This window comes from Trichomycterus rosablanca, chromosome 6, assembly GCF_030014385.1.
Source record: "Trichomycterus rosablanca isolate fTriRos1 chromosome 6, fTriRos1.hap1, whole genome shotgun sequence".
Taxonomy (NCBI): domain Eukaryota; kingdom Metazoa; phylum Chordata; class Actinopteri; order Siluriformes; family Trichomycteridae; genus Trichomycterus; species Trichomycterus rosablanca.
In genome coordinates this window covers 6,907,311-6,979,399 of record NC_085993.1, presented here as the reverse complement: position 1 = coordinate 6,979,399, position 72,089 = coordinate 6,907,311, and the positions used below count along the sequence as shown (strand labels likewise).

At 40.1% G+C, this 72,089-nt stretch overlaps 1 protein-coding gene across 1 annotated transcript; it reads left to right on the top strand.

The window, feature by feature from the left end:
• Window positions 1-28,484: 28,484 nt before the first annotated feature.
• Window positions 28,485-62,630, top strand: lmo4b (LIM domain only 4b). Its single transcript, XM_062996543.1, has 5 exons — window positions 28,485-28,546; window positions 37,327-37,567; window positions 52,105-52,201; window positions 53,721-53,876; window positions 61,651-62,630. Exons 2-5 carry the CDS (start codon window positions 37,332-37,334, stop codon window positions 61,657-61,659), a joined length of 498 nt encoding a protein of 165 aa, XP_062852613.1. The 5' UTR covers window positions 28,485-28,546; window positions 37,327-37,331; the 3' UTR covers window positions 61,660-62,630.
• Window positions 62,631-72,089: the final 9,459 nt, after the last annotated feature.

The window sequence follows — 72,089 nt, the reverse complement described above, 5'->3', positions numbered from 1 at the left end:
TGGCAGTAGCGTTGAGAGAGATAAGCTCCAATTAGACATGACTACACTGGCTTGAAAGAGGGGAAAAACTATCAATAAAAAAGAATAAGATTAAAATAAAACTGAAGCCGTGACCAGTTGGAGAATAGTAAAGTACTTACATGAGTAAGTGCTCTATTTAACCTGTGTTCAAGCTAACAGTAGTTTAATGAACGTTTTAATAAATAAACTAGTCACAAAGTTCATACTAGCTAATTATTTACATTTTTGGCATTTAGCAGATGCTTTTATCCAAAGCGACTTACATTACTGTGACAATATACAGTCTAAGCAATTGAGAGTTAAGAGCCTTGCTCAAGGGCCCAACAGTAGCAGCCTGGCAGTGATGGAGCTTGAACCAGCGACCTTTTGCTTACTAGTCCAGTACCTTAACCACTAGGCTAATCAAGTTGCTACCTCAGCTCAGGTTTCTTAACATGAACAATGTTTTTGTCCACAGTGTTCTAGTAAAAGTCCATAGTAGTGTCCTGTGGTGTACATTCATTCTTTGTTTTATGACTGCTTTATCCTATTAAGGTTCGCAGTGGGTATAATTCATTTGGCGAAAGGTAGGAAACACCCTGAACTGGTCGCCAGTCTATCACAGGGCATTGGCTAGTAACATGCTACAATTAATCTTTTACATAGATTTAAACAGGCATCATGCTTGGATAATAATTAAGCTTAAAATCACACCAGTAAAGGTTTTGTTTTTCTAAGAAAAACTATAGAAAAACGTGAACCGATGACCTTATGGTATCAGTTTCACACTCGCGCCAGACTCTCCACTGTGCTAGCATAAACAATAAATCTAGTCCACTGGCCGATTTTCTTGCCTGTCTATTAATGCCTGACATGAAGCATTAAAATGTTTCTGTTCTTTGATTTACGCTGACATTATACAGAACGGCAAAAAAGCAGCTGTGAAGCAGCTGGAGACGAGTGAAACAAAGTGCAGTGTTTAATCTGTATTCTGGCTAACTAATTATGTATTGTAATGATTATGTTCTTATTAAATAAACTATTAGTGAGGTACATGCTAACTTCTCAAGCTGCTGCTTGTCTTAACATGGCGCCAGGGATTCATAGTAGGGATGTAACTATACACTCTACCCACGAGGCGATGCCATTGACGATACTGGGTTCACGATACGATTTTTTCCCGATTTCTTAAACAAAATTAAATTGAAGACAAATTATGACAAAGTTTCCTTTTATTATTTCTCTTTAAAAATTAAATAAAATACTGTATTTGTGCTTACCTTTTATTTATCTAAATAATGAATGCCCTCTTATTTTTGAGGTAGGTACAAACAATGCAAAACAATGCTGCACATTTCCCTTTTTGTGTAAAAAAAACTGAAATGAAACAAATCCCACATTAAATAAATAAATGAATAGTGCAAGTAAAGAAAGTATCCTCCCATAAATAAATTTGGCTGGAAAATTCCGAACCTGGCAACCCTGATTTTTGCTCTTCGACTGGTCGGTGCTAGATTTGCCGGTTCGGGAGCAACTCGGCGTTTGCTTGGCGATCGAAACTCAGCTCTCAATCGCTAAGTGTGAACTACTCACCAACGATCAGAGCGAAGAAATATATCTAGCATGTCAAATATCTGGATCTAAGTCGCCCAACTGGCAATGAGTGCTATGTCGAACAGTCAATGAGAACGCAAGATACGGTGTTAGGGGAAATGCAGGGGAGGAGTGTAAAAAGGTGGGACAGGGGCATAATATAGTTTATATCAGAATACATCCACACACACACGCAAAAAATATTTATTAACCTCCAACTCACTATAGAACAAAAAATCCATGCCGTTCGCATAGCCAAATCCACTCATCCTTGTTTTTACGCTGCACATCAGCACACAAACTTTGATCGCTCGTTACTTGTTGACGTGCATTTTTGGACGTGGTATCATTAAACCCCTCGTCACTTCTCGCGTTTGTTTTCGTGACAAAACGTGGTTTGGGAGACCAGAGAAGCTCGCCTGCGATTCCAGTTGGTGATAGATGGTGTAGTGTGAAACCCCCTATCAGTCGTGTAGTGTGAAAGCCACACCAACTTAAAAGACTCCCGATTACAAGAGATCCAGTTGTGTAGTGTGAACTGTACAGCGACCTGACGACTTGGCATAAAACGATTTGAATCATGTCAGTGAATCGATTTTTCACTGTCTTGTGTGTCGTTACATTCCTAGTCCATAGTGTCCCACTACTGTGTCCTAATAGGAGTCCAAGGTAGTGTTCTGGTAATAGTGCTCTGGCATATCAGGAAGAATCTGTATTCTGAGGTTTTGACCACTGTCATTTTAACACTTTCTTTTAAACTTCCCAAAGCAGGTTAACAGCATCTTAAATACATGCAAACGCTTTTCAATGTACCACTGACTTTCCTTGTAGTTTTGGTAACTGATTCAGCGAAATAATTTTTGACATGTAAGTGATGCACAGCAGTATTTTTCCTTTACAAACTTTTAATAGGACCTGTAACTTTAACTGAAGTAGGAGTGTAGGTTTCTCTCCTGACCCCTGCATGTCTGTGATTGTGACTGGAGCAGAAATGAATCTCACCAGGCTTTTCCTTACGCTTTACTTTTTTCCTTATGGTCAATTGTGGAACTGAAATCCACTTACTCTCCAGTGCTGCTCAGTGTTACCGACCTTAGATCCATGACTGGAGGGGCCCAGATGAGAAACCAGTGTGACCCAAGTATTAAATTTCAGGAAGGGCTTAATTAAAATCATGAGAAAATCCCTCAAGGTCTAAACCGAGGCTCAGTATCCCCCTTTTTTCTCATTGTTGCTTTTGTTATGTACATATTGTCTTGTCTCATTATTTCCTCAGCCAGTCTAAAGCAGTGATAATGATTGTGCGTCCACTGAGAGTCCGAAATATCACCCAGTCAGTTTGAAAAGGGCAACAAAATGACACATTTAATTGATTCACTCTGAATGTTTAACTTACGATTATGAAGAGTTGAAGAAGTATCCATAAATGTAAAGATGCTCCAGGGAACACACTGATTCTCATTTCATACAGGATTGTTTCCAGTTGGTTAAAGTATTAAAATACCTTACTCAGTGAAAATACAATTATTAAAAAAAAACAATATAGAAAAAAACAGGCATACTGCTTCCTGATTAAGTATGAGTCGGAAAGTCTGTAGTAAAAATTAATCTGTTGCTAGCATAGGTGGTGTAGGCAGATACTTAAGAATGTATCCAGTTGGGAAAACTGGAAAACTGACACTTATTCAGATCGTTGTTTGGAAAAAGAAGGGTTGAGTGTTTGATCCAAAGATCACCACACCCACAGTGAAGTGTGAGGATGGGAGCATCATGATATGTGGCTGCTTTTCTTACACAACTATTGCACACCATTACTTAAATAAATTTAAATAAAGCACATGTAAAACATGTCAGAGAAGAACTAAATTTGATTCAACCAAGTAACAAAATCTGGATGTTTCAACAAAACATTGATCCCAAACTTTACCAAAATTTAAGACTGGTCTCTAAAGAGAAGGTGAATCTGCTCGCATAGCCCAGCCAATCTCCTGACCTGTGTTTAATATAACATCTATTAAAAAGTGTGAAATTGTATAAAAATAAATCTTCTTAACCTTAAGAGATTAGATTACCAAAAGGCATAAAATGTCCTAATTTTTTTCAGATCTCTGTTTACTCTTAAAAATACATAGCTTTGTGTTTGCTCTTAGTGTCTGGTGGAGAAAGTCATCACATCTTCACTATTAGTGAACTCCTTCTGTTTTTACATTAGGTACATTAGGTAGGGCACGGACTGTTCTGGATTTGGATATATAGAGAATATTGTGCTGTAGAATAAAGCGTCATGGGATGAGTCAAACAGTAAATAGACCAAAATCAATCATTTACACTGATCAGCCATAACATTAAAACCACCTCCTTGTTTCTACACTCACTGTCCATATTATCAGCTCCGCTTACCATATAGGAGCACTTTGTAGTTCTACAATTACTGACTGTAGTCCATCTGTTTCTCTGCATGCTTTGTTAGCCCCCTTTCATGTTGTTCTTCAATGGTCAGGACCACCACAGAGCAGGTATTATTTAGGTGGCGGATGATTCTCAGCACTGCAGTGACACTGTCATTGTGGTGGTGTGTTAGTGTGTGTTGTGCTGGTATGAGTGGATCAGACACAGCAGCACTGCTGGAGTTTTTAAATACCATGTCCACTCACTGTCCACTCTATTAGACACTCCTACCTAGTTAGTCCACCTTGTAGATGTAAAGTCAGAGACGATCGCTCATCTATTGCTGCTGTTTGAGTTGGTCATCTCCTAGACCTTCATCAGTGGTCACAGGATGCTCCCCACGGGGTGCTGTTGGCTGGATATTTTTGGTTGGTGGACTATTCTCAGTCCAACGGGGACAGTGAGGTGTTTAAAAACTCCAGCAGTGTTGCTGTGTCTTATCCACTCATACCAGCACAACACACACTAACACACCACCACCATGTCAGTGTCACTGCCTGACTACTAACTGACTACAGTTAGTAATTGTAGAACCACAAAGTGCTTCTATATGGTAAGTGGAGCTAAAAACATAGACAGTGAGTGTAGAAACAAGGAGGTGGTCATAATGTTATGCATAATCAGCGTAAATTTAAAATGTATTTTTTTCTTTTTTCTGCAGATTTGAAAAATTCTGCATAACATTTCATTTCAAAATTGCTTCTGCTTTTTCTGTCTGATTAGAAAGTTTTATAATGAATCAGCTTGAAGTATAAAACATTAAAATGATTATAGGCTCAATAGGTAACATACACAATCATGAACAAGACAACCAAACATTTTTGTTTTCCTTTAGCCCGACGTTGTGCATGTGTCAAATGAAATTTATTGCGGCACAGTGCTGATATATTGCAATATCTAAACAGAATATATCACAATAAAAATTTGAATATGTCTCATATTTCTATGGTTGCCTAAGCAGTCAGTGCAGCATATACAAGCAGCACTTTCACCATCTTTAGCGAAAGGGGGGCTTTCTCCACAGGAAGTTCCTGCAAACAGAGCGCACCCACTTTTCAAACCCCATTTGTCTTGTTAATGTGCCCCACTGATTACCTGATTGCACTGGATGACTGTGGAGAAATCTGATTGCGTGAAATTATACAGAGCAGAAACTTTTGATTGGGAGGAATGGCTCGGGGATGCTCATTGGCACCGTTTGACGGGGGCCGCCGTGAAATTTGGCCTCATTGATTTGGAATCAGCAAAAGTGCTGAGTGTAATTGTAATCAGAGTCAGTGTTCGCCAAGCGCCTCTATTTTAGATCCCAACTTCCTTGCTGTGCAAACTTTTGAGGCTTGAAACCTTAGCAATGGTGTTACATGACCTGTTAATTGTACGCTTCCAGAGGAGCCGAGGTGAGGTCTTTACTCACGGTTCATGTTCAGCTGTAAAGGATTAGGAGAAACTGCGATGCCCAATGCTCACCCATTAGTGCTCAATCAAATGTGAATGTGCACTTGAAATTAAATTACAGGAGGTCTAATCAGATCACTGCGCTGCTCGAGCCCCTTCAACGGGTCACACATAATTCCTACATTTCAATTTGAAAATCTTTTTAATATAATTTGGGGGCACAGTGATGTGGCTGGTAGGGTGGGTGCAATACAGACCTTACTGTAGGTCAGAGGGTCCTGACTTTAATCCTGTCTTTGATCTTTGGTGACTGTTTGTTAGAAATTTGGCAAGTTCTCTCACATTTGTATGTGTTTTATTTGATTTTAATGTCCTATGGGGACAGGATCAGGGTGCGACACAGAACACAAGTGCAAACAACACAATAAACACAGTGCAGATAAAAACAGTTCAATAAATACAAGAACTACAATAACTACACGGCACATTTTAACTAAAAAGTGAAGGGGACTGGACCAAAAGACATGACAGATCAAAGACAAGTGTGTTGTTGGCCAGTACGTGGTGCGAAAATAAAGAAAATACAATATATTTTAATATGTAAGTAACAGTGTAGAGTTTGTATAGCAGCCATTATATTGAAGAATATTGTGCAAAAAAGCAAAATTGTGCAAAATGCAATACTGTGCAAAGATGCAAGTGATAATACAGACAGTGAGTGGATGTATGTATTTTTGGAGCTGTCAGAGCCCTGGGTGCCACACTGTGTTGGTTGGGTGTGTGTGTGTTTGTGCACGTAAAAGTGAGTGTAATTGTAATTTTTGTGTGTGTGTGTATGCTTGAGGGTGTGAATATGTGTATGTAAGAGTGAGTGTTGCTGTATGTCTGTGTGCCCACGCTTTAGGTGTGTGATTGTGTGTGTGCGTGTGATTGAGTGGGTGTGTGTGCTCAAGAGTGTGTTTGTGTGTACATGTGAGAGTGAGTGTGACTGTGTGTGTGCTTGAATGTGTGCTTGTGTTTGCATGAGTGTGTGATTGTGTGTGTGTTTGTACTCGAGTGCTTGAATGTGTGATTGTGTGTATGAGTGTGTGGTTGTGTGTGTGCATGAGTGAGTGTGATTTGTGTGTGTGTGCTTGAATGTGGTTGTGTGTGCATGTGTGTGTGTGACTGTGTGTGTGAGTGAGTGGGACTGTGTGTGTGTTTGAATGTGTTATTGTGTGTATGCGTGAGAGTGTGTATGATTGTGTGTATGCGTGAGAGTGCACGTGATTGTGTGTGTAAGTGTGCTTGTGTTTGTGTGTGCTTAAGTGTGTGATTGTGTGTACGCATGAGAGTGGGTGTGATTGTGTGTGTGCTTGAGTGTGTGTGTGTGTGCTTGAGGGTGTGATTGTGTGTGTGCTTGAGTGTGTAACTGTGTGAGAGTAAGTGTGTTTGTGTGTGCTTGAGGGTGTGATTGTGTGTGTGTGATTGTGTGAGTGTAATTGTGTGTGCATGAGTGTGTGTTTGTGAGTGAGTGTGTAATTGTGTGTGTGCATGAGTGTGTAACTGTGTGAGAGTAAGTGTGTTTGTGTGTGTGTTTGTGTGTGTGCTTGAGTGTGTGCTTTAGTGTGTAACTGTGTGAGAGTAAGTGTGTTTGTGTGTGTGTGCTTGAGGGTGTGATTGTGTGTGTGTGTGATTGTGTGAGTGTAATTGTGTGTGCATGAGTGTGTGATTGTGTGTGAGTGTGTAATTGTGTGTGGGCATGAGTGTGTAACTGTGTGAGAGTAAGTGTGTTTGTGTGTGTGTGTGTGCTTGAGTGTGTGATTGTGTGTGTGCATGAGTGTGTAACCGTGTGAGAGTGTGTTTGTGTGTGTGTGCTTGAGGGTGTGATTGTGTGTGTGTGATTGTGTGAGTGTAATTGTGTGTGCATGAGTGTGTGATTGTGTGTGAGTGTGTAATTGTGTGTGGGCATGAGTGTGTAACTGTGTGAGAGTAAGTGTGTTTGTGTGTGTGTGTGTGCTTGAGTGTGTGATTGTGTGTGTGCATGAGTGTGTAACCGTGTGAGAGTAAGTGTGTTTGTGTGTGTGTTTGTGTGTGTGCTTGAGTGTGTGATTGTGTGTGTGCTTTAGTGTGTAACTGTGTGAGAGTAAGTGTGTTTGTGTGTGTGTGCTTGAGGGTGTGATTGTGTGTGTGTGTGATTGTGTGAGTGTAATTGTGTGTGCATGAGTGTGTGATTGTGTGTGAGTGTGTAATTGTGTGTGGGCATGAGTGTGTAACTGTGTGAGAGTAAGTGTGTTTGTGTGTGTGTGTGTGCTTGAGTGTGTGTGTGCATGAGTGTGTAACCGTGTGAGAGTAAGTGTGTTTGTGTGTGTGTTTGTGTGTGTGCTTGAGTGTGTGATTGTGTGTGTGCTTTAGTGTGTAACTGTGTGAGAGTAAGTGTGTTTGTGTGTGTGTGCTTGAGGGTGTGATTGTGTGTGTGTGTGTGATTGTGTGAGTGTAATTGTGTGTGCATGAGTGTGTGATTGTGTGTGAGTGTGTAATTGTGTGTGGGCATGAGTGTGTAACTGTGTGAGAGTAAGTGTGTTTGTGTGTGTGTGTGTGTGTGCTTGAGTGTGTGATTGTGTGTGTGCTTGAGTGTGTAACTGTGTGAGAGTAAGTGTGTTTGTGTGTGTGTGTGTGTGCTTGAGGGTGTGATTGTGTGTGTGCTTGAGTGTGTAACTGTGTGAGAGTAAGTGTGTTTGTGTGTGTGTGCTTGAGGGTGTGATTTTGTGTGTGATTGTGTGAGTGTAATTGTGTGTGCATGAGTGTGTGATTGTGTGTGAGTGTATAATTGTGTGTGGGCATGAGTGTGTAACTGTGTGAGAGTAAGTGTGTTTGTGTGTGTGTGTGTGCTTGAATGTGTGATTGTGTGTGTACTTGAGTGTGTAACTGTGTGAGAGTAAGTGTGTGTGTGTGTGTGTGTGTGCGTGAGGGTGTGATTGTGTGTGTGTGATTGTGAGTGTAATTGTGTGTGCATGAGTGTGTGTTTGTGTGTGAGTGTGTAATTGTGTGAGTGCATGAGTGTGTAACTGTGTAAGAGTGTGTTTGTGTGTGTGTGTGTGTGTGCTTGAGTGTGTGATTGTGTGTGTGCTTGAGTGTGTAACTGTGTGAGAGTAAGTGTGTGTGTGTGTGTGTGTGTGTGCGTGAGGGTGTGATTGTGTGTGTGTGATTGTGTGAGTGTAATTGTGTGTGCATGAGTGTGTGATTGTGAGTGTGTAATTGTGTGTGTGCATGAGTGTGTAACTGTGTGAGAGTAAGTGTGTTTGTGTGTGTGTGTGTGCTTGAGGATGTGATTGTGTGAGTGTGATTGTGTGTGCATGAGTGTGTGATTGCGTTGTTGTTACATTGTTTCCATTATTGCTTTGATGTTACTGGCTTCAGCCACACTATCGTTCTACCTCAAACATTGTGCACTTGGGTTCTTTTACCATTTTTGCAGGTATTGGGCTTCATTAGCAAAGCAAGACCCACTCACACAAAGGCAGGATTAGCTTAGCCTGCTAAGAGTGACTTGGACTAGCAAGGCAAACTGCCAGCAATCTCTTAAACCATCAAGATTTGCATACATGTAGGACCTGACCTGGTCAGCCAATTCTCCTCTTCTCTGAAATTTAAAATCCATCATCCTTTAAAGACTTGGTTTTATATTTACATTTCAGATTCTCATGTCTCCTTAGGGCACTATAAGGCTAAACCCATTCAGCTTTGGTTTTGCCATCCAGTAAAAATAATAGGCATTGATTTTCATTTGTTAATTCATTTAAAATGAAGAACATCATCAGTGGAGAATGAAGTGCATTATGAGCAGCGGTATAGCAGCGGTCATTGTGTGCTCACAGCTCTATCATGTGTCTCATAGAAATCTATAACAGCCAGGCGTCTCTCTCACTTCATTAATTAACTTTCTATTGATCAAATGCTCCTCACTTTGTTTTTTTTAAATTACTACCATCAGAGCTTTTCTCTCACATCAGAGATTTCTCGAACTGCAGGAACCAGAGTTACTGTGTCAACATGTGTTTAAAAAAGACTGATTACAACTCTACAAGAGAGGAGAACTACTCCAGTCAGTAAAGGTCAGAGTCCAGCACAATGTAATATTCATGTTGAAACAAACCCAGTAAATATGAGCGTTAATTGGTAAATTTAACCAGGTCTTTCTGAAAAGATCCCCCAAGATTTCAGGCCCCGGCCCTTCAAGAGTGAGACTTTAAATATAAATATAATATTCAGTTATACACCGATCAGCCATAACATTAAAAGCACCGCCTTGTTTTTACACACATTAATGGAGATCTAGAAGATGACCAACTCAAACAGCAGCAATAGATGAGCAATTGTCTCTGACTTTACATCTACAAGGTGGACCAACTAGGTAGGAGTGTCTAATAGAGTGGACAGTGAGTGGACACATATTTAAAAACTCCAGCAGCGCTGCTGTGTCTGATCCACTCATACCAGCACAACACACACTAACACACCACCACCATGTCAGTGTCACTGCAGTGCTGAGAATGATCCACTACCTAAATAATACCTGCTCTGTAGTGGTCCTGAGGGGGTCCTGACCATTGAAGACCAGAGTGAAAGCAGGCTAACAAGGTATATGGTAAGTGGAGCTGATAAAATGAACAGTGAGTGTAGAAACAAGGAGGTGGTTTTAATGTTATGGCTGATCAGTGTATATACAGTGTATCACAAAAGTGAGTACACCCCTCACATTTCTGCAAATATTTCATTATATCTTTTCATGGGACAACACTATAGAAATAAAACTTGGATATAAGTTAGAGTAGTCAGTGTACAACTTGTATAGCAGTGTAGATTTACTGTCTTCTGAAAATAACTCAACACACAGCCATTAATGTCTAAATGGCTGGCAACATAAGTGAGTACACCCCACAGTGAACATGTCCAAATTGAGCCCAAAGTGTCAATATTTTGTGTGACCACCATTATTATCCAGCACTGCCTTAACCCTCCTGGGCATGGAATTCACCAGAGCTGCACAGGTTGCTACTGGAATCCTCTTCCACTCCTCCATGATGACATCACGGAGCTGGTGGATGTTAGACACCTTGAACTCCTCCACCTTCCACTTGAGGATGCGCCACAGGTGCTCAATTGGGTTTAGTCCATCACCTTTACCTTCAGCTTCCTCAGCAAGGCAGTTGTCATCTTGGAGGTTGTGTTTGGGGTCGTTATCCTGTTGGAAAACTGCCATGAGTGCCATCAGTTTTCGAAGGGAGGGGATCATGCTCTGTTTCAGAATGTCACAGTACATGTTGGAATTCATGTTTCCCTCAATGAACTGCAGCTCCCCAGTGCCAGCAACACTCATGCAGCCCAAGACCATGATGCTACCACCACCATGCTTGACTGTAGGCAAGATACAGTTGTCTTGGTACTCCTCACCAGGGCGCCGCCACACATGCTGGACACCATCTGAGCCAAACAAGTTTATCTTGGTCTCGTCAGACCACAGGGCATTCCAGTAATCCATGTTCTTGGACTGCTTGTCTTCAGCAAACTGTTTGCGGGCTTTCTTGTGCGTCAGCTTCCTTCTGGGATGACGACCATGCAGACCGAGTTGATGCAGTGTGCGGCGTATGGTCTGAGCACTGACAGACTGACCTCCCACGTCTTCAACCTCTGCAGCAATGCTGGCAGCACTCATGTGTCTATTTTTTAAAGCCAACCTCTGGATATGACGCCGAACACGTGGACTCAACTTCTTTGGTCGACCCTGGCGAAGCTTGTTCCGAGTGGAACCTGTCATGGAAAACCGCTGTATGACCTTGGCCACCATGCTGTAGCTCAGTTTCAGGGTGTTAGCAATCTTCTTATAGCTTAGGCCATCTTTGTGGAGAGCAACAATTCTATTTCTCACATCCTCAGAGAGTTCTTTGCCATGAGGTGCCATGTTGAATATCCAGTGGCCAGTATGAGAGAATTGTACCCAAAACACCAAATTAAACAGCCCTGCTCCCCATTTACACCTGGGACCTTGACACATGACACCAGGGAGGGACAATGACACATTTGGGCACAATTTGGACATGTTCACTGTGGGGTGTACTCACTTATGTTGCCAGCTATTTAGACATTAATGGCTGTGTGTTGAGTTATTTTCAGAAGACAGTAAATCTACACTGCTATACAAGCTGTACACTGACTACTCTAAGTTATATCCAAGTGTCATGTCTATAGTGTTGTCCCATGAAAAGATATAATGAAATATTTGCAGAAATGTGAGGGGTGTACTCACTTTTGTGATACACTGTACATAGAAGTGGTTTTATGCTAAAAATAATGTTGTCTGGTTGGTCAGCTGTAGTCTAGGATCCACCAAAAACAGGTCTGCCAATAATTAAATGATGGAACATTGTTGACACTGTCCACAGTCGAGTGAGCTTTATTTTGCCATGGGCTTCAGTGTGATGATGGAATCCTGCTTTTTCTTCATCTGTGTGCTCAGCACCGATCTTTCAGGTTCAGACATTTCATTATGTGTCCATCCAGACTTTGTACAGAACTAAATTAATGATCTAATGTTGCTGTATGTATATTAAATACAGGAGATGCTTTAATACGTCTGCTTGATTAAATTCCTCATGGATTTACTGTAGCTTTTACGTAAGTCATTTATCAAAAAGGTATTGCTACTTGTACTCGAGTATGAGAATTGGGTGTCTCATGTAGCGCTGCAATATACTTCCTAACCCCTCGACAGAAGCAACCTCCAGTCAGCTGAATGATTGCATTAAATAAAGGTTATGCAAATATTTATTTATTAGATTTCTTCTGGTTTATAGCCGTGTAATTTCCAGCAAACATTAAATGTTTAATGAGCTAGAAGATTGGAGAGGGAATGAAAAGTGTGAGGAAGCAAGACCTAGTCATACCGCTGCGTGTGTGTGTGTGTGCGTGTGTGTGTATGAAATCCCTTCAATCAGAGCGTGTCATTTGACCAGGCTAATCTCCTCTTCTTACAGCTCATTACAACTGTGTTTGTCCAAAACAATGGCTCCAAGTAATGAAAAAGACTGCTGGGAGCCAGAGCTGATTGGAAGGTAATAAAAAAAAATCAGGGCAAAGCGAAAATGGCATCACACACTCACAAAACACACACACACACACACACACACACACACACACACTCACACACTCACACACACACACACACACACACACACACACACACACTTACAGCCTGAAAATAGCATCCTTATCATCCCTGTTTCATTTAGATTTGATTACTGCCGGATTATAACGCAATCACAGCGCTGCGTGAGACGTAGCTATGGGAACCGGTCTTAAGCGTGTATCTGGCTGCAGATCTTAATTTGACTTTGAACACTTCAGATCATTCAGATACAAGAGACGAGAGGCCGACGCATGGATAATAACACGCGGTCATGCCAGCGCTGGTAGGAACGGAGGACCTACTGGTGGGAAAGAATGCAAAGACAGGAGCTTTCTTGTCCGTCCTGTTGTATTTCATACACGTTTCAATTTGTCTTTCAGGAGGGCGAATCAATTTCTGATGACAATCCCGTGCGCCGAAAAATGAAAGGCGTCGAGTGCCCAAGTCCTGGGAAAGTTGCTGCTGGAGACGGACGCTAATCTCGGCAGAATGAATCATTCACACTCTTGTTTGGACATCTGTGCTAACTTTTTCCCCCAAACCTCCTCCTCTTTTTCCTCCCCTGCCAAAGTTCCCCTTATCCGTGATGGTTTTATTAGAAGTTGTTGCAGGTGGCTCAAGGTTCAGCAGTTCACTTGGACTGAAAGTTTCCTCATAAAGAAAAATCTGGGCCCACAGGCATCCCAGTTGGACCGTTTTTCTGCCTGGGACATCCTCATGCATAATATCAGGGGAAGTCTGGAGAGAATAGGGACCAGAATAGCTCTATTACATACTGAGGTTTGAATTAAAATGCCTGGTTTTAGTTATTTACCATATAGAAGCATTTTGTAGTTCTACAGTTACTATATATATATACTGACTGTAGTCCATCTGTTTCTCTGCATGCTTTCTTAGGACCACCACAGAGTAGGTATTATTTGGGTGGTGGGTTATTCTTAGCACTGCAGTGACACTGACATGGTGGTGGTGTGTTAGTGTGTGTTGTGCGGGTATGAGTGGATAAGACACAGCAGCGCTGCTGGAGTTTTTAAACACCTCACTGTCAATGCTGGACTGAGAATAGTCCACCAATCAAAATTATCCAGCCAACAGCGCCCCATGGGCAGCGTCCAGTGACCACTGATGAAGGTCTAGAAGATGACCAACTCAAACAGCAGCAATAGATGAGCGATCGTTTCTGACTTTACATCTACAAGGTGGACCAACTAGGTAAGAGTGTCTAATAGAGTGGACAGTGAGTGGACACAGTATTTAAAAACACCAGCAGCGCTGCTGTGTCTGATCCACTCATACCAGCACAACACACACTAACACAGCACCACCATGTCAGTGTCACTGCAGTGCTGAGAATGATCCACCACCTAAATAATACCTGCTTTGTAGTGGTCCTGTGGGGGTCCTGACCATTGAAGAACAGGGTGAAAGCAGGTTAAAAAAAGTATGTAGAGAAACAGATGGACTACAGTCAGTAATTGTAGAACTACAAAGTGCTTCTATATGGTAAGTGGAGCTGATAAAATGGACAGTGAGTGTAGAAACAAGGAGGTGGTTTTAATATTATGGCTGATCAGTGTATCTTAAGGAGAATTAAAGCAAACATCATGAACCTGATGACTGCTTTAAGTGAAACAGCAAAGGGTCTGAATACTATTGTGAATAAGACAGTTCAGGTTTTGATTTAATACATTTTTCATAAATCATCAAATATGTTTTTAGTTCGTCATTATAGGTGAAGATTACAGTGCCCAGGTGGCGCAGCGTGATATTCCTCTAGCACACCAGCGCCAAGATTATAAACTCATCGGTTCGAAACTCGGGGTTGCCACCGGTCGGCGGGCATAATTGGCAGTGCCTGTAGCAGACACGTTTGTACTAGGGCGGGATGACCGGACTATGTGGGTGGGGTCAAACGCTGTGTAAGGACCCTGATTGGCAGATAGAGAGGTGCCTGTACAGAGTGAATAGGAGGAAAAGGGTTCCCTCTAAGGGCTGCGCATGGGTCAGAGGGGGCGTGAGCAGCAATATACCCACCTCGACTGCAATCAGGGATCCCCCAGCAGTGGAAAACAAACTGACTACACTAAATTGGGAGAAAATGCATAAATAAAAAAAACAAAAATAGGTAGATTACTGGATAGAAATGTCAATAACATCCATTCAATTGAAATCCACAACACAATAAAGTGTCCAAACCAGTGGTCCCCAACCACCGGGCCGCGGACCGGTACCGGTCTGTGGGTCATTTATTACCGTGCTGCACAGAAAGAATAAATAATTAGAGATCGATACATCAGCAATAAAAACACTACTTTTTACATCTGTTATTGTTTCTAATCACCCCTAGGTAGGAGCAGCGTCTCGTTGCAGCAAAAAAGCTTATTTGTGAGTAGTATAGTTATTCTATTTTAAATCCCCCTGCCCCCGCCGGTCCGTGAAATAATATATTATATGAAGCTGGTCCGTGGTGCAAAAAAGGTTGGGGACCACTGGTTTAAACAGTCAAGGGGTCTGAATACTTTCTGAATCCAAGTCATAACAATTAAAAAGTCTAGCAAGCAAATTTCAGACAGTCAGGAATGTTTCCTGCAGATATTTTAATGCATCTTAATGTCCCAAGATTATCTGAACAAACACTAGTCCATGCATACAACAGACATGGAACAGTGGTTTTTAAGCCTCAGCAAAATATTTTCTAATACAAGGTTTGGGTTGGCATGGTGGCTCAGTGAGTAGCACTGTCACCTCACAGCAAGAAGGTCCTTGGTTGCATTTCCTTGTGGAGTGGTCTGGATCCTGTCTGTGTGGAATTTGCATGTTCTCCCTGTGTCTGCGTGGGTTTTCTCCAGAAGCTCCGGTTTTCTCCCACAGTTCCAAGATATGCAATTGAGGTGACTGGAGACACTGAATTGCCCTATAGGTTAATAGGTGTGTGTCAGTTTGTGTGTGTGTGTCTGCCCTGCGATGGACTGGCGCCCTGTCCAGGGTGTTACTGTGTGTCTTGCGCCCATTGAAAAGCTGGGATAGGCTCCAGCACCCCCCCTAATTGGATAAGCAGTTAAGAAAGTGAGCGAGTGAGTGAGTGATTTGGGGTGGCATGGTGGCTTGGTGGGTAGCGCTGTCACCTCACAGCAAGGTGGAGTGGTCTGGATCCTTTTTGTGTGGAATTTGCATGTTCTCCCCATGTCCCCATGGTGAATTGGAGATACAAAATTGCCCATGACTGTGTTTGACATTAAACTTAAACTGATGAATCTTGTGTAACCAGTAACTACATGTGCTGTTATGAATGTAACCAGAGTGTGTAAAACATGATGTTAAAATCCTAATAAATAAATAAATAAATAAGGTTTGAGCAACAGTAGATAATGAAATGAAAAACGTTCAAAATCCTGCGTTAACAAAATGTCAGTCACACCGACGTATCTAATAACAAGGTCTTTTTGATCAGAACTGCTGATTGACTGAAAGATTCCTTGCTGTGATTACAAAGACTAATGTCAGCGAGTCAGAGTGATCTGCCATGTCCACAGGTTGTATGAGACAGAGAGACACAGGACTGAACACACAATTGCACACAGACCCCAGGCAGTCTTGGACAAACAAGGCCTGTGTGTGTGTGTGTGTGTACGTTTGTGAGGTGCAGCGCGTCCATCATCCTCCTATAATGATCTTCTCTGCCCTTAGCCACTGATCTACAGCCGTCGTGATGCTCGGTGCGAACCCCCCTCTTGACGGGACAATACCACTCTTTCATACCTGCTTTATTTGATGGGCATTAAAGAGCTGAGGAAGTCCCATTTTCTCATCTCTGCCCGCTTACAGGGCTCTCGGTGACAGGACGGGTGGAGGACAGGATGAGAGGAGGAGATGAGAGGAGTCAGTCAGAATGGAGACTCCCAGGCTGGAGAGTTTGGCTTTGGTTTACAAAAATGTTTGAGCTGCTACAAGCCTTTTGAAATCTCATGACAATATTAGAGGAATGTAATTCTCGATAATCTACCTTCTGCAGCTCCTGATACATTGTGGCACAAATGGTGCTGGTATTTAAAGTTTTTGAATGAAGAAAAAGTCGTTTCATTTTCATTAATTGCTTTATCCTGTCCAGGGTTGCAATGGGTCCGGTTCCACAAGAAAACTTTGGACATTGGACAGCCGATCATGTCTGTGTAGATGTGTGACCAGCCAATAGCACAGCTGAGATTTAAATCTGGACACCAGTGGTGGTGGGCTAGCGTAACCTGAGTGCTTATTATTATTATTATTATTATTCTTACTGTTATTATTATTGTTACTGTTATTATAATTATTATTACTTTTTTATTATTATCACTGTTATTATTATTATTACTGTTATTATTTTTATTATTATTACTTTTTATTATTATCACTGTTATTATTATTTTTACTGTTATTATTTTTATTATTATTACTTTTTATTATTATCACTGTTATTATTATTATTATTGTTATTATAATTATTATTACTGTTATTATTATTATTATTATCATCACTGTTATTATTATCATTACTGTTATTATAATTATTATTACTGTTATTATTATTATTATCACTGTTATTATTATTATTACTTTTATTATTATCACTGTTATTATTATTATTATTATTGTTATTATAATTATTATTATTATTACTGTTATTATTATCACTGTTATTATTATTATTGTTGTTATATTATTATTATTATTACTGTTATTCTTATTATTTTTACTGTTATAAGTATTATTATTATTACTGTTATTATTATTAAAATTATTATTATTATTATTATTATTATTACCATTATTATTACCATTATTGTTATTATTATTACTGTTATTATTATTATTACTGTAATTATTATTATTACTTTTATTATTATTATTTTTACTATTATTATTATGATGATTTTTTTATTGATGAGATGTGGAAGGGCTTTGGTTTGCAAAAGTTTTAAGCATAATAACCTGTTTAACACATGGTGAATTGGAATGATATATAGTGTGGTGAAAAAGTACCCTTTTTGATCACCTATTATTGTAACACTGATTGGTTATTAGATTTTTAAGCACCTTGCCCCTTAATATCTGGTTTCACTGCATTTCTCTGGAATTACTGCAAATACACTGAAATTTGAAATGACAATTTAAAATCAATCTTTCGCATCACTGTAAATGAGGTTAAGCCCTCTCTCTTTGTACAACCGCTTGGTATCAAACACAATGCTGAGTTTTTGGGATGAACTACTGTTTTTAGCTACTGTCACCCCAAAATATTAATGCTGTTTTTTTTTAACCCATCAGAGGTGAACTTGCTTTTCATTCAGGTGCTGACACAGCAAAGCTCTCTACATTATCACACTATCACCACCACGTTTTGCTGTTAGTATAATGGTCTAGGTACGAAATGCTTTTTTTGCTTGTTGCCACACACCATGACCTAGTAGATCCACTGAGTGCAAACTAGCCTTATTTATATGGATACAGAAAAGTCATAAGCTATAGACAATCATAACAACATCCAAGGAATTCAGAAGCTTTGCCAAGCAAGGACAAAATAGAGGTTGTTTTTTTGATTTGGCATATCTGACGCCCTGCAGGAATCACTGAAATAAAAAAGAATTGGCTTAGTTAGAAACATCAGTAATACAGCAGTGAGGTCCATTGTGCTTGTTAAAGCTTTTATGTAACACTGGTGCAGTGAAGTGAATTATTTGATTTGGTACACCAAAAACGACTGATTGGCCTCAATCTGGCTGAAATAGAACGCCTCGGAGAGCAACTTACTTTCCAATAGGACAGCATTCAAGTCAGAAGTGGGAACGCTGCCCAAAATCTGAACATAATAATGTTCTTGCAGTATTTTAAAGACAATATTGCACAATATTTCAAGCATAATGTTTAATGAGACAAAACGATATTTTATTGCAACACTCTCAGAGCACCGAATAACAAACGCTTTATTTATGTGCTCCTATAAATCATAAATCCTGAAATGAATCATGATCGCTCTTCTGTGGATAAGTGTCTTTAAAATGAATAGTTCTGTAAAGTCATTGACATTTGATATTGAAGCACGGCTCGTGACACCACTGCGCACTGATCCACAATCATTTCAATTTCGTTCCTGTCAATAATCCGCTAAGAAATTTACACCCTGTCTCGCTGTTCTGTTCCTGAAAGCTGTTCAAGACTTTGTTGTTTTGTTCTCAGTGCAGGTTGAGGAGCAAAAGCAAAGCAGAACGTTCTGCAAAAGGTGTCAGACCAAACAAAAAAGATAAAAGCGGCCTGTGACGAAGTGGGTCTACGGCTAAGTGAAATATGCCCCCAATTACTGCAACGGGGGTACAGGCCTAATAAAGTGAGAGTCGCAGCTTGGTAATGCAGTCGGGCTAATTTGCTTTGACTGATGAATTTTAGTCCCCCGTTGTGCTGGGTTGAATAATTATGAAATTTATCACAAGACGTAGTGACTCATTAAGGTTCGGTGCACCTTCATTAGAGCGATGTTGTTCTGAAAGCTGCACATTTTCTGATCAACATAATTAGAGGCAGCGCAGCAAGGTGTGTGTGTCTGTGCGTGTGTGTGTGTGTGTGTGTGTGTGTGTGTGTGTGTGTTTACCCAATGCTGCACAAGTCACAAGTGCATTATATAAGTATACATTTGGTTTATTGTAAATATTTGTTCAGTGAAAATCATTAGGATGTACCCTAAAAAATCAAGAGTATAGCAACACATTCTTATTTTTAAAAAGGGGGCAGTTATTTTTTCACAGCACTGTATTAGCATACGGCACGCTGGGTAGCACCGTTGCCTCACAGCAAGAAGGTCCTGGGTTCGATCCCCAGGTGGGGCGGTCCGCTTCCTTTCTGTGTGGAGTTTGCATGTTCTCCCCGTCTGCATGTGTTTCCTCCGGGAGCTGCGATTTCCTCCCACAGTCCAAAAACATGCAGTCAAGTTAATTGGAGACACTGAAGTGCCCTATAGGTGAATGGGTGTGTGAATAGGTGAATGCGATGGACTGGTGCCCCATCCAGGGTGTTACTGTGTGCCTTGCGCCCATTGAAAAGCTGGGATAGGCTCCAGCACCAAGGACGGATTAAGGATAGTCTGGGCCCCTGGGCAAAGAGTTGCCAGAAGTCGAAGTCAGAGCAGTGCCACAACGCCTCATCCATTTTCATAAGGGGCCCAAAAGCATGGCTAGGGCCCCCAAAAGCATGGCTAGGGTCCCCAAAAGCATGGCTAGGGGCCCCAAAAGCATGGCTAGGGCCCCCAAGAGGCTCTGGGGTCAAAGTCCCTAATAGTCAGAGGATCCTTAAAATGGAGGGCCCTCGGAAATAAAAATATATTGTATCATAAATGTTGATAGGCATCACAAAATGTTTTGGGCCAGGGCCCCCCCGGGGCCCCCTGACCTCAAGGGCCCCTGGGCGCTGGCTCCACTGGCCTGGTCAGTAATCCAGCCATGTCCAGCACAAACACCGATGGCGACACTAGTTAGATAAGCGGTTAAAAAATTAAGTGAGTGTTTTAGCATATGGGCAGCACGGTGGCTTAATGGGTAGCACTGTCCTGGGTTTGATTCCCAGGTGGAGTGATCTGGGTTCTTTCTGTGTTGAGTTTGCATGTTCTCCCCGTGTCTGTGTGGGTTTCACGTCTGAGGGAGCAACAGCCAAACAGAGGTGCCCTTTCACTGTCGGTCCCAAGCCCCAATAAAAAAAAGAGGGTTGCGACAGGAAAGGCCTTCGGTGTAAAAACTGTGCCAGGGCAGTCATAGCCTAGAGGTTAAATTACTAGACTAGTAATCAAAAGGTCTCTGGTTCAAGCCCCACCACTGTCAGGTTGGGCCCTTGAGCAAGGCCCTTAACCCTAAATTGCTTAGATGATGTACTGTCACAGTACTGTAAATAACTTTGAATAAAAGCATCAGCTTAATGCCACAAATGAAAATGTTAATCAGGTATTGTGGATTAGAATGACCCACTGTGGCCTGTCCTACATAAACAGGAGCAGTCAGAAGAAAATATAAGAAAGAAGATATATTTTTAGAACGTGTTTCCTCAGTGTGAGGAAAAATCAATTAAATCCAAAAAAATCACTAATTAGTTCTGCTCTTCCTCTGGCATTTATCATGGTCTCAAAAGCTTTATATGTTTGATTAGAATGGTGCACTAACATAATAGTATGTGCTGTGTGTGTGTATTAGTGTATTAGGTGCAGCAGTGTTGTTGGGATTTTTAAACACCTTAATATCAATGCTGGGAAAAGAGCAGCACTTTAACCAGAATTATGAAGCCAAAGAGTCATGTGATCAGAAAGTCCACTGATAACAGACTGGAGGAAGATTAACACTTATTATACATGAAAAAGAAAATAGCTCTGGTCTCTAACTGTCCACCTAAAACCAGTGTTTACATGGTATGTGTTCTTAATAAAGAGGCCAACAACACTGCTGCCCCTGATGCCCTCATTGAAGAACAACACACATTATCAGTTTATTACCATTTTACTGTGATTGCAGTGCTGAGACTGGTCCACCACCCAAACATCTGGTCAGTGGGGGACCTATGGGGGTAATTTCATGATTACACAAGTAAAAAAATGTGCAAAATGGCATTTATGAGCGAGTTGCATGGCAAAAGCTCCATTAACCAAGATAGCAACAAATTATTTCATTTTTTAATTGACTGAATGTAAATTTCTCACAAACCCCCAGGACTTTCAACACCCCAGCTTGTAATGAAGTGAGTAGTTATTTAGCCAACTACATGCATGAAAACATAATTTTATCATTGTTTACAATAACGGCATCACAAACAAACGTTTTACCAAATAAATGACGTGAGCGAGTAACATATCAGAGACTCTAATCGAGTTTTAATGACGTACATAAAGTGTAATTGCACACCAAAGATGCAGAGCGCAGCTCCTGATGAAGTCTCTCTCTAAATGTTTAGCTTTGCAAATGACTCCCGATTTATTCTGCTGCTTGGTCTGTTTTTCAGCTCGGCTGTGCTATTTATGCCGCCGTTATCTATTAGTATTTAATTAAGCCCACTTATTTGCTCTCAGCTGACACCAGATTGATCAAAGCGATCGATAACACCCTATTAAAGAAATGACTCTAGTGGGGGTTTTTTCAGCCCGGAGAGTTGAGAAACAACTGATCCATCTTGTAATTTGTGGTTTGATGCTGTTGCATCACAGCACTTGTCTAGATGGTGTGAGCAAAAAACTAAAAATACAGACGGTGGACAAAATATAGGAAAAACGTAACAATATATTGATCCATCTTGTAATGTGTGATGTGATGCTGCTGCACCACAGCACTTATATAGATGGTGTGAAAAAAAAGAAAAAAGAAAATACACGGGGATACACAAAATATAAGAAACAGGTTTTGAAACACTGTATTGATTTGAGTGGATGTATTAGGAGTAGGACCAGGCTTTGCATTTGAAACAGCTTTTATCATTTTTGTACTATACTGATACATAGAGACTGACTGACCTCATCGCTGACATTATTAAACCAATCCTATTATTATTCATCATTACATCATGTGAACAAAAGTGTACTCTATCCTCTTTGTTTGTCCATTTTCTTTATTGTGGGCGGCAGAAGTTTTGTATCACTCATTTGTTACTTTGTTTAGTCATTTTGGCCACCTCATTTATGTCTCTTTTTTGTTTGTGGCTTTTTAGCTACAGTATTGTTCTAGCTTGGTTAAGCATACTGCACTTGGCTTTATTTTCATTTGTTACAGTTTACATTTAACCAGCAGTTAGGGGATGTGATGTTTTTATCTAAACAAACTTACATTTGTGACTTATTACAATCCTATGAATGTAGGGTGAAGAACCTTGCTCAAGAGCTCAACAGCAACAACCTGGCAGTGGTTGGGCTTGAGCCAGAAACCTTTTGATTACTAGTCCAGTACTTTAACTGCTAAGCCACCACAACTAGGTTTGATGTTAAAAAAAAAAAAAAAAAAAAACGAATCCGCACGTAGGTATGGTAGTAGTATGGTGGAGAATCTTTAATATTTTGGGGCTGCTTTTTCTCCAAAGTGCTGTAATGTTGGCCAAAGAAGGCACATGCTTTGTTAAAATTGATTTGGCTTTTTATTTTTTCCTAAATTTTCTTTGTTACTGGAACTGACCATTTCTACTTTACCCAGCTGCCCTTTATATCACCCTTACCACACAAAAATAAATTACATTTACCAGATGCTTTTATTCAAAGTGACTTACAGTACAGTGATAGTATATCGTCTAAGCATTTGAGGGTTAAGGGCCTTGCTCAAGGGCCCAACAGTGGCAACCTGGCAGTGGTGGGGCTTGAACCAGCAACCTTTGTATTACTAATCCAGTACCTTAACCGCTAGGCCACAACTGTCCCACAATTACCCTCTTGATTACGCAATCAACCAATTCACCACCAACATATTACAAGCAAATTTAGCTAGTTAAAAACAGTCAGGCTTGATTTGAACCAGCCCTGTAGAATATCAGGACCAAACCATACCAAGGTGCTTTATGTACATTTTGTTACTAAGAAATTGTAGCGGTGTCAATGATTGTGGCACATGTGCTTTTGTTAAAAAAATATTTCTTGATGAAGGGTTTTTCTATTCTCTGAATACATTTCCTTCAATTAAAGCTTGTATTATTTTTTTTCAATTCTCACTATGAGATGAAAAAATGTAAATTGCTTATAGCCCTGTTACTCATCTTCACCAGGAGTTCCAATAATGAAACCGTATTTATTTATCTTTTTTATACATCTATGACTCATTCATGACATGTCTGTGTCCTGAACCATCAGTTCTGTAACACTGGTATTGACAGTATATAGCAAGTGCTCTGGACCTTTTTGTAACCTGTGCTGCAGTGGATCAGAGCAGTGAACAATTGCTGTACAAAGTACTTAAGTGCAGGTCGAACCTCCATTGTGTCCCAGGCTGCAAGTCACAACTTTGGTGTCCAGACTGGTTGTTGTGTGCAAAAAACACTTAATAAAAACGACTAAATTATGAAATCATAAATCATTTGCCATGAAATGTAAGCTTTAGGTTTCACACTGCAATTACTCTACTGCTTTACAACTAAGTACAGAGACTTTATGTTGACACACACACTCGGGGGAATTGCTACAGCTTGATATGTTTTACTTTATATGAGTTTGATTGTTCTGCTTTCTTTACTCCATTTGCGCTGTTTGAAAAGTCACCAAAGGGCATCAGCAGATCAGACGTTTGTATTAGAGCTTGTTTACCGTTGGGATTTACGACACTCTGTCGTGTGACTATCATCTATATATAAGAAAACAGTCATTTTCCTCCTCATTTATGAAAAGCTCATTAAAACTGCCGAAGAACAAACAAAGCTTTTTCCTACGAGGCACCCATTCAGAGTCGCCTCCTAATTTCCCTCCAGTTTTAATAGTTGAGATAAATTAATTATTGTTCTAGCCGGAGAGAATGGTGGCGAATCCTGGGTGGAATAGAGTTACCTTTCCAGCAGGGAAATCATACGGCTCTCTGCAATCAAGCAGGACTGGGCACAATTAAACCATTAAGATGTGCTGCAGGAGACTCTTTACACACTCTGTGTCTTACTAATGAAGCCAGAAACCGCTAATAATTGTGTGGTTTTGTTTTGTTTCAGAAGTGATTGAATACCCACTGCAGCTGAAACTCATCACTGAATGTCATCGTACTTTTCGCCTCCTGCTACTTCACAACATTTTGTAACAGTGCACAGAGAGATGAAGTAATGAGGTTTATTTACATTATCACTGTACTTAAGAGTGATTTTATTTGTGTGTTTGTTTATTAGGATTTTAACGTCATGTTTTACACTTTGGTTACATTCATGACAGGAACGGTAGTTACTCATTACACAAGATTCATCAGTTCACAAGGTTATATCGAACACTTGGAAAATTTTGTGTCTCCAGTTCACCTCACTTGCATGTCTTTGGACTGTGGGAGGAAACCCATGTGGACACGGGGAGAACATGCAAACTCCACACAGAAAGGACCTGGACCGCCCCACCTGGGGATCAAACTCAGGACCTTCTTGCTGTGAGGCGACAGTGCTACCCACTTAGCCAATGTGCCACCCAAGAGTTATCTTAAATTATTTGTACTTTTAAGTTTCAAGTTTTAAAGTATTCCCTTATAATAAATATGAAGGATTATTTGACAACAAGAAAACAAAAAACAATTTCTCATGAACTGGAGTACTGCTTTAATATAAGGACTCTGTCCACAGTCCAGTGTGGACCATTAATCACCATTATTCTGCCATGCAAGAAAGAAAGTCCTTGTTCTTCTTCTCTTTTTGGTCATGATTCTTACACAGCAGCCCCCAAGTCCATACCGAGCCTCAACACTCAGTTGATTGGACAGTGGACTCACTTCACACCTTTGTTACTTTAGCTTCTAAATGATTTATGTATATTCTGTATATTCTGTAGCTTCTCCTATCATTACCTGATACTCAACTCATCCTGTCATTTCCACCTACAGACACCCAAGTCTCAGCTCGCATCTCGGCATGTCTGGCACATATCTCGTTATGGATGTCAGCTCATCATCTGAAAGACTGTAAGACTGAGCTGGTATATATTCCAGGGGACGTACCTCCATGCCAAGATCTTTTCATCTCACTTAATGACTCTCAGATCAATCTGTCTGGAAATATAGAAAACGTTGACTTGGTCCTAGATAACCACCTGTCGTTCTCGACTCATGTTGCTAACCTGACCCCGGTTCCTTCTCAACTATATCAGAAAGATTCAGCCTTTTTTTGGAAGCCGCTCAGATTCTTGTCCAGGTTCTAGTCATATTGAGGCTGGAATACTGCATTTCACTCCTGCCAGGTCTTTCCATGTCCACAATTAGACCTCTCCGACTGATTAGGACTACAAATGCTGCCACATCACCACACAACAGTGATGCTAGATTATAAAGCCAAAAATGGACCAATTCAAAACTAAGGGTCTGTCTGAAAACCACATGAGCTGCCTTGCTGCTTACTGCCTACCTGGGCAGCTGCCTCAGTAGAGAGCCTATAAGGCAGGTTATTCAGACACACTACTTAGACAGAGATTAGAGCGATTACGTCATCACACTTTTTGCTTACTGCAGGCCAGATATCTACACAGACTTGATTGGCTATGTCCAAAATGTACTAATTTAATAAATTGAATTGAATTAAATTAAATAATTGCATTAATTGTAATAATTTAAAAATGTAAAACATTTTTGTTTATTAGGCAAGTCTGTTTACAAACAAAATAATCATGGACTACACTCAAATCAACACTAGCAACACTTTTAATATTTCCTCTGTATACTACTTATTTAAGGACTAAAAATACAGTGTGCAGGTCTGGACACATGCTGGACAAGAATCTGTCCAGAACAGTGTGGAACACATTTATTTATTCACTTACACTTATAGGCAATGTAGAGTAGCCTGTCCACTTCCTCTTCATTTTGTGAGGTATTTATATATTTGAGTTTATGCTGCCCTAACCAAGATGTATTCCTGTTTAGCTCCGAGTTGATCATAGTGACGCTTTACTGTAAAACTGGGATGAAGGGCTGAAAATCAATACATCAAAAAAAGTTTTTCTTTTTCTCAGTAAATGTAATTATTTTTCTGGCCAGATGATGGCGTTACTGTGTAAGAACACCGCGTTGGTGAGCTAAAACGCTGCATTGTCTCAGTTAAATGAAGCACACATGAACACAGTTTGGTAAATGAGTGAAGCCAGTTTACTCAGGGAGAAGAAATGATTAGTTCAGATATAATTAAAGGTCAGTGATGCCAGTGACAAATGTATTGCTGAGGCACATTACGGGTTTTATTTGGAATGTAGGGCTGATCATAAATACATTTTAACATTTTACATTTGGGGCAAACATAATTCAAAAGTTATTCTTATCAATTCAGTGTCTGTGTCAGTGTGACACATGACTGTATACAGATGTTACAAATACTAATTATACTATTACTCCTATTGTTATTGTTGTTGTTTGTTAATAATAATAATATTCAAATGTCAGTGAAAGTAGAATATTGCTACTACTACTACCACTATTACTACTACTACTACTACTTCTACTACTACTACTACTACTACTACCACTATTACTACTACTTCTACTACTACTACTACTACTACTACTACTACCACTATTACTACTACTTCTACTACTTCTACTACTACTACTACTACTACTACTACCACTATTACTACTACTACTACTTCTACTACTACTACTACTACTACTACCACTATTACTACTACTACTACTACTACTACTACTACTACTACCACTATTACTACTACTTCTACTACTACTACTACTACTACTACTTCTACTACTACTACTACTACTACTACTAATAATAATAATATTCAAATGTCAGTGAAAGTAGAATATTGCTACTACTACTACCACTATTACTGCTACTTCTACTACTACTACTACTACTACTACTACTACTACTACTACTACCACTACTACTACTACTTCTACTACTACTACTACTACTACTACTAATAATAATATTCAAATGTCAGTGGAAGCAGAATATTACTGCTATTACTCCTATTATTATTGTTGCTGTCTGTTAATAATAATAATAATAATAATAATAATAATATAATAATAATAATAATACAATTAATAATAATAATAATATTCAAATGTCAGTGGAAGCAGAATATTACTACTACTACTAATAATCATTATTATTAATTTAATACAAATGTTTAACTTGATAGTTATTGTATTTATACAAATGTTATATGACTAGAGTTTATATTACTAATTAAAATGGTCAGAAATAATGAAATTATATAATAATAATAACAACAACAAATAATAATAATATAATAATAATAATAATTATTATTATTATTATAATAATACATAACATAGACTTATGGTTTGAGAAAGACAGAATAATGACAACGTATTATGACAAGAACATACATTGTTTATAGTTGTATAACATTTATATAAATCTATTTATACAAAATATAAAAATAATTAAATGATTAAATTATAATGACTTTATTTTAATTTTTCTATATCTTATATTATTGCTTTATATATATATATATATATATATATATATATATATATTATATATGCTTCTTATATCTTATATGTATATATTTGTTTGATCTATTATTTAATTTAATTTTTTTCTCTTCAGACTGCTATTTCTGCTCCGCTTAAATGAAAGCGCGCTTTACGAATGCTGTTAAGTTAATAGCGTCATAATGAAGAGGCGGGCGTCTTTAATTTGCGTTGCCAGATTTTATTAAAACCCTATTTTGTGTTTCATGTATTTTTTAATAACTGTAACGTTCTATATGTTCAAAGCTATGTATGTATTTATATTTTAAGTGTGAGACACAGTTACATGCAGCTTTGGATAAAAAATATGTTTGTATGTATTCATATATGAAATACTACAAAACTGTGCAATCTGGCAACCCTGGTGTAGGTCTGCGTGCTGGGTTATTTCATTGCTGTCAGTAACACATGTAGAGCAGAAGCGCACAGACAGCGAGCGGAGTTGCACTGTTAGAGCTACAGCGGGCTGCTCGGTACTCAGATCCCGGACATGAGTGAGTGCGCATCGGATCGGCTTTAATCATCACCGGACATTTTCATATCGTGAAGAAGATCAGCAGCAGAAGCTCAGTGCGGTGTGGAAATATAATTAGTAATCTACATTTATTCTTATTATAATTACACTGAAATCCTTCCGCGCTGCTCTGGACTTTATATTCTCACTGCTGACGGACTTTTCTCTTCTGCTTCCTCACCGAGCTGATCTGAGATTTCTTTATTATTTCCGAAAGACGCACTGATTGATTATCGCTTCTTATATTCGGACCGAATAATCGAGGTGAGTTGTTATTTGTTGTATAACTGCTCTAACATGGACTGATTGTACTATTTGGATACATTAATGAGGATTAAACAGAATAACAGCAGGTTACAGATGGTGGGAGAGGAATTAGTTCTAGTGTATCAGACTCAACTTGGCCATGCACTTCTCCTTAATGCAATTGGGTAAAAGGCATTTGGGTTAAAACAAGCCATGCACCATGTGTATCCACTATTTTGACATTCTGACTTAAAAAACACGTATTAATTAAAGGTGTAACTTACATCTGCGTACATTTACACATACAGGTGATGAGACATGTTTCCATACACTTGTTAGAGACATGAAAGTACTGAAATTACAGAAATAATGCATCCTCTTTTTCTTTTTCGTGTGTGTGTGTGTGTGTGTGTGTGTGTCACTGATAATAAGTGACGATCCAATGTGGGTTTTATAAATCTATGGATCAAATATATACAAACAGCAAGTAGAATAATTAATTTGTACTATATTGTAGTGGTGTAGAAATTCCCATCATTGTATTTAACTTCATATCATGACCTCCTTGTTTCTCATTAGTCATTACAATTAACTACAGTTGAAGACTTCTCTGTGCCACTATAAATCAGTCAGGGTCAGTTTGACCCTATTAAAAAGTACACTGGACAGTCTCTTTCCAAGCTTTGGAAAGAAAACCCACTTGATCAGATGTGATCCAAGACAGCAAAAGTGTTTGTCATATCTCAAACTGCTGAAACCTTGGTCAAACTGTTCAGTCTAGAAAACTGTACATTACCAAGGGCTTGTAAACTGCCCTGCAAGAACTTTGAAGTCCTTTTCCTATTTCAAACTCATCACCTTACAGTTGATGTAAAGTAAGGTTTGTGTAGATTACACAGATGTAGAAAAGACAGAAGCCGGGGCTTTCCTAATGTGATTCAGCTTTTAAGCCAACAGAATGTAAAGCTTGCTGATGAGGAATTCAATGACATTAAAAACCCTCCACTGATTCCACACAGAAAATCTTTAAAACAAACATTTTAGTCATTTGATAGAAAAAAATAATGTGTATAAGGTTTTTTCCTTTGTTAATTGTTTAAATCCCAAAACATAATGTACCTTGTAAATGTATGTAAACTTTTGACATGTGAGTGCAAGTATAGTGTCCTTATTTCTCTTTTGAAGGACGACTTCTAAAAGTCCCCAGTACCTGTTATGTCCAGTATTGCTTAAGTTTGCCTTCGAAATGCCACGTATTAGACACCATAACAAGAACATTGATTTTGTGAAGTGTTTTTCAGTGTTTAAAAAGGACTTTGTAAAAAATTAGTAATAGTTTTAATTAATTGTGGTATTGTGTAACCTGATTCACTGCCAAAATCTGTTCTTAGTTTGCACCATTTTTAGTTAACTGTCTAAAAGATGTGGAGGCATGGATCATGACATTTCATTTTTTTGTTGAGATTTTGTTTTCTTTTGCTGAGGTTTGCCAGTACAGGCCGATCAGTCCGTGAATAAATGTGCCACAGTTTAAAACATGGAAAAGGAAAGTTTAATGATTTGTAAAAAAAAAAGAGAGAGCACAATATGAAATAAACAAATATAAAATAACCTAAAAATCTTAGATTTAAATTCACATCTACTTGATAGTGGGAATAAGAAAGAAGTTGGTTAGTAAAAGTATTGACGGAGTATCCACATCTGTATATTTTTGTGGTGTAATTAAAATTTATAAAAGAGCAATCCATCAAACTGTTCATCAGAAAAACAACTGTGGTTTTATTGCAGTGGTGTAAACTTTTTCTGGTGAAATGAATTTGATCAGTCTGATTTTTTTTTGTCTTCTATACACTCAGTTTGTTCTGCTTTATTTATCACCTTTTCATCTGCTTATAGACCAGATCAGCACTCACATATTATTAAAAGTGCCTCTGCTAATGGGCTCTACTGTAAATGCCCCATTCTCGCCCCCTCTCTTTCTCTCTCTTACTACCTTTTAACAGTCACTCTCAGACAGTGGAACAATGCTAGAAATGTACAACAGGTCAAAATTTAGGCTTAAAGGAGAGTACAGTGAATGTAGTTTTGAGCCAAAAACCTTCTGTACCTTTAATTTACTGTACTTTGCGTGTTAGTTGTTATAAATACTGCTTCAACCTTTATGTTACACCACAGAGTTGCACTATAAATATTACTAAAATATTTTATTTGTTCTTATTGATTTTATTGAAAAGGCATCTGCAGTATTAATGCACATCCAAATGCTGAGGATTTTCCAAATTTACTCAACACAACTCGGTCAATCTTCCCATGTGATCGCATCATGCAACTTTGCATTTGCTCTTAACATTAGTTAAGGACAATTTGAGGAACCAGAGATGTGTTATAATGCTTTATAGCCCCAGGGGAAAGATATTTGTGAGCAATTGTACAGGTTTTGACAGGCATTAAGCTTTATTTAATGTGTTGTGTTTACCAGGTTCATAAATGCTACCAGGACGTGTTAACAAGTGTTTTATAGCAGACGTGTGTTGTCAGGTCTGATATGGCGTGGAAACGTACTATAGGTGGCATTTGTGCAAACAGCCACAAATATTGATTTGACCTTCATTTCAAAGCACAGACCCGCATTACAAAATGCAATCAGCCTGAAATTGAGTGTCTAATCATTCGTTTCTTACGGTGTTTATATGCATCTACGCACAAAAAAAATTATTTATATACTAAACTCAACTCTACCCGTCAGTGATGTTTACTTCTTCTTAAAACACACTTTCCTTACAATACCCATGTCATTATTGTCATGGGTATTTAAAAAAAAAATTGCAGGTATTTTATGTTAAAATGCATGGCATAAAATGCATGCTTTATTTTTGAGTTATATAAAGTGCTACTAAGAGTACAATAAAATGGTTCATGCATCATAAAGTGTATGATTTACATCTAACAGGGAATTTTTGTATACACCCACTAATGCATTACGTGTATTTACGCATTGAAATAACACACAGAGCTACATAAACTTCTACTGTCTTAATTCGCATCCAAACACCAAGAATGTTTGATGCACTGAACAAAACTCGCCTAATTCAAGATGTTTTTGGAACTTTCAGACTAAATATACATTTCCAAAAGCCTGTATTATTGAAAGCCTTCTCTGTTTTGAGAAACCACAGGCATGTTAATGATGCCAGGCATTATAAGGTATCATGAGCTTTGTTTGAATTTACTATAAATACTGAATGAAAGGCTTTGTGATGCTTCTTATGAATTCAGTAATATAAAGCAGGAGTGGAAGAAGTTCAAAGTAAAATGAGCTTCAAAACAGAAGCTCTGATTTGGCTCCAATATGCAGAGCGTTTTTTTAACATGCACAATAACAGTCTGATTGTGAAAGCAGTTTCTTTCTTCAGTTATGTGATTGTTCAAGGCATTTTTGGTCATTTTACTGATCAAGAAGTTGGCAGAGGGAAAAACAAACTAGTACTCGAGTACATAGACGGTTGGGTGCTGGCTCGGTGTAACGGTGCGCCTCTTTCTGTTACTTTTGTGTCACCACTGGTAGGACAGTGACTGTTTAAAGTGGTGTGCAGTTACTTAAGACACTTATTTCAATGAGTGCATGTGCTTTCTGATAAAAAAAGATTAGACACCCCTTCTCAGATTCTTTGTTTTATACACATTATAGTGCACAGTTTCTAATTATTGGCAGAAAAACATATTGAAATATGCCTAAACTTTTCACACACCACATTTTATTTTTTATAAAATATAAATGAATTAAATAAACAGTATTGTTCATAAAAAGTAAAAATTTTATAGTTTTTATGCATATTTTAGCATTAGTGTTATCATATGCACACATGGTGTAGTGTTTAGGTTTATGAGGCGCATTTTGATCCTAGTTTATCCGCTTAAAAGCAGCACAGAGCTGATTTCTTTCTTTTAATTATGTGTAACATCATCTTCTTCTGATGTTCGGTTGTTTTTCATGAAAAATGGACAGAAATGGTGTAAATACAATGTAAAGTTTTTAAGTGGCAGATTTCACATATTTAGGCTACCATTTTCATAACTGATACACCAAGTATTTGATTATTTAAATGCACACGCCTGACCTGAACATGAACAGAATACACCTATAACTAATCATGGAGTATGATTTGTGTCCAAAAATTTGATTTACATCCTTGATTTTCAATGGATTCCCACATCTGCGCATGTTCAGAAACTGGTGACGTGTTTACAGGCAAGTTGACGTTTTAAATGAGTTATTCTTGCTAAATGGTGAGCAAACTCACAGAGCTTGGTGAGCAAACGCACAAAGACACGTCAGGTAGTCAGATCCTGAAGCATTTACATAAAAAATGAACATGCAGATGCAGATTGAATAACTGCACTGGAGTTTAAAGGCTGACTCCTGTTTAGGAACTGATTCTATTACTTTGACTCCACTAACTTTACTGGTACAAATCTTATTTACATCAGGCTACATTTTGGACAAACTGTTTAGACTGTATACAGGGTATTTAATTACATTTACATTAGCATATACATTTTAAATTGTCACTGTGATGGCGTACTACTTCATACACTATGATGTGATTTGGAACGCTGCCCAAGTCGAGCTGTTTGTGGAATGACATGCATCTAAGGTCACTGCATTTCTTTCCTGACTGAACAGCCAAATTCTATGTAAACAGCTTTTTAAAATGAAAATTAAACAGTAAATAACAGTAAAATTGCCTTTTTAAACAATGCTCATGCCCTGTGTTACGAAGAAGGGACAAAATAACAGGGTACTGGATGAAATTCAGTGTTGATTTAGATAGAATTTTTAATATAATTTTGCACTAATTAATAAGTATTGTAGATAACTTCTTGATATTTGGATTCTATTTATGTTTTATCCTAAATTTGGTTCAGTTTAATTCTGAACCACTGCAGTAATGTTCACAATGAGCATTAACTTACTGTAGAAGCAGTACTAAACAAAAGTTTGGGCCCAAAAGAAAATGTTCTTAATAAAAACCTTCACAGGACATGAAGGTTTTGTATATTTAAATTAAAAATGTCGATCCATTCACTAAATATATAATAGATAAACAGCAACAACAAAAAAACTGCCAAAATGTGGCATGTGCAAAATATACACATGTAATGCCCCCCATATGCTAATTCCACACGGGCCAGCCTTCGCTCCCCACGTGCATCAATGTGCCTTGGCCGCCCATGACCCTGTTGCCGGTTTACCACTGTTCCTTCCTTGGACCACTTTTAATAGATACTGACCACTGCAGGCCGGGAACACCCCACAAGAGCTGCAGTTTTGGAGATGCTCTGAGTCAGTCGTCTAGCCATCACAATTTGGCCCTTGTCAAGCTTGTTTAAATACTCACGCTTACTCATTTTTCCTGCTTCTAACATCAACTTTGAGGATAAAATGTTCACTTGCTTCCTAATGTAATATATCCCACCTACTAACAGGTGCCGTGATGAAGAGATAATCAGTGTTATTCACTTCACCTGTCAGTGGTCATAATGTTATGCCTGGTCGGTGTAGTTTATGACTATATGAATCCCTACACCGTAACACAGACTTTTTTCTCTTTGTCGTATATTGAAATACATTTTTCCCTCCCAGTATGTGCACTTATGAATGACTCATGCAATCTTATTCTGCCGTGTATAAAAAGAAGTGGATGTTTGGGTCTGATATGGCATGAATTGTTTGTAATGCACTATAGAGGAACATTTCTACATACAGGCACAAATATTGATTCAACCCTTATGACCTCTATCACAAACTCTTCATTTGCATCCAATCACAGAGATTTTCCTCATACAGTAAACACGACTCTCTCAGCCCAATACGCTCGCTCGTGAACACGCCATGCAACTTTAATGCCGTCCTCTCCATGATCAGCGCCCACTCCATTCCCAATAACACTCTTTACCCAGAGAGAAAACATTGACCCAATGTGAAGAATGGCCTGGCTGGAAGTAATGCGCTATTTAAAAGCAATTTAGGGAGCTCGACAAAAGCCATGCAGCGCCTCTTTAATTGTTCCTGCCGCCCCGGAGTAATCAGCCGAGGAGGCATTCATCACCGAAGAGCCGAGCTCAGCATTTAGATAAGGATCAGGGACGGACTCGGATGACGGACTGATACAGATGAATGTTATGACATATAGAGCCTTAGATGGTTCCAGTCAACTCGGAATTACATTGGTTTAAAATACATAAATCATTCTGATTATTCTAATATAGGCTGGAACAAGAATTTATTAATACAATAATTGACTTTTTCCACAAACCTGTTTACTTAAAACTTGTACAGTGAGGAAAATCATTTTAGTTAATTTAATTACTGCTCCCACCACCATACCTCACTGGTCTGGGCTCGAACATTTAACCCCTCTCTCTTCACTTAGAAAAGCTAAACTTTTATTACAGAGCTTTATATTATTTGTTTATTTTTTGGATCTTCCTTTATTTATTTCCAGATGTAGTCATTTCCACCTCCTGGTTTTGAATCTGTTGCCGTCTGCACAACCCCTGGTCTGACCCAGGATGGCTGGATCACAACACGCCCCTCCTATAAGTGTCCAATCTGCGGCCGCTTCTTATTACCTGCCAGTGTTGGGTTCTCACACTGAGGTGTATCATGTAGAGCCACGCTAAGCTCTGTGTACCACCCCCCACACACACACAGATATGTGGATGCCTGAACCAGTCCAGATGATCGCATATCGAAGGGGCAGTGGCTGCCCGGGAAGGTCATTAGCTCAGGTTGCGAGTTTGAACACCAGGCAGTGGTGTGCTAGCGTGTTAGACGGCTGTGTCACCCAAGCACTAATGCTTATTGTTAGCTGTTGAACTCTTGCTGCTTTCAGGTAGTTGTGGATTTGTGGTTCAGTAAACCGCTTGTATGGAAAAAGCTACAGAGCAGCAGCGAACACGTTCTACATCCACACATCCCCATCATTACAAGTGTGGGTTAGTAATTTAGTCCCAGGACACTATGGGAAGCTCTTTTCCCAGGAATCGTACTCGTGTGTAAAATCTTCCCAACCAACATCAACATCTTTTTAGAATTAAACCATGCTGTATGTGTAAAGACAGATGTTAGGCCAGTTGTTGAAAGTACTAAATTATTCTTTTGGGTAGTCATATCAGAATTAGAGTTATCAGTATTATCATCATACATACGTATACGTGGTATAAAGACATGAGTTAAAACACTCCTGTTAGAGATGGCTCTAAATACAGAGCTTATAATGGCGATAAAACACAACACAACACAACAAAACACTCCTGTTTTCTGTATATGCTGCTCCAGTTTGTGGTGGTTTGCCTTGGGGTGCAGTATGTTTAAACATGAAGTCATAAGGTTAAAAGGTCAGCTTCTTTTTGTAGTTGGTTTGAGTTTCTTTGTGCAGGTCATATTTCGTGCACAGCGTGATTCAGATTTGGAGAGAATTCTTTAGAAAAAAGGGTTTTACACAGTTCACAGTCGTGTTGCATGAAGTGGCACAGTGCTTCATGCACTTCATGTGTTTTAGTCCTAAATAGTTTTAATCCTAAATCAATTCTGCAGTGTCACAATTTTCATTGCTTTTTAGTATTTATTGGACGAAAGTGTTGGTGTAAATAAATGAACCACATTTTGTCCACACGTCAAAGATATATTTTTTAAAAAGCTCTGTTTAAAAGTCTCATTTTTATTTTTATTCTTTTTAAATGCATAAATTTGACAATTTAACTTTACTACATTATTACTCTATAACAGTTATTACATGATTATTCTACAACAGTTATTACATTAATTCTCTACAATAATTATTACATTATTATTCTACAACAGTTATTACATTAATTCTCTACAATAGTTATTACATGTTGATACTGGGCGTAATAATAAACAGTTATAAATGCAGTTTTTATGAACCATGCTGTGAAAGGGTTATTACCCCATTTATGATGGCTCTTGTTGCATATTTGTTAAAACAAATGATTTAAAATCATTAAACAAAACAAAACGTGACACAGGCACCGTGCGTGACACAGGCACCGTTTGTGACACAGACACCATGGGTGACACAGACACAGACATTAGGCATGACACAGACACTGGCACAGTGTGCGACACAGACACTGTGCACTTAAACAAAACAAATTGCGACACCGTGCGTGACACAGGCACAGGCACCGTGTGTGACACAGACACTGACACAGTGCATGACACTGGCACAGTGCGCGACACTGGCACAGTGTGTGACACAGGCACCGATTGTGACACAGACACCATGGGTGACACAGACACGGACATTAGGCATTACACAGACACAGGCACCGTGTGTGACACAGACACTGGCACTGTGCGCGACACCGACACTGTGCGTATCACAGACGCTGTGCATGACACTGTGAAAGGGTTATTACCCCATTTATGACGGCTCTCGTTGCATATTTGTTAAAACAAATGATTTTAAATCATGAAACAAAACAAATCACACAAAGCTTAAAAAAACACAAGACATCATTTTAATAATTAAAAAAAACCAAAGTTATTCAACACCTACTGTATATCACCCCTGTAAAAAGTAACTCGCTGCTGGTTAATTTTAGCCAGTCCTGAAGAATATATTTTTACTAATCTTGAACTTAAAGTTTGTATAGAAACACTATGCCATGAATTATTAGCTGGCACAGTTATGTCCTCGATTAAAGTCATGTCCTAGGTGAAAAGAGCCCCATGTAGTAAGTGTTAACATGTGCTGTATGTGCTTAAACAGGGACGATGGTGAATCCAGGCGGTAACACCCAGGCGGCACCGGTCGGAGCAGGATCCATGTCGTGGAAACGTTGCGCGGGCTGTGGAGGAAAGATTGCAGATCGTTTCCTCCTCTACGCCATGGACAGCTACTGGCACAGCCGCTGCCTTAAATGCTCGTGCTGCCAAGCTCAGCTCGGAGAGATTGGTACCTCCTGCTACACCAAGAGCGGCATGATCCTCTGCAGAAACGACTACATCAGGTTTGTACACAGACACAGTGCCTGACACAGACACCGTGTGTGACACAGACACTAAGCACAGTACGTGATGCAGACACCGTGCACGACACAGACACCAACACTGTGTGTAACACAGACACGGTGAGTAACACAGACGCCGTTTGTGACACATACACTGGCACAGTGCAAGACACAGACATTTTGTGTGATGCAGACATCGTGCCCGACACAGACACCGACACTGTGTGTAACATAGACATGGTGCGTAACAGACGCCGTGTGTGACACAGACACGGTTTCCTACACAGACACTGGCACAGTGTATGACACAGACATGGTGTGTGATGCAGACACTGTGCACGACACAGACACTGTGTGTAACACAGACACCGTGTGTGACACAGACACTGGCACACACTGGCACAGTTCGTGACACAGACATGGTGTGCGATGCAGGCACCATGCACGACACAGACACCGACACTGTGTGTAACACAGGCATGGTGCGTAACACAGACGCCGTGACACAGACACCGTGCCTGGTAGACTTCATTCAGGACACAGGCACTGTGCACGACACAGACATCGTGTGTGACATAAACACCATGACACAAACACACGCACTGTGCGTGACACTGACATTGTGCGTATGTGTATGTGATGCATTCAAAGTTTTTACCATAAACGAAAGTACATACAGATGCTGTACATCTCCGGCACAGCTACGGTGTAGAAAAACCGACTTCTGCTGACCTGCTCAAACTCCCACCCTCTGTGTTATAGCACTGATTGATTGATATGTTGACCTTGTATTGAGTAAAGCCAATCAAACACTTTGTTTGTAAGCCAAACTCGAGTTAAACAGCACAGTCGATGTAGTGAACTGTAGTCAAACACACTTGAAAACATCACTGGTTTCTGAGGAACGTCTATCTGTAGGACTGCATTTCACTGATCAGAGCAAATGTGAGGAGTGTTTGGTACTTTTTATTTGTAAGTTTGTTAAACTTTGCTCTCTCTCTCTCTCTCTCTCTCTCTCTCTCTCTCTCTCTCTCTCTCTCTCTCTCTCTCTCTCTGTATATACATATATACAGTATATTAGGGTTGTAACGATACACTCACGATGCGATACGATTCACGATACTGGGTTCACGATACGATTTTTCCCCAATTTTTTTTTTAACAAAATGAAATTGAAGACAAAGTTTCCTTTTATTATTTCTCTTTAAAAAAAAATAGAATAAAATACTGTATTTGTGCTTATCTTTTATTTATTTAAATAATGAATGCCCTTTCATTTCTGAGGTAGGTACAAACTATGCCAAATAATGTACAAAAACTGAAATTAAATTTTAAAACAAATCCAACATTATTTAAATAAATCATCTTCTTCTTCTTCTTCTTGTTCCTCAGCCTTTGTCCCGTTTCTTGATTACGGGGTTCTTCCCGTTAGGTGTTGCCGGCGGGATTTGGCACAGTTTTTACGCCGGATGCCCTTCCTGACACAACCCTCCCTATTTATCCGGGCTTGGGACCGGCACTACAATGCACTGGTCTGTGCATCTAGCGGCTAGGTATCTATAGAACAATTCAGTGTTTCCAATTAGCCTGGTGGCATGTTTTTGGACTGTGGGAGGAAACCGGAGCACTCGGAGGAAACCCACGCGGACACGGGGAGAACATGCAAACTCCGCACAGAAAGAACCCTGACCGCCCCACCTGGGGATCGAACCCAGGACCTTCTTGCTGTGAGGCGACAGTGCTACCCACTTAGCCACCGTGCCACCCAACATTATATAAATAAATGAATAATACAAATAAAGAATCCTCACATAAATAAATTTGGCAGGAAAATCCCCTACCTGGCATCTTTGTGAAGTGCTGTCAACCAGGCGAGGTGAATAGCGCCAGTGCCCTCTGCTGTTTAAAGTGAATATCGATTCATCTTAAATGGATAACCGATTCAAATCGTGGCACATGTGACACGTGTTATATATATAGTGTGCATGCTTTTTAACATTCCTGTTACATCTGTATATTTGTGTCAGTGATATTTGAATTTAAGTCTATCTGTTGACTTAAGGAACGTTATCTACTCCCCATGTGTTTGACATTTTAATAGATTTGATACATTTTCAGATGTTAAGTAAGAAATAAAAATATGCTAAAGGTATACATTACTACATGATGCTTTATGTGGAAAATTGGAGCCATAAAATATGGTTATTCAATCACATTTCTATAAAAAATCCACTTTTTATCCAACTAACCTGGATATTTACCCAACAGATCTTTTACTTCTTGTAGTCTGATGGTGTCCAGTTGAAGTCCTGTATGAATAAACAAATGACATAAATCAATTCTGGACAGTCAAGCACAACTCTAATGAGCCATATATGTCATAGTGTAAATGATAGAACCAAATCTCTACCGGTGGACACTTCTTATCAGATGGTATATATTATCATATTAGTCAGTCCTCAGCTATAATTAGAGTATATCAATATTACTGTAAATCTTCATCATGGGTGTTTTATCATTCACTGTTAGTGCTTTTTAAATATTTAAGCTTTTTGGATGTGCAGTTCTTCACACCAGTTGTTCAATAGTTTCCTTTTCCTTTACAGTTTGAATTTGAATCTGTATTAGTTTCCTTTAGAGGTTGCATTGACTTACATATTTTCTCTTTGTAAAGCAAAAAAACATGAAGTTTAACCAGCGTTCTTTAGTGAATATTATGTTACACAGCCGGTCAGTAAAATTCTGGTCAGTGTTGATTCTAACGAGTAAGAAACTTTGTTACAATCGATAAAACTCTTATAATGGCCGTTTGCTTTAACAACACGTTAGATCTTTTAGGAGGAGCTCATTTGGGCCATCTGGGTGTCGTCCGTCGAGGCTCTTTGATTGCCTCATATAATAACATTTGGAATGTAACCATGAGAAGCGGCGCGGGCCGTTTGAGGAGAAGTCGTCAGGCACGGGGACGTCCCACCGAGCGTGCTGGATTTTCCATGGAGAACATGTGTGCTGGATTGTGGTGCAGCGGCGCTCGTTAGAGCTCGAGGGTAAAGAGTCCTTTCGCTCGGAGAGGTCAAACTATTGACACGAGAGAGACGAAAGAGATTTCTGATGTTTTTAAGAAACCTACAAACCTGCAGGCTTGTTTTTTTTTATCGTACAGAGCAGAGACGAGCTCCATCACTGGCTTTACAACAGACTTCAGAATGAGTGCTGCTGAGTTTCATGTCTGAGTTTCTTTTTCTGTGGAGTCCTGTGTCCTGTCCGGGCCGAAGGAGACAATCTAATTAGCGAAAAGGGCTTTTTAAATATTTACATAAGGCCGTCTGACACTTTGAGAGAAGGTCAGGTCACCAGTCTCACTCAACTCACGTCAGAGGCCTGCTTTGATAGTGCAGTCATTTACCAGTTTAACATGTGCAGTAAGGGTATAAGGAGTAGGGGTGGGCGATATGGCCCTAAAATAATATCACGATATTTCAGGTTATTTTTGCGATAACGATATTTTTGGCGATATAACAAAACACTGAAAAATATTTTATTTATTTCGAGAAAACACTATTGCAAAAAATATATAATGTTAAGGTTTTATTTAGAATTAATATAAGTTAACACATTGTAAAAAAATGTAGGAAGTATGTAAGAATTACACACATTTTTCTTTATTTTGTCTTTCCAGTAAAAATAATGTAACATAATGTAATGGCGAAGTCAGACGATTTTCATAGGGGTGGCCAGACTGAGACCATTGCTCACACAGGGGTCGCACAGAAACTGATACTTTTTTTTATGTGGTCACTCATTTATTTACCTATACAGGCAGTGAGTGCCATGTAGAATTACATCACGAATACCTGCATACTAATAATAAGCATTATTAGCATTTTCTTTTCACGCTGCATTTATAAATCAGGTCTTTTAAATCACGTCAGCACATCTTTCTTCTCACATCGGGTAGAAGTTTTTGCACTACTACTTTAGTTGTATTGCTCGCTCCTGCCAGTATTGCAGTTGGTTTCTGGCCTTCTCACATGCCTCAATATGCAGTAAAGCTTGAAGTAAAAGAACAAAGTCATGTTTTGTTTGAGAGCATCTTTGGCCGTGATGAGGTCATTAGCATGTGTGTGTGATTAAGTGCTGTGCCGATGCTAACGCTTAGCAAGCAGGTGAGCATCTGGACAAAAACACCAAGATGAAGATGAAGGGTTGAGTGACCATTAAAGCCAACTACTTAAGTTGATAGTATTCAGTTTTTTTTCTTTTAACTCTTACCCTGTTTAGGGGTCACCACAGTGGACTGCATACCCAATTCGGCATCTCTTTTTTTCCCTCATTTAAATTTTAGAGACTGAGAGGTGACTAGGCTGTTCGGCTGTTCGTTCAGACATAGCCAATCTGTCTGTGTATATGCCCGACTGGCTGACAGCACAGTTGATATTCAAATCCCAGATCTGTGTACTGTGTACTATTCAGTATGTAGTATGTTGTGGGAAGTAACCAATCTCTTGTTGCCATGTTATATTTGGTTCTCATGTCCACTCCACTGAAATTCTGGTAGCTCATAAGCATACAAGGCTGTATCCCAATCCACATCATACTGTATTAAATTCATAACATCAGTGTACTAACTTAGTAAGTAGTATTTAGTGTGTGCTATTTAGTACATAGTATGTTGTGGGAAGTAACCAATCTCTTGTTGCCATGTTAGATTTAATTCTCATGTCTACTCCACTGAAATGCCGGTAGCTTATGAGCGTCCAAGGCTGTGTCCCAATCCACATCATACTATACTAAAAACATAACACAACAGTTTTTAGTATGTATTATTCAGTATGTAGTATGTTGTATGAAGTAACCAACCCTTGTTGCCACATATTATGTTTAGTTCTCATGTCCAGTCCACCAGAATGCGGGTAGCTCATGAGCATCAAAGTTTGAACGCAGCTTTACTCAAGTGTGAGTCTGACTACTCTTGCTACTTCTACACGTCACATATGCAGTATTTAAAAACCAAAATACATGTGAATGGGGTAGAGATTGTGTTTTTTATCACTATAATAGTGTTTTAACATGCCAGCCATTTAGCAAGGGAGTCTGTCATGTTGATTTTCGTGTGCTGTATGGATGGTGTTGTAATGAAAGGCCCTTGGATGCAAGTCAGTGATCTGACTATGGAGAGGAAAGTTTTTTGGATGCTGTTTTCCCATCGATATGATTAGATCTGCTTTAATTAAAGTGTTACCTCTTCCATCCTGCTGCATGATTAGTGAAGATATCTAGAGGCCACAATTCTGTATTGACCAGTGAGCCTTTAAGTCCGTGTGGACTTTTTCTTTTTTTGTTAAAAATGTGATTAAACTCATTCAAAAGTGCACCTGATGTGTAAAGATGAAGTGGTAGGGAAGGGGGGGAAGTTGTGAGGGGGGCGACCCGGGCTGCGGTGCTAATTAAAAAGAGCAGGGAGGAGAAAAAGTGGCTGCACCTTTCTCTTTGTAATGAGTGTTCGGCTCACACAGCCGTCGATGATCTGACGAGAGATAAGAGAGAAGGACAAGAGAGACGAGGGTGAAAAAAAAGCCCACATCTGACAGTGAGTGCACACAATTAAAAGCTTTAATTAGAGTCCCCCTCCATTTTCCTTTAGTCCTGATGGGTTTTATCTAATGAGATCTAGTCCCTGGCTCCGATTCTCTCCCAATGACGTGTCCGAAATAAACGAGAGCCGCATCGCAAACAAAACATTTAATTAACCAAATTGGCTTTTGAGGGAGAGAGAGAGAGAGAGAGAGAGAGAGAGAGAGAGAATGAGAGATGTAGTGTATTGGGGGATTATTGCAAGGCCCCTCTGGGAGACTGGGATGGGACAGAATGGAGGGGGATTTAAAGGGGCCCCATCTTATTTTTGTAATGGATTATTAAATTGGCCTTGCAGTGTAAATAATGGAGTTCCATCTCCCGGCTGACTCGTATTAATAGCGGCCGAGCAGAAACACTCAGCCGATTGATTGGGACGCGGTGAGTGAAAATGCATCACATTTCCTCTAATGGGAGATGAGAGGAACCACCCAGCCCGGGATGCTCATCACAATTACGTCGGAGCGGACGGGCGCCACCATTGCACGTTTATCCCAGTCAGACAGGAGACGGTCGAATGGAAACGGAACTTTACTTTAAGCAAAGTTTAAAAACACCTAAGGCCTAATCGGCTGGTTTTATAGTTCGGTTTTATGAGCAAAACTTTTTCTAAATACAGTCGACCCTCGAGTTACGAACGGTTTACCATACGAACATTTTGGGTTACGAACGATCTATTTCAACTTAACGTACGAACAAATTTTGGGTTACGAACCGAAATTCGCGAAACACCTGAGTTGACTCCGACCGTCTCTCTCTCTCTCTCTCTCTCTCTCTCTCTCTCTCTCTCTATATATATATATATATATATGATTATATATATATATATACAGTGTATCACAAAAGTGAGTACACCCCTCACATTTCTGCAAATATTTTATTATATATTTTCATGGGACGACACTGTAGACATGAAACTTGGATATAACTTAGAGTAGTCAGTGTACAACTTGTATAGCAGTGTAGATTTACTGTCTTCTGAAAATAACTCAACACACAGCCATTAATGTCTAAATGGCTGGCAACATAAGTGAGTACACCCCACAGTGAACATGTCCAAATTGTGCCCAAATGTGTCAATATTTTGTGTGACCACCATTATTATCACTGCCTTAACCCTCCTGGGCATGGAATTCACCAGAGCTGCACAGGTTGCTACTGGAATCCTCTTCCACTCCTCCATGATGACGTCACGGAGCTAGTGGATGTTAGACACCTTGAACTCCTCCATCTTCCACTTGAGGATGCGCCACAGGTGCTCAATTGGGTTTAGTCCATCACCTTTACCTTCAGCTTCCTCAGCAAGGCAGTTGTCATCTTGGAGGTTGTGTTTGGGGTCGTTATCCTGTCGGAAAACTGCCATGAGGCCCAGTTTTTGAAGGGAGGGGATCATGCTCTGTTTCAGAATGTCACAGTACATGTTGGAATTCATGTTTCCCTCAATGAACTGCAGCTCCCCAGTGCCAGCAACACTCATGCAGCCCAAGACCATGATGCTACCACCACCATGCTTGACTGTAGGCAAGATACAGTTGTTTTGGTACTTCTCACCAGGGCGCCGCCACACATGCTGGACACCATCTGAGCCAAACAAGTTTATCTTGGTCTCGTCAGACCACAGGGCATTCCAGTAATCCATGTTCTTGGACTGCTTGTCTTCAGCAAACTGTTTGCTGGCTTTCTTGTGCGTCAGCTTCCTTCTGGGATGACGACCATGCAGACCGAGTTGATGCAGTGTGCGGCGTATGGTCTGAGCACTGACAGGCTGACCTCCCACGTCTTCAACCTCTGCAGCAATGCTGGCAGCACTCATGTGTCTATTTTTTAAAGCCAACCTCTGGATATGACGCCAAACACGTGGACTCAACTTCTTTGGTCGACCCTGGCGAAGCCTGTTCCGAGTGGAACCTGTCCTGGAAAACCGCTGTATGACCTTGGCCACCATGCTGTAGCTCAGTTTCAGGGTGTTAGCAATCTTCTTATAGCCCAGGCCATCTTTGTGGAGAGCAACAATTCTATTTCTCACATCCTCAGAGAGTTCTTTGCCATGAGGTGCCATGTTGAATATCCAGTGGCCAGTATGAGAGAATTGTACCCAAAACACCAAATTTAACAGCCCTGCTCCCCATTTACACCTGGGACCTTGACACATGACACCAGGGAGGGACAACGACACATTTGGGCGCAATTTGGACATGTTCACTGTGGGGTGTACTCACTTATGTTGCCAGCTATTTAGACATTAATGGCTGTGTGTTGAGTTATTTTCAGAAGACAGTAAATCTACACTGCTATACAAGCTGTACACTGACTACTCTAAGTTATATCCAAGTTTCATGTCTATAGTGTTGTCCCATGAAAAGATATAATGAAATATTTGCAGAAATGTGAGGGGTGTACTCACTTTTGTGATACACTGTATACAGAGGTTGGACAAAATAACTGAAACACCTGGTTTTAGACCACAATAATTTATTAGTATGGTGTAGGGCCTCCTTTTGCGACAGTGCTACCCACTTAGCCACCGTACTGCCCGAGAGGCTATTAAAATACACTGAACCCTTCTGTCTGCCCAGTTTTACTGTAGCTTTAGACTTCTGCTTTTGTCTGACAGGACTTGAACCTGATGCATTTCTTTTGCTGCTGTAGCCGATCCGCCCCAAGTTTTAATGTGATGTGTGTTCTAAAATGCTTGGTCTGCTCACCATGCTTGTAAAGGCTATAATTTGAGTTACTTTAGCCTTACTGTTAGCTTAAACTAGTCTGGCTGTTATTTTCTGACCTGTCTTATTAACAAGGCATTTCTGCCCTAAGAACTACCACTCACTGGATGTTTTTGTTATTTCTTTCTGTACACCTGAAATTAAAAAGACAAGATAAAATAAGCAGACAGAAACATAATACCTATCTTGCCATAAAATGACACATATGTGTTAAACATGGCATTAAAATCTAAATAAATAAAACCACCTCCTTGTTTCTACACTCACTGTCCATTTTATCAGCTCCACTTACCATATAGAAGCACTTTGTAGTTCTACAATTACTGACTGTTGTCCATCTATTTCTCTACATACCTTTTTAGCCTGCTTTCACCCTTTTCGTCAATGGTCAGGACCCCCACAGAACCACTACAGAGCAGGTATTATTTGGGTGGTGGATTATTCTCAGCACTGCAGTGACACTGACATGGTGGTGGTGTGTTAGTGTGTGTTGTACTGGTATGAGTGGATCAGACACAGCAGCGCTGCTGGAGTTTTTAAATACCGTGTCCACTCACTGTCCACTCTATTAGACACTCCTACCTAGTTGGTCCACCTTGTAGATGTAAAGTCAGAGACAATCGCTCATCTATTGCTGCTGTTTAAGTTGGTCATCTTCCAGACCTTCATCAGTGGTCACAAGACGCTGCCCACGGGGCGCTGTTGGCTGGATATTTTTGTTTGGTGGACTATTCTCAGTCCAGCAGTGACAGTGAGGTGTTTAAAAACTCCATCAGCACTGCTGTGTCTTATCCACTCATACCGGCACAACACACACTAACACACCACCACAATGTCAGTGTCACTGCAGTGATGAGAATGATCCACCACCCAAATAATCCCTATTCTGTAGTGGTCCTGGGAGAGTCCTGAACATTGAAGAACAGCATGAAAGGGGGCTAACAAAGCATGCAGAGAAACAGATAGACTACAGTCAGTAATTGTAGAACTGTAGAAGTGCTTCTATATGGTAAGTGGAGCTGGTAAAATGGACAGCGAGTGTAGAAACAAGGAGGTGGTTTTAATGCTATGGCTGATCGGTGTATGATGCATATTCAAGTTGTGCCCAAATGTAATGGATAAGCAGTTATACCATTGTGCTGGATGTGTGTATATCTAGTGCTGGTTTTGTAGCTATGGGGAAGAACAAATTTCATTAAACTTATGTCTAATCGCATGACTGTGAGGGTTGAGGAGTGTGTGTGAGTGTGTGTTTGGGGTGGGGGTTGCACACTGTCTCTTTAATTGAATAGGCCTGGGTAATTAAATGGCACTTTTCCAATAGGACGTGCTAGGTAAATCTAATAGTTGGTTATTTAATATCACTCTGAAGTTAGCCCACTCGAGCTGTGTGACAGCACACGTGAACTATTAAGCCGGGAGAGAGAGCGAGGGGGAGAAAAAGCCTGGATCTCAGGAATTAATTAAATTGCATGCAATTTAGGGGAAACGTTTATCTTGATTTGTCATAACAGAATTAATTCAAGGCCTTCAATCCACCCGGGACTGGATCTGTTACTCGGAATTAACCAAGTGTAATTTGGCTGCGTTTTTGCCCCCCCTCTGTTCCTCCTCCCTTGCCTGGCTATCTCTTGCTCTGTCGTTCTTTCTCTCTCTATCTCTTTTACTCCCCCCTCCTTCCCTGTACGCTTTCACCATCTCTTCCTCTAATGTAGCCTCACCATTATGCAAAGCTGGGCTTAAGTATCGAGCCGGTGCTTTTAAGGTTCTTTGGCTGCTAATGTTAAGAGGCATTTTTATAATGGACCGTGATGCCCAAATCATTGTTGTACTACCTTACATCACTCGGCTCAAAAAGGTTCTTGCCCAAGAGCCTGTCGTTTGCCAGATGGCCCTAAATTGCTCCGCTAGGTTGTAATTCACCTCACAGCCAGCGTCCAAATTAAATCCAGTAGACGTCGCTCGATGGAGTGTAGACAGCTTCAAATATTTCTGTTATGAAAGGCAGACGTGGCTGTGACTGTTTTTATCCCTCCCGACAAACACAAAATGTTCATAAATCAACACACCACGATGACAAGAATTTTTTTTTTTATATTGTCTGATTGACTGCCAGGAGAAACGAGAATATATATATATATATATATATATATATGTATTTTTTTTCTTTGAGGTAAACCAGTGTTGTCACAATTAAAAAGTCCCTAGGCTTTAATTATACTGACCCAGGTTTGCTGGGCCTTTCCCCTCCCAACACATCAGCTCAATGGAGAGAGAGACCATTAGAGGCCGAGTGCAGACTGATACCGACTTAATTGAGCACCCAACGCCTTCAGGCCTTTAAATCAAATACTATCAGGAGCTGACCCTCGGTCAAATCATTAACCCACTGCGTAGCTTACACTGATAAAATGAAAAGCCTGTTCCAATCACTATGTCTCTCCAGCCATCTGGAAATAAATAAAAAAACAAAGACACACACAGACACACACTTTTCTATATAAGGAAATATGGTGGAAGTGTTGGTGCAGGGTTGAGGGTGGCAGGAAAGCCTCCCCTAAAAAGCTGGAGATTAAGGTGGAAGTCGTGTTGGCGCCGAGCCGAATGGCAGCATTTAAAGATATCCCTCTGACATTTTCCTCAGCTTGTCCGTTCAATTTGCGCCGTCGAAGGAGCGCCGTTGTCACAGGCCTCTCAGCTAATTACTTTTGAAATTGAGTTTTGATTGAGCCTCCCCAATCGATGCCACAGCAAAATTTGTTTCTCCGCTCGCCCGTAAGCAGCCACCCGAGCGCCAATATTAAAGAGACACGGCACATCGCATGTTTCGCATTTGCACATTCCAGCCATCAAAAAGTGCTGGAAAAGCTCCAGGAAGTGGAGCTGGGGAATCATGCTGGGCTTCTCATATTCAGATCACACATTTATTTTTAAAAGCATTTAATATGAGAATAAACATGATTTATTTGATTTTCAAGCTCTTGGAAGTTTTCTGTGGGAAAAAAGATGGAGCCCTGAACACGACGTTAACTGATTACATAGCTAACGTTTTAACACATTTAAAATATAAAGGCTGTTTGTTCAAAATCAAACAGGAAATAATGAAATAGTTACAGAACACTTTATATAGCAGGAACAATGTTAAAAAGTAACAAACAAAGAACATCTTAGGTGCATTCTTTAAAATGTGTTTGAACATTTAGAAGTGTTAATAAGTAAATGCATGTTACTTTTTATTTTGTTCTTACAGGGTTCTATTTACACCCTACAGATTTAAGAACCCTAGTACTGTCTCCAAACAAAAAAACACACCAAAAAAATAGATCTCAGAATCATCTGAACAATCATACATCGATCAACCATAACATTAAAACCACCTCCTTGTTTCTACACTCACTGTCCATTGTATTAGCTCCACTTACCATATAGGAGCACTTTGTAGTTTTACAGTTACTGACTGTAGTCCATCTGTTTCTCTGCATGCTTTGTTAGCATCCTTTCATGCTGTTCTTCAATGGTCAGGACTCTGCCAGGATCATTCTTAGCACTGCAGTGACACTGACATGGTGGTGGTATGTTAGTGTGTGTTGTGCTGGTATGAGTGGATAAGACACAGCAGCGCTGCTGGAATTTTTAAACACCTCACCGTCACTGCTGGACTGAGAATAGTCCACCAACCAAAAATATATCCAGCCAACAGCGCCCCATGGGCAGCGTCCTGTGACCACTGATGAAGGTCTAGAAGATGACCAACTCAAACAGCAGCAATAGATGAGCGATCATCTCTGACTTTACATCTACAAGGTGGACCAACTAGGTAGGAGTGTATAATAGAGTGGACAGTAAGTGGACACGGTATTTAAAAACTCCAGCAGCACTGCTGTGTCTGATCCACTCATACCTGCACAACACACACTAACACACCACCACCATGTCAGTGTCACTGCAGTGCTGAGAATGATCCACCACCCAAATAATACCTACTCTGTGGTGGTCCTGTGGGGGTCCTGACCATTGAAGAACAGTTAAGAGCAGGCTTAAAAAGTATGTAGAGAAACAGATGGACTACAATCAGTAATTGTAGAACTATTTTTTCTTATTTTTAACTACCTGTTTTGGGGAGGACACCAAAGTACCTGTAGAAAAAATAACAGGCACAGGGACAGCACAGGCGATGACTGGGGACAAGGATTGATCTCAGGTCCCCAGGACCCATGTGTGCCACAGGGTTGCCCTCTATACTGTTACAGAAAATTGAAACTTGTTCCTAGTTCTAACCTTGTACTGCAGCTCTTTACCCTGGCCTCCCTCTCCTATTACTATTCAGTGTCTCTCATCCACTTCCTTCCTTACCATGTTTTCTCTCTCTCTCTCTCTCTCTCTCTCTCTCTCTCTCTCTCTCTCTCTCTCTCTCTCTCTCTCTCCCGAGCGAGCTTGTCAGATGCTGTGGTCTTATTTGATTGCATAGGAAAAGTGCACTGATAGAGCAAACACCAGTGAGATATGATGACAAATGGGTCCAGATCCCAGTAAATTACTTTCGGCTCAAATCGAAATTTCATTCAGTTTGTTGCTCGGCGAGATGAAGTAATCTAAATTGTGGACTCTGAAGGCAGATAGAAGAGAAGCCGGAGCAAGCATTTCATTATCGAGAGCGAGAGAGAGAGGGTTAGGGATGAAAGAGATGAGCGCCAGCAAATCTAAAGTGTTGACACTGTGATTGAAAAGGTTAACCCATGCACGTTATATATCAAGCCCGGCTAGCCTAATGGAAACGGCTCGGCACGCCGTGGCGCACCGGCGCTCTCCTAATGGCTAAAGCACTATGTCTGCCCCTAGATGTACAATCAAATGCTCTTAGGTCCTGATTGCTTATGTTCCAGGTTATTATAGGGAGTGAAAAAAACGGCCGCTGAAGGTAATACTCAGACGAGCTCTGGCACTACAAGCTTTTAGGATTTTCACGACAGGATTTTTTCATTTGGACTGCCGGCATTACAAGCATTTTACATTTTCCTGTATTGGTGAAATTGAGGATGTCATTTGTTTCGATGTGTGTGTGCCTGAATGTGTGTGTGTGTGTGTGTGTTGCTTTCGCTGCAGGCAGAGAATGGTACTATCATAAGCTCAGCCCATGCTTGCCATTACACACAGCATTTTATTATCACAGTCAAGACCTGCGTACATTATTTCATTAAAAGTTACACTAAATGGTCGAAAGTATGTGGACAACCATTCAAAAACATTAATCCATTGTCTGTTTTACCACTGCTTTATCCTATTCAGGGTCATGGTGGGTACAGTTTACTGGGAAAAAGGCAGGACAGGTTACTAGTCCATCACATGGCAAACACATATTCACACTTAGGGCAATTTTAGTAGCTCCAATTACCCTGACTGCATGACTTTGGATTGTGGGAGGAAACCGGAGCTCCCTGGACTCAAGGAAAACATGCACCAACAACTCCACTTCAGAAAGGACCAAACTGCTCCACTTGGGAATCAAACCCAGAACCTCCTTGCTGTGAGGTAACAGTGCTACCCACCGAGCCACTAGTTCACTACCAATGGGATCCTGGGATCCAGGGTTTGAATCTCAGCGGTGCTATCGACTGATAGGCGTCTGCACATAAACGATATGGCAAATGGAAGGTGCACTTGTGGGTGCGCTTTCAGTGCCGATCCCAAGCCTGGATAAAAATAGGAGGGTTGCGTCAGAAAGGGCCAAGTCTGATATGTGGACCAGATCCACTATGGCCAGTCTTAAATACGAGAGTAGACAATAGACCAAAAATAATGCTATAGTGCCATGTGTTCTCGTTTGGTTACAGCTTTCTGTTGCTTCTAAATATTTGTTCTTTACACTAACGTCTTACCGGTTTGATCTGACCCAGTTCTTTGTTCTTGCAGACAGAAGGACCGGACTTGTTTGAAAGGTGGCGACTTGGTTAGATGGAAATAGCATTTTCTATTCAGTTCGCTTGATTATATGAACCTGCTAACAATAGATAAATGGCTAAAATAAATAAATATATGGACACCTGTTCTATTCAGTGGGTTTTTCTATTTTTATGTCATTCAGTGTTGAACAACATGATTTACAAACCTTAAGTGTATTTTACCTTCAGTGTTTGCAGTTTTGTTAAGCATGTGTGTGTTTGTTTATTGATGTTTGTGCAGGTTATTTGGGAACAGCGGGGCGTGCAGCGCCTGTGGTCAGTCCATCCCTGCAAGTGAGCTGGTCATGAGGGCACAGGGGAACGTGTACCACCTCAAGGTAACCATCTCAAAGTCTCATCTGCAACAGTCAGGCAAGAAAATAAATGAAAAATTACGTTCTTGCTGGTTAGCCATACCCGAAATGTAATCAATCAGCAAGATGTGTCCAACGTTTATAGTCAATTAGGAGGGATGTCCATATACTTTTGACCATTCGGTGTACATTATACTATGATATATATACTATATATATACTTAGTATAGTATATGTATTATAGTGTAATATACATCATATGGTCAAATTATATGGACATCCCAACTAATTCACAGAGTTCTGGTGTGTCGACCAGACCCACATCTAACAGGTGTATAATATTACCAATTATATAAAATAAATATGCCTCTTACCTGATGGCATCACTTTGGGGAAGTTTTTTTCCTCCTCCAGCTTTAGAGGCCCAAAGCAAGATCCATGAACACATGGTTTGGTAACATCCATTGGTGCCAGGTCTTCTCATCTAATCAGCGAATAAATGGGTGCAGAATCACACAGATACACTCCAAAATCTTTTGGAATGCCTGTCCAATAGAGCAAAGGCAACTCTGCAATAATGCCTGTTGTCCTCTAGGCCACCCGAGGGGAACTGAGGTCCCTGTTTCTCTCAAGGTTTCTTCCTTTATGATATTTAGGAAGTTCATCCTTGCTACGGTCGCCCTTGACTGTTTATCAGGGGTGTTTGGATTCAAATGGAATGTCCCTTTTTAATGGAATGTCCAGCAACCTCAGGTGTCCATATATTTTTGGCCATTAAGTGAAAATAATAATAGTACAAAAAATACTGTGTGAAATGTGACCGTGTGAAAGACTGTGAGCTTGCAATGACTGAGGCAGCTTTTTACACTTGCGCCTTAAATACGTTACAAAACATAAGAACACAATAGTACTACAAAATTAGCAGTTTGGAAAACCAATTGGAACCAAATGCTGAGACAGGGAGCAGTAGACATAGTGGCCATGTTCAAGAGCCTGGTGGCTGCAAGGCTCAGGACAGAATACACCTACTATCGACTGGTGGGACGTCTATCAGACTTTTTGAAGACCTGGAAAATAAAGTATTTTTTGAGTATTTTTTTTGGACTGTGGTAGCCTAGTGGGTAGGTCTTTGGGATATCAACTGAGAGGTTAAGAGTTTGAATCCTGGCTCTGCCATGCAGCCACTGTTGGGCCTTTGAGCAAGACCCTTGACCCTCGCTGTTCCATGGGTGCCGTACAATGGCTGACCCTGCGTTATGACCCCATCTTCCAAACGAGCTGGGATATGAGAGGAAGAATTTGGTTGTACTGTACAACTGTATATGTATATATAACAAATAAAGCCATTCCATTCTATTGTACTCTATTCTAAATAGGGTTCTGTGTACAGTAAATAGGATGGAGACCTAATATTGAGTTCCTAGCACCCAGTTTTTTACTTTCTGTTAGTGAATAGAATGTGTAATAGCTTTTTAACAGTAATGTTCTCTCTCTCTCTCTCTCTCTCTCTCTCTCTCTCTCTTATTTTCTCTCTCTCTCACAGTGTTTCACATGTTCTACCTGCCGGAACCGGCTGGTCCCTGGAGATCGGTTCCACTACATCAACGGCAGCTTGTTCTGTGAACACGACAGACCCACAGCGCTCATGAACGGCCACTTGAGTTCACTGCAGACGAACCCACTACTTTCTGATCAGAAGGTAAACATTACATACTGTCTGTTCATGATTTTGTGTTTTTCCACAGTGGGCATCGCTGGCACTGTTGTCACGCTGGTGCTTCGCATCACTGACATGGTGTTCTTGTTTAAGGAGACTATAATGATCCTGCTGTTGTATCAAACTGTTCTTGTACAAATGGTAATGGTAGTGTCGGTGCCTTACAGTTTCAAGATCTCAGGTTCAGTTCTGAGCTCTGGCCACTGTCTGTATGGCATGTACCGCCATACATGCCATTGAACCTAAGGGCAATTTAGAGTAGCCAATCTACCTACTAGCATCTGGACATCCCATTCCAAAGCTTCTAGGTAGGCTCCACAAGACTTTTGAGCATGTCTGTGTGAGTTGGTGCCCATTGAGTCAAATATTATTGGTGAGATCAGGCACTAGTGTTCAGCAAGAAGGCCTGGCTTACTGTTAGTGTTCCAATTCCTCCCAAAGGTGTTGAATCGGGTTGAGGTCAGGGCTCTGTGCAGGCTAGTCTTTTTGTTCCAGCATGTTCCAGTAAGGCCTTCCCCAAACTGCCACAAAATTAAAAGCCTTAAATGTAATTAATATAATGAATTGCATTAACCGCCTGGCACTGGGTGTGGCTGTCTAGTCTGTATATATTTCTCTTCCTCTTTTACAGTTATTAGACTATAATGTATTTACATCCCCAACATACACTGGTGCATATGTTCCCCGCTGCTGTTTGTCAGCCAGCACTTAACGTAGCATGTATATTTATCTGCAGTCTCCGTGAGTAACTGAACGTCTGGTTGTTATCCGGAGAGGACGACACAGGAAGCGTGACAGCGGCAGAATTGCTTTTTAAAGGGGGAAAAATGACAGCGGATCTAAAAGCACTTTACCGGGTTCGCCGAAAGCCCCTCAGGCCCAAGGTCAGGCCTGCAAGACAAGAGCAATTCAGTCTCGCTGAAAGCTAATTTGTCACAATTAATGTCAGCCACACAAAATGAGAGGACCGCTAACGCTAGCTCGGCGCTGTCGGTTAAGTGAGAGAGCGACGGGGGAAGGGGGGGGGGGGGATCGGGGGGCACGGGGTGCAAGTAAAAGAACGAAGAAAGTTTCCTACATAATTCCACTGCCTTCATATTTCATACTGATTAGGTATTGATGACATTGATTCATTTGCGCTTTGCCTCCAGAGCTGCCATAGATATTAAACTCTATTGACTGAAGACAAATTTTAATTTCGCACAGCGGGTGCTTTCTGATGACACAGGGTTGAATTTTTTGCGCTCGCCGATGCAAATCAGCAGATCAGGACTTATTGCCTGGTGGTCAAAATATCACCTGGTTTTAACTGCATAGTGCTTTTAGTTCCTCTGAATATAATGTGTAGCATTTACAGCGTGGATTGTTGGTGTGTCCAGATACCGTTGCTTCATTTATGACGAAATTCAGTATGAACATCCTAGCAGAGTTTATTAGGTTTATCGGGTCAAAAGTATTCATTCAGCATCTTAGATTATTCATTAGATGCTTTGTACAGATCTGTGATGTCTTTTAATTTCGTTGCACAATCTCTTAATTCCTGGTGACTTCTCTGTGCCCATGTAATAAGGGCTAGTGTGACTGCACCCATTACAAAGTAGCGCCGTTATTACCGAGCCCGGAAATAAACTTCATACCATCACCTTATGCTTACAGGAAAGGAAAGGCCTGAATGGTCTTATACACTGATCAGCCATAACATTATGACCACAACAGCTCCCCGTGGGCAGCGTCCTGTGACCACGGATGAAGGTCTATAAGATGACCAACTCAAAGGGCACCAATAGATGAGCGATTGTCTCTTACTTTACAAGGTGGACCAACCAGGTAGGAGTGTCTAATAGAGTGGACAGTGAGTGGACACGGTGTTTAAAAACTCCAGCAGTGCTGCTGTGTCTGATCCACTCATACCAGCACAACACACACTAACACAGCACCACCATGCCAGTGTCACTGCAGTGCTGAGAATGATCCACCACCTAAATAATACCTGCTCTGTGGTGGTCCTGTGGGGGTCCTGACCATTGAAGAACAGGGTAAAAGCAGGCTAAAAAAGTATATAGAGACACAGATGGACTACAGTCAGTAATTGTAGAACTACAGAGTGCTTCTATATGGTAAGAGGAGCTGATAAAATGGACAGTAAGTGTAGAAACAAGGTGGTTTTAATGTTATGGAAAGCCCCATAACGATGAGTTTCTAGCTGAATTTCAGCCCTACCATCCTTCCTTTTGAGTAAATGCATTATTAATATACATATCCATGTACATGCCGGAGTTTCGGCCTCTCCCGACAACTAGTAATAAATAAAATGGGAGATTTATTTACGTAATTCCTGAACTGGCCTTTGGCATGGTGTGCTTCACCATCTGACTGGATCATCAGCAGCTTAGTGACATATAATGAGTATTGATACACCATCAGAGCAGATGTGTTAGTGAGTCCAGTGGTGAATGTGTGGATTTCACCTTCCAGCAAGAAAATAAAATGAGAAAAACCCTAAATCGAAAAAGTACAAATCGAATACGAAATAATAATTAAAGAAAGGACTAAACGAAGAGGCCAAGAAGAAACGAGCAGCTCCACTGAGCTTCACGAAGCCTTTTAAGCACTCATCACTTTTACAAATCAGCACTAAGAGGGCGGCACGTCTCAAATTGAAAGCCTTTGCATTACCAAGCTTAATTCTGAGCGTCTGCTCAGGCCCGGCGTCCCCGCCTCGCTCCTCTCCATCCACTACTGGCGCGTAAATATGAGGCCTCATTGTTTATTTATGGGGCGACATCGGTTGTAGTGAAAACAGCTGAATTATTAATGCTAAAATGCAATCTGAATATTGGACGCGCTGCTTTAATTATAGCAGTGAGAGGAGTCTTAAATACACACGGACACCTCCGTGTAGCCGCTGCAGGGAGAAAATAAGAAAGATGTCCATGTGTCTTCAGCAGATGCTTGAGATGAATGATGACACAGAGTTTGGAGTTATTACAGGTTTCAGCCCAGCACTAGTCACTGATATTAAAGATACTGCTAAGGGACGTGAGTGTGAGGCTCTCATCACAAGGAGTGTGAGACTCTCATCACAAGGACGTGCTGGTACCCACCAGAAAAGCACCGTTTACTATTGGTTTTAATAACAGTGTGGTGATGGACAGCAGGCACGGATTTATGATGGAGCATGAGAATTACACTCTGTCAAACAAGAAATTTATATTTTTAAATGGTTAAAAGTAGCGCTTTCCATTTTCAAAAATGTTGGGACAATTTTTTATGACTTGTTCATTCACTTGAACTAGGGCTGCCACTTTTTCTATCGATTAATCTATAGACTATTTTATCGATTAGTCGATTAATCTAAACGATTAATTTTCCTTTCATTTCATTCAGAATCTCATTTAAGCTTCTTTTATGTTAACAACAAACTGTATAGCATAATAATATGGCACAAAACTAAATGTAAACAGGGTTTATGTCCATATTATCAAATTCTCAAGTGCTCCATATTAAACTAAGTGTAACACGTGTTTATAGCATTCTGTACACAAAGCAAAGTGCTTAAACTTATAGCAGAAATAAAATAGAGGTGAACACGTCTCATTAAGTCCAACGTACAGTTACGACAGAATGATTCTAACCTACACATTCACTCAAAACTTACTTCAAATTCTCAGCGATGTAAACAAAGTGGTAAGTGTTAAGGAGCATTCACATGAGAAGCTTTTTGTGCTTTGATCGCCACGGCAACCGCAAAAATCGTGAGCCCAACGCAGCAAAGTGAGTGGCGCGTGTGAATGAGCCCTAACTGAACTCGCTAAGAAATACGGTATTCCAAGATCTCCATGATTAAGAAGCTTAATGAAACAATATAGAAGTAAAAATGCACCCTAACTGAACTCGCTAAGAAATACAGTATTTTAGGATCTCCACGATTAAGAAGCTTAATGAAACAACATAGAAGTAAAAGTTTTGCTGCATCTCATGCGCCCTAACTGAGCTCACTAAGGAATACGGTACTCCAGATCTCCGCAATTAAGAAGCGTAATGAAACAATATAGACATGCAACATGGTGCTAGTGCTGCTGTGGTACCATCAAAGCTTTGCACAGTGTACAAACCCACATTTTAGTTTTGTGCCAGTTTTAAGTATCACCAAACTTTTAATGATTTGTGTGTTGGAAAACTTTTAGCTTTTCTTTGAAAGCTCTCTACAATCGGCCTCTGACTGCTGCAGACGCCATTTTTTTAAGACTGCGCTTAATGCCGCCAACCAGTGACTGGACCAAATACGACTTAGGTCATGCACGCAGAATGTAATGCTGAGGGAATCATATGAACGGTTATATGAATGGAAATGTAGAAATTAAAAAGGATCATTTATAAACATAGTTTTTAAAACGATGCATTGACTTAAAATATTAACTAGGTCGACCAATTGCAGCAGCCCTAACTTGAACCTCAAATATTGGATGTCTTGGCTGACCAATTTGTTTTTTTGTAAACTCAAAAACATTTTTTGAGATTGATGCCTGCAACACACTCCAGAAAGTTGGGACAGAGGCAAAATAAATATGAAAGTAAAATGTTTATGGCATGTTTTAGCAAAATGGATGTTTTATATTCTAGGTTAGCTCAATTACAGCTGATCCCCAGGTGGGGTGGCCCGGGTCCTTTCTGTGTGGAGTTTGCATGTTCTCCCCATGCCTGCGTAGGTTTATTCCGGGTGCTCCGGTTTCCTCCCACAGTCCAAAGACATGCAAGCGAGGTAAATTGGAGACATCAAATTGTCCAAAACGGTGTTCAGTGTAACCTGTGAAATGATTAACCTTGTGTGATAAGTATCTACCGGTTCTGTCATGAATGTAACCAAAGTGTAAAACATGACGTTAAAATCCTAATAAACAAACAAACGAACAATTGCAGCTGTATTGCTAATTGCACTCATTTACCTTCTAAATTCTTCCATTCCCAACATGACCATGGCCATTTTTTAAACAACAAAGTTTCTTACACTACATTCAGTATTACTAACATAAATGAGTATTTCCATGTAAAAGTTTATTTACATAAGTTTAATTTTAACATCAGAGTTCTGTTCTACTGGTGGCGATTTCTACCAGTGTTTCATCTGCAGCAGTAAATCACCCACAAGTAGTCGCCACAGCTCAACACAATATAAAGTGTAATCTATGCAGAATATCAGCAACAGTTGAGTTGAAAGCAGCACATATAACGTCCTGTCTGGCCGTCGATGTTTTTATTATTCGCAATTTCATGGCAACATAATTGGCGTCGGCCGTGATGGCGGCTCAGGACATTTGATGCTCATTTATTAAGTGGGCTTCCCGGCTTCTCCCTAATCTCTTTGTTCAGGACAGACAAATTACCTTTCTCATGCTGCAGCTGGGCCCGAGGGAGCCGAACCTTTCCAGCCTTTTCCTTAATTAGCCCCCCGAAAGCTTGTGTGTGTGCGTGCGGGGAGGGGTGTAATTACTAATAGACTGAAACCCTGCTAGTAACTTGAGCAAGGCAGGGAGAACTAAATTGCTCCCCTGAATGTTTAAAACAAAAGCAGAGAGAGGAGAAGTTGAGCTCTACTGGGTGTGAAAGCAGAGCACCGTTGCTTCAGACGTTCCTCTAATTGTCCCTGTTGCTCCGCTCGGCAGAAGCCGCGCACCCCGGGGGCCGCCGCCGCCGCCAGGAACGCTGCAACAGACCTAGACAAAAAAGAGCCTAACTTCATGAAACGTGCTTCAGACTTAATGCGGAGGAAATAGGGCAGCAGATGGTTTCCAAAGCCTTGCAGATCAATAAATTAAGCGGGTGGTTTAGCGGAGCTGCCAGTACAGAACGCCACCTTCATTAGACACTGAAATATAGAGGAAGCTGATTAAAGTCTATCTGATTTGGATGAAATTAGTTCTCAGATCGTCACTTGTTTACCTGCATAATTTCTACTGAGGTTTAGAAACTTCTTAAAGACTAAAGTATTTGTTACCTCTTTTGTTTGTTTTACAAAATGCCTAGAGATGCCACACATTTAAACATTTCTACCTCTAGTTGGAGTTTGGAGGCACATACTTGTAGGAAAAATGTGTGCTATGGCATTCTTAAAGTTTTAATAATTTTTGCAACTGTCTCAAACACCCCCAACCCCAACATAGCCAATCATGTTTGATGCCTGACTGGACAATAGCACCGCTGGTGATTCATTTTCGGTATTTAGTGGACGCTTTTATCCAAACCGACTTACAGTTGTGACAGTATACAGTCTAAGCAATTGAGGGTTAAGGGACTTGCTCAAGGGCCCAACAGTGTCTTGAACCGTCAACCTTTTGATTACTGGATCAGTACCTTAACCACTAGGCTACAACTGCCCTGATTCGAACCCTGCATTGCAGCAGTACCGAGATTTGCTACATTGCCACTCGAATGCCTTAAATAGACCATAGTATTAAAGTTGACTTTACCTTAAGTGACAAGGGTACATTTAATTTAATTGTTTCTATTACAGTTACATTTTCTGCATTTAGTGGATGCTTTTATCCAAAGTGTACAGTTGTGACAGTATACAATCTAAGCAATTGAGAGTTAGGGGCCTTGCTCAAGGGCCCAACAGTGGCAACCTGTGGTGGGGCTTGAACCTTAACCACTAATTTAATTTCATTTTTGTATCACCCGCTTTGTCCTGGTCAGGGTCGCTGAGTGCCTTGTATATACACACTGATCAACCATAACATTAAAACCACCTCCTTGTTTCTACACTTACTGTCCATTTTATCAGCTCCACTTACCATATAGAAGCACTTTGTAGTTCTACAATTACTGACTAAAGTCCATCTGTTTCTCTGAATGCTTTTTTAGCCTGCTTTCACCCTGTTCTTCAATGGTCAGGACCACCACAGACACTGACATGGTGTTAGTGTGTGTTGTGCTGGTATGAGTGAATCAGACACAGCAGTGCTGATGGAGTTTTTAAACACCTCACTGTCACTGGACTGAGAAGAGTCCACCAACCAAAAATAACCAGCCAACAGCGTCCCGTGGCGTCCTGTGATCACTGATGAAGGTCTAGAAGATGACCAACGCATACAGCAGCAATTGATGAGCGATCGTCTCTGACTTTACATCTACAAGGTGGACCAACTAGGTAGGAGTGTCTAATAGAGTGGACAGTGAGTGGACACGGTATTTAAAAACTCCAGCAGCGCTGCTGTGTCTGATCCACTCATACCAGCACAACACACACTAACACACCACCACCATGTCAGTGTCACTGCAGGGCTGAGAATCATCCACCACCTAAATAATACCTGCTCTGTGGTGGTCCTGTGGGGGTCCTGACCATTTGAAGAACAGCATGAAGGGGGGCTAACAAAGCATGCATGGAAACAGATTACTACAGTCAGTAATTGTAGAACTACAAAGTGCTTCTATATGGTAAGTGGAGCTGATAAAATGGACAGTGAGTGTAAAAACAAGGTAGTTTTAATGTTATGGCTGATTGGTGTATTTCACCTTTACATTAATTCAGAAGTTAAAATGGGTTTCCCAATACTTTTGTCCATATAGTACTTTATACTTTATTTTGAACCTCACAGTTGAGATTTTGCAGATTGTGGTTTTTTTCCTCTTGGTTCTGTAGGATAAGGTAGCAGGTTGGTGTTTGTAATTTAGCCCATCATCCCACACTGGCCTACTTTCCAATAATGTTAGCTCTGTTTGGGGTGAGTCTAATACCTCTGTCTCTCTCTTGCAGGTTTGTTAGGGGGGAGGAGGTTGCTCAGAGTGGCATGTGTGCCTTCATTCCAGCCCTCGCTCATCGTCACTGAAGATCTCTCAGTCCTGACCGCCATCCTCCTGTTTCCCTCTCCTCACCTCCAAAGTTTCAGTACTACCCCAGCACAACCCTAGCACTACCCTGCCAGGACCACGGCTTCCCCCTACAATACTTCACAACCCCTCAGTACACTTTTTCCATCCACCTGTGATCCCGACCCTGACTCCTGAACATCGGCGGATTCCCAGCGTTTCTGCGCTTCCACTGGAAAACTGAGAACTCCATGAATTAACGGAGACTGATCTGATATCCGAGAGACTCACAGCCGGAGAGAGACGGTGAAGGAGAGATACAGACTGAGTGAAAGGACATTTCGGGTTAAAAAAAGAGATAAAGTTAATCAGCTGCAGCTTTTTAAATCACAGAAGTTCGTACAGTTGCTTGTTTGATAATAAGAGGAAAACAGACTTTTTTCTTTTTAGTTTTGTCTTGCTTTTGGTATTTCCTGCTCTATTCTCTTTTTCTTCACAGACACACTTTCTTCACTATCTATATTTTAAATGTTTTAAATGTAAAAGGGAATGTGTTTCATTTTTATTTTATTTTATTTTTGGGTGATTTAAAAAAAAACAAAAAAAACAAAAGGATTCCCAAAATGATCTGTGGCTTTTTTTTTGTGCGAAAACGAATCATGAACACTCTTGGTGTATTTGTAAAAGTTATCACGTATGTATGCATGTAAATGTTTTTCGTCCAGACGTGGCTACCGTACATCCTCCACGTGACCTGCCCCACCACACCCCAGACCCCGCCTTGTTTTTCTGAAACCTGAAACCATGGCGACAAAGCTCCATTGCTGTTCACTTGTAAATGCTGAATGAGAGAGAATCTATTTGTGATATTTTCAGAGACATTGGCTCCAGTATGTTGTATTTAATTAATAAAAATCTTAAGATATATAAAGGTTGTTTTTTGGATCCTGTCCAGGTTTGCGTTTGATTTCATTTGGGACAAATGTTTACATGTTGACGTTTAGGTTTATGGCATTAATCCTCTACTGCACGGTGTTGCCATATGGCAACATACTATTTCTTTGCAACTTTCAGATATTTAAAATTACAGTAGACCCTTGAGTTACAAACCGTTTACCATACTGAATACTGTACTGTGGCAAAAGACCACTGTTCCATGTCATTTCTAATGGCTACAATGGATACAGTCAAACTAGGTCTGAGAATTCACCAGCTGTAGTCACTCACTCACTTTCTTAACCGCTTATCCAGGTTATCAGGGTCGTGGGGGGTGCTGGAGCCTATCCCACCTTTTCAATAGGCGCAAGGCACACAGAAACACCCTGGGCAAGGCGCCAGTCCATCGCAGGGCAGACACAAACACACACACACACACTCATTCAACTATAGGGCAATTCAGTGTCTCCAATTAACCTGACTGCACGTTTTTGGACTGTGGGAGGAAACCGGAGCTTCCGGAGGAAACCCATGCAAACATGGGGAGAACATGCAAACTCCACACAGAAAGGACACGGACCGCCCCACCTGGGGATCAAACCTTCTTGCTGTGAGGTGACAGTGCTACCCACCGTGCCACTGTGCCGCACCCCAGCTGTAGTCATAATACTAATAAGGAATTGAAAAATTTGAATGTCATTCTAGAACTTTCCAATTTATTGCACTTAAAGTTGGTTCATGTAGGTTTTTGACCCAGCAAATGTTTAAAAACCCAACAATAGAGGGTGCGATTACAAAAAAATCATGATTCAAGACGTGACGCCATGACGTCCATGTGTATGTACACTTACAAACTCAACAGTGTTTCTGAAAATGGGTTTGTTGTGATAGACTCTCATTATTTGTAAAATTGCTGAATTTGCCTTGCTGATGAAGTACATGTACTTAAAGGAAAAGCATCTATTTACTCATGAAGCTACCGTTATCTCCATCACACCCCCACCCTGTTGTATTCATGGTAGAAACTGATATAAATCTATAATGACACAAGTTTTCTCAAGGTTCCTCTGAGGGCTTTCAATATGTATTGCCTACGGTAACAAAACCCCTCTGTCCGCATTCAGTTCTTCCATCAGCAGGGCAGAGTGCTTTATATTATCACTGTGATTTATCTCATCTGCCCCTTTCTGAGCTCGCTAAGGCCTCATTAGCAAAACTATACTTTTCCATTAACCTTGGTGAATGCAGTGCCATCTCGCAGCATCCATCCAGCCCCTTATTGTCTCCGCTTCTCTCGGCTTTTCTACACTGTAATTATCAATGCACATGATGGGATAGCTAATTGGAAACGGATAAACATGTATCCTTGGTCCTGCTTTTCAGACCGGCGTGCTATTTAGCGCTGGGCCAAATGTCCCTTTGAAGATTCAATTAGCGTCGGGAGAGAGGAAGGTGTTTCAGCTCGCTCTGAATGGACTATTTACAGAACAAATCGGTGTTTGAAGCTGTTGCGGGACCTAATGGGTATAAAAGGGGGCTGATTAGCATACTCAGAATGCCCAGCCCGGAGTCCGCCTCGCTCATTAGACAGGTGGATCTAAACAGCTAAATCTGTTGTGATTCTGATCATGATCACAGCCAGAGACTTTGTTTATGAAGCCCAGTGCTCTTGTGTTTAATCCCAATTTCAGAGTTGCCCAGTTTTCTTTCTAACTGGTTCAGTGTACAACCCCAAATCAGAAAAAGTTGGGACAGTATGGAAAATGCAAATAAAATAAAAATGCCGTGTTCCTTACATGTACTTTGACTTTTATTTGATTGCAGACAGTTTGAACCTGAGATATTTCATGTTTTGTCTGCTCTACATCATTTCATTCATTAATATACGTCCATTCCTGCATTTCAGGCCTGCAACACATTCCAAAAAAGTTGGGACAGGGGCAATTTAGGGCTAGTAATGAGGTGAAAAAACTGAATAATTATGCGATTTTAAACAGGTGATGTCAACAGGTGATTGTAATCATGGTTTGGTACAAAAGCAGCATCCAGGAAAGGTTGAGTCTTTGATGAGCAAAGATAATCAGAGGATCTCCAATTTGTCAACAAATGTGTGAGAAAATGATTGAAATGTTTAAAAACAATGAATCTCAAATAAAGATTGGAAGGGATTTGCAAATTTCTTCCTCTACAGTGCATAATATCATTAAACCATTCAAGGAATCAGGAAGAATTTTAGTGCGTAAAGGCCAAAGGCGCAAGCTTAAGCTGAACCGTGACCTTCGATCCCTCAGACGGCACTGCATCAAGAACCACCACTCAACAATATCTGATATAAGCACATGGGTGAGGGATTACTTTGGCAAACCTTTGTCAAGCTCTACAATACAGAGTTACTGCACAAATGCCACTTAAAACTTTACTGTGCAAAAAAAGAAGCCTTATGTTAACCATGTCCAGAAGCAGTGTCAACTCCTCTGGGCTCTGAGGCATCTAGGATGGACCATCACACAGTGGAAACGTTTTTTCAGGTCAGATGAATCAGCATTTCAGCATTTTTGGGAAAAAATGGACGCCGTGTGCTCCAGACCAAAGACGAAAAGGACCATCCAGACTGTTATCAGCAACAAGTCCAAAAGCCAGGGTCTGTCATGGTATGGGGTCATGTCAGTGCCCTTGGCAAAGGTCATTTACACTTCTGTACATTGAGATCTTAGAGCAACGTGCTGCCTTCAAGACGTCGTCTTTTCCAGGGACGTTCATGCATTTTTCAACAAGATGATGCAAAACCACCTGCTGCACACATTACAAAGGCATGGCTGTGAAAGAAGAGGGTACGGGTACTGGACTGGCCTGCCTGCAATCCTGACCTGTCCCCAACAGAGAATGTGTGCAGAATTTTGTAACGAAAAATGTGACCACGACAACCCTGTACTGCTGCACATCTTAAGACGTGTTTGCAGGAAGAACAAAACAAAAGCTGAAACACTAAATCACTTGGTCTCCTCGGTGCTAAAACGTCTTTTAAGTGTGGTGAAAAGGAATATCAACATTACAAAATGGTAAATGCTTTACTGTCCCAACTTTTTTTGGAATGTGTTGCAGGCCTGAAATGCAGGAATGGAGGTATATTAATAAATAAAATGTAGTTGACAAATATCTCAAATATCCTGTCTGCAATGAAATCAAAGTAAATGTAAGACACTTTTTTTTATTATTCTCATTTCCCATGCTGTCCCAACTTTTTCTGATTTGGGGTTGTACATTCAGTTATTTATTTGTACTTACTAATTTCATGTACTAACTGTTTCCTCACAGCCAGGAGCAAACTGGACCAGCCAATCCATCTTTTGCATCCTATGTAAGCTCCTTACATTGCAATTCATTTAAAGTCATACATTTATATAAATTTATATAAAGTCTTATATAAAGCCTTACATTGCAATTCATTTAAAGTCATAAATTTATATAAAGTCTTAAAGGTTTGGACACCGCTTTAATTATTAAATCAATTTTTCATTTCTGAATATATGTTTTCTTTTTTTGAATCCAGAGCATTATTCTGGTTCTATGCTTTACTGCTTTACAGATTCACACATTTCACAGCAAGTTTTAACTCACGCAGAGCCCAATTAGTGGACAATTCAGGCTCAATGTGTGCGATGAGCTTCAGCTTTATTTAATTGAATGCCAGTGCCAGTGCCAGACAGAATGTGAGTGCAGATTGTGTTGGCAGATCATGCAAACCAAACCAGACTTATATTGTGACTTGTAGTTTGTAATTATATATTGTTCACCTCCCTGTAATGACATGAGGCAATCATTCACACACTATACAGCATCCACTCACAAATTCATATCGTCCCTTGGAAAGAAAGCTGAGTCTACTGTGTGTAACTGCCAGAATATTGCAAAAGTATTATGTATTCCTGCTAAAATGAATGAGAAATGAAGTGAAAAGACACCGGAAGAAGGACTGACCAGATATAAACTACTATGCATGACCAAGGCTGCACTATGATTGTGGGACTAAATAAACAGTCCAGAAAATTATTTAAATCAAGAACTAAATGTATAAGGATGTTTTATTAGGTTTGTGCACATACGGTACTTAAATATTTAGTTTTAAAAGAATTGTGTCTTAAACCTCACACTTTACAAAACAATGTGCTTAAATCAAGACCTTACTGATAGTGTAAACGTAATAGTGATGTATTTAGGACACAGCAGCTTTCTGATTAAGGTGCACGCTTATACAGCAGTTTGGTTATTGATCAAGTCTAATCTCCAATCAAGAGGGAACATGGGTGCTTCCCCAAATTGGTCTAAAAAAATCATGTGCTCTAGGCACTAAAGAGTCTGCTGGCTCAACAGGTGCCACCATTAGCGGTTACATTCTGTTTAGTTCAGGCTCACACTACAGGATAATCAGACGTATTTTAAGGCCGACTTGCGTTTGTCGTGTACTGGTTTCAGGCTAGTCTTAAAGTCTTGTCAGATTATCCTCTTTTGTGGATTGTACATAATCCAATAATCTATAATCCAATAAGTCAAATCAGGTGTACACTGATTCAAAACCATGAATGTTAAATGTGTTATTTATTACCTAGTAGTTGTGGGGAAATAACAAACAAATCTTTACATCATACATGAAAGACCAATGACCTGAAGCTAATAACAATAATTCCATACAAAAGTGATAAACTGCAGCATTATAGAAAATTTTAACGGTTCTAATAAATGCCTTTGGTGGCTTTTTAGGTCACTTTGCTAATTGCATGTGAGCCAAGTGACTCTAAAAACTTGTGTCTGTGGTCAGATTGAAATGGGACTTGGGACTGGAAATGATTCACTATTGTGGCTTAGTTAGTAAGATAACTTGTATAGTTTCACACGTTTAGCCTGTTGTGTAGTGCAGATCAGTTAAATGTTACTGAAGTGCAGGGTTAAATTGGTATTTTCATATTTTTTTTGTTTCATAGTGTTAAAAGGCCACAATGATCCTGCATCAAGTGCAAACATTATCTTTTGTGTACTGTTAGATTTACAGTTTGGTTCAGCATTATTAAAGCTGTACAATGTTGGGTGGTTTATTTTGATGTGGTTTGTATTTGTTCTGTTTAAAAGTGTGTGCTCAGTCCTCAGTATTTTTACTGTATTCTCACGAGTGTATTGTAAGTGTATTGTGTAACAGATACAGCATCTCTAAAATGTTCTTTTAATTTTTTATGAACAACAGATGATCCAACAATCAGACAAAAGCTGAGCTTTTATTATATGAGCAACTCTAATAGTGGGTGATGAGTTGCTTTCAATTTAATGGTTGTGTTTGAACAAAAGCTATAAATAAAATATGCAATTTAATTTAAAATGTATTTTCTTGGTGGCCGTCTGTTTGAATGCAATCTTTGTAATGCAACATAAAAACAGATTGACCTCCTCCTTCTACTAATTATAATTCTTACAAAAAATATTAAGATAATAAGATTTAGTTTTCATTTAATTTATCAACCTTCAGGATGTCTCTGGACAGGGTGCCAAACCATCAAAGAGCGTTATTCACTTTCACCACATAGTCAATCATATCTGTGTAGATGTAGATGTGTAGATGTAGGGCCAGCATAATAGCCCACTGCACTATAATATAAAAATAAAGCAGATTTTTCAGTGTACTTTTGTTTAAACCACTAAACCACTGTTGCTGCATTTGTTTTCATCTGGGTGCTCCAGTTACCTCCAACAAATCCAAAGACATGCAGTCAGGCTACTTAAAGCTAGTGAAATTTACTTTAGTCTGTGTGTGTGGGCGGCATGGTGGTTCGGTGGGTAACACTGTCACCTCACAGCAAGAAGGTCCTGGGTTCGATCCCCAGACGGGGCGGTCCGGGTCCTTTCTGTGTGGAGTTTGCATGTTCTTCACGTGTCTGTGTGGGTTTCCTCCGGTTCCTCCCACAGTCCAAAAACATGCAGTCAGGTTAATTGGAAACACTAAATTGCCCTATAGGTGAATGGGTGTGTGTATGTGTGTCAGCCCTGCGATGGACTGGCCAGGGTGTTACTTTGTGCCTTGCGCCCATTGAAAAGCTGGGATAGGCTCCAGAACCCCCCCGCGACCCTGATTGGATAAGCGGTTAAGCTTGTAATGTACTGGTGACCTGTCTGGCATCACCCAATGAATCAGCTGAATCAGACCCACTGCGATCCTGACCAGGATAAAACTTGTTTTAAAAAAAACAACACAAGATAAAGTCTCATCATGACAAACAGCTGTAGAGTCCAAGTGATAGGAAACACCTCAGATCATTAAGCTTTGGTACTGTGGTAGTAAATGACATGTTTTAAAATGTCACTTATGCACATGTAATCCATATTTCAGATCTGGCTCTGATGTTAAGCTAATGGAGCTAGACTACAATAATGGAGGTTAAAAGCCATCTCTGCTTTCTGCTAAATGAGGCGTTCGTTTGAAACCCTGGTAAACTGAAAGTTTGCTGTGTGCATGTACTGCATCGATGCACAGTAGCGCGATATCATGGTACGATCAGTAACAGTGCCAATAAATGAACAGCTTAGCGAGGGGGGGGGGGTAAAAGTTTCACAAACCTGAATAACAGTCAGTCAGCAGACACATTTGGTGTAAGACTTTTTCCCTTCTGTTGCTTTGAACTGTTATTACATGACTAACTTTGCTAGTGAGTGATGAGTAAAGTCTCACCCAGAATATTCTCTGTAGTGAGATTTAGTGCTAAAAGCTAAATGTGCTGCTGACTGAAACCTAGCCTGGCTCTCTTCACCTCGCTAAAGTGAACTGGTTGATTGAGAAACCAAAGGAAACTTTTACTTTTTAGATTGGTGTTGGTTGACATTGTTACTTAAAAATAACATTTAATAAAACTTTTTTGATGCTCCACTTACCACATAGAAGCACTTTGTAGTTCTACAATTACTGGCTTTAGTCTATCTGTTTCTCTGCATGCTTTGTTACCCTTTCATGCTGTTCTTCAATGGTCAGGACCCCCACAGGACCACCACAGAGTAGGTATTATTTGGGTGGTGGATCATTCTCAGCACTGCAGTGACACTGACATGGTGGTGGTGTGTTAGTGTGTGTTGTGCTGGTATGAGAAGACACAGCAATGCTGATGGAGTTTTTAAACAGCTCACTGTCACTGCTGGACTAAGAATAGTCCACCAACCAAAAATATCCAGCCAACAGCGCCCCGTGGGCAGCGTCCTGTGACCACTGATGAAGGTCTCAAAGATGGCCAACTCCAACAGCAGCAATAGATGAGCGATCGTCTCTGACTTTACATCTACAAGGTGGACCAACTAGGTAGGAGTGTCTAATAGAGATTACAGTGAGTGGACAAGGTATTTAAAAACTCCAGCAGCGCTGCTGTGTCTGATCCACTCATACCAGCACAACACACACTAACACACCACCATCATGTCAGTGTCACTGCAGTGCTAAGAATGATTCAACACCTAAATAATACCTGCTCTGTAGTGGCCCTGGGAGAGTCCTGACCATTGAAGAACAGCATGAAAGGGGGTTAACAAATCATGCAGAAAAACAGATGTGTCATTTACACTTTTCATATGAGTGTTGGTTACCACCGGTGTTCTTCCCATGTCTGTGTGGGTTTCCGCTAGGGATTTGAACCCTGGATCCCAGTGGTAGTGGGCAAAGACAATTTACCACTGCACCACCTATTCCACATAACACAAAAGAACAGAATAGATATTATTTTTGTTCTTTATAGGTCACACAGATATTGCAATGAATTAAATGTTTAAATGAGAAGCAATTTACTGCAGCTCATTTATAACAATTAATAATGGGAGCAGAATAATAGGCAGGAAACCATCATACATGCTTTTGTATATATAATCAACAATAGAAACCCCCCACACACCCCACATCCCATTCTTCCCAGGAAAAATGGTTAATAAAGAGTCCTGACAAAATGTTTTTGCTTAATTAGCTTTATAGCTCACTGAAAATATGAAAGAAATCTAACCTTTAATTAAAGTCAGTGTATTAAAAAAAGTCTTCTTGTAATAACCCTTCAGAATTAATTGCTTTTATTTAATTATTGAAGTCTCCTTGCCAATATAATACAAATTTTTTTTTTTCCATAATGCTTAATAAGCTTAGAGCTTAATGAATCCAGAATAGAGAATTTATATAAATATAATCCAGATCCCCAGGTCCTACTGTAGGTCCTGTAGACTGTCCTCTTTTCACCCCAGTTTTTTTTAATACGGTTAAATCAGAGGACGGGGGACTTACAGGCTTTGAACCCAAAAATAATATTTGAGGTTAATATGTTAAAAAGTTGGACTGTATTAATGTATAACAAGACAGATTCAGGAATGAAATATCAAAACAAAACCAAAAAGGTTGGGTGTTGTCACAAAAAACATTACAGTTAGGATTATCTACAATACTCGACCTTTGTCTGACAAGCCTGAATAAAAACAGAAACGTTATTTATAATAACACTCTAGCTCCAGTGTTCTGTTAGCTTAATACAAGAGCATTTCAAAACTATTTGAAGTAAGAATGTGGTTTTATGGTTTTAATTATTATTATTCTTTTAATTGTTTGGCCTTTTGCCAATGTGAGTAATATCTGGCAACCCTAATTATAACAGACTACAATATAGAGGAAAAATTAAAATACATTAATAAATACAAACAACAGCAATAAAAAAGTAAAACGTTTAATTCCACATTTACATGTGACAGAAATGATTTTGTAAACAAATACATTATATGGACAAAAGTATAGGAACATACCTTGTAATTTCTAAATCCATGTGTTTGAGACACAACAATCATAACAGGTGTAATAAAGGAAATTACAGTAGACCCTTGAGTTACGAACGGCTTAGCATACGAACATTTCGGGTTACGAACGATCTTTTTCAACGTATGAACTAATTTCGGATTACGAACCAAAATTCGCGAAACACGTGACGTCACAAACAAGTTGACTCCGACCGTCTCTCTCTCTATATATACAGTGAGCGAACATTCGGACGATGTTTTTCTGGTGTTTTCTTTATATTTTGTAAAATTCAATATTAAAATGTCCCCAAAGAAGTTGCAAAGAAAGTGTAGTGCTGAGAAAATGAACAAATCTATTACATTTGTTGTGTTGTATAATTACTCCTGCCAGTAGATGTCACTGTGTATCAGACAGAGGGGGCAGTGAATGAGAGAGAAGAAGGAAATCGCTGAGTAAAGTATTCTTTCTTTCGTGCAATTACACCTACAAAATACAACACTATTAAAATAAAGAAGAAAATAAAAGTTTCTGGTAGATACATTTTATAAAAAAAAGGAAATGTATTATGGTGTATGGTACAGCACACGTACTGTACTGAAATGTGATGTGTGTTTATGTACAGTACAGTACCACTGTGTATTGTTGTTTATTATTGTTTA

Bases quoted from the DNA above. Each gene is read 5' to 3' on its own strand.
- lmo4b (XM_062996543.1), top strand. From the start codon at position 37,332: ATGGTGAATCCAGGCGGTAACACCCAGGCGGCACCGGTCGGAGCAGGA. The intron at 37,568-52,104 runs GTTTGTACACAG...ATGTTTGTGCAG, and splicing joins TGCAGAAACGACTACATCAG to GTTATTTGGGAACAGCGGGG. The intron at 52,202-53,720 runs GTAACCATCTCA...TCTCTCTCACAG, and splicing joins GGAACGTGTACCACCTCAAG to TGTTTCACATGTTCTACCTG.